Below are 72089 nucleotides of genomic sequence, written 5' to 3'. Positions count from 1 at the left end.
AAAATTAAAAATTAGTTTAAATGCATTAAAAAGATGCCATATATATGAAGTACCTCTTCTATGTATGGACCCACTTTAACTTATCAAAAAAGATGTTATTTGTTATTTATTTGTTAGTTATTTGTAATTTTTCTGTTATTCAAAGTGTCAAAATATCATGTGGTGCGACCGTTCGGCCATAACTTTTGCTTTGGAAACATCTTTGAAAATTCTCTTAATTTATTCAGATTAATTTTCTGCACTTTTTGGCATGATTTCCAGTGTTTTGTAATCCTGTATAAAACTGCAAGGCATTTGTATTTATATTTCCATAATAATATACAAACAAACTTTGTCCGATGATTTCCATTTTATGAAATATCATGTGGTGCGACCATCAAGAAACTTTTATGTTGAAATCCATTCAAAGATAAGACTTTGCATCACATAGCAATTTTCCAATGACCCATGGAAGCATTTTTAACGGCTGGTATGTAGTTACCACATTTGGATATCATGTGGTAGGACCTCAAAAAACAATGAATATTAAGTTATTTCATTAAGTATTTCTTTTAATTAGAAATATCATAATGACCTTTTGTGGGAAGCTAGCTTGTTTTGTTTAGGTGGCCAATTCTGTGCTTGTACATTTTGACTGAATTTGAAATATTATGTGGTGCGACCAAATATCATGCGGTGCGACCACTGCAGAGTGGTTTCTATTATATATATATGTCCCAGATTGGCTGTTTTTGCGCTTTTATATTCAGTTGATGGTTTATATACATAATATACTTTGCTTATCGTTTGGAACAGATTTTTATGCAATTTGGGTAATTTCAGATGGTTTATGTTTAATCTTTATACAATATCAGAAAAAAATAAATAATTTAGAGCACATAATTTTAGTTTGGTAATTATGCAGTTTTTAATATACTCTCCTGTCTGGGTTGTTTGTCAGACAAAATGGCATATTTGGTGTTATGATTGGTCAGATCGCCTGTTAATCAAACTCCCAGCAAAGGGTCATTTGCACAGCAAAGATTAGGCAAATCTCAGAAATAACTGGGTCTAAAGAAATGCCTGCAATTAATGCCATGTGCTGCACTTTTCACACGTCTCTTTAAATTGATTTTTAATTATATAAGGCCTTTGCGTCATTTGGAGCGACCACTCATCATGTGGTGCGACCAATAATAGGAATGACTGTATTAAAATAAAAATAAAATATCTCATTTCTGTGGCTGAAATATGAATCACTGCTACAGCATGCTTAAGCAAATGGTATTTTTAAAACATTTTCAGTTTTATGCAATTTACAGGAAAAATAAGTCTGCTCACTACATTTAAAAAGGCAAATTATAAAACAAAAATATGAGATCATTATTTACAAGAACTCAAAATAAATGCAAATACTTGGTTTCTAAACACTTTAATTACTGAGAACATCTAAAAAATGTTAAGCATGTTAAGGAAATTAATTTGAATATAAATCACGCTCGCACCACATGACATTTTTAAGGCTATGGCCAATTCATTGAGATGAAAAAACACTAAAATCACTTAATTTTAAATTTTAATATGCATTTATGTGTACACAACTTTCTTAATGAACAATTACAACAGATATTATTATTTTTTAAAATTATTATTTTAAAATTGGCCTGTTGAAAATCCTTATACGTCAATGATCCAGTATATATACTAAACTAAACATTTATCTGTGACACAGGAATATACTGTATGTAAGTGAGTGCACATGTTCTCCTACATGCCGCTGGTATTCTGTCAAAAACTTATCAATAAACCAGCCAAGAATGACAAGATAAAGGATAAAATATTTATTGACATGACTGGCTGACAAATGTTGAGGTAGTGGAATATTTCAGGAGAAAATGTACCATTACTGACAGCTAATTATGAGCCATAAAGTGCACACCTGCTGTCTAACCCTTCACTGAACAACTATCATTACAGCGGTCAAGCATCATCTTAAACATGCAGAAGAAATTTTTTTATATACGTTTGAAGCATTGAAAACTAAATAAGGAGTGCACAAAAGGCATGATGGATGATGTGAAGAGTGAAAGAGACAGCCACATATGAATGCGGTTCAAAAAGATGCAAGGGTTTTTTGTTTTGATGAATGAAATCAGGTTACAGGTTTTCAGAATAATTTGTTTCTGAAATGTCAAAAGTGAATTAAATAAATGTCCTGTTGTACACACCCACATATGTGCATGTTGGGCTTACATGCTTTATGGCACATTCCATAAGTGTAATGGTTTTTCTACTGTACAAACTGTATTTTCTATCATCCTACATCTAAACCTATCACTCACAAGCTTGTTTCCTCATGGGGACCAAAAATCTCCCCACAAGGGACAAGGATTTCAGATATTGCCATCTTTGTGGGGTTTACCAAGACCACACACACCAAACACACACACACACACACATACACACACACACACACACACACACACACACACACACTCCATTCTGTCAAGAGGGATCTTTAGAGTCATTGTAGTATGTGATTAAAAATAAATGAATTTCTGATTGGTTTTCAATATGGGTCAAATTTGATCAGCTGTGGAAGCAGTTCTTTGTTTATATTTAGTGGTGCCTTTTTATTGACTGCAGAGTCAATAAAAAAAAAAAGCTACATTTTTAGCATTACTCCAGTCTTCACTGGAGTATACACTGCAATACACTGCCAGTCAAAAGTTTGGGATCAGTAAGATTTTTAATGTATTTTAAATAAGTTTCTAATGCTCATCAAGGCTGCGTTTATTTGATCAAAAATACAGAAAAAAAAAAATGTTATATTGTCAAATATTATTACTATGTAAAACAATGTTCTTCTATTTTAATATACATTAAAAATCTAATTTATTTCTGTGATCAAAGCTGAATTCTCAGCATCTTTACTCCAGTATTCAGTGTCACATGATCCTTCAGAAATCATTCTAATATGCTGATTTATTATCAGTGCTGAAAACAGTGTGTTGCTTAATATTTTTTTGGAACCTATGATACTTTTTTAGGATTTTTTTTTAAAGAACAGCATTTATTTTAAACAGTAAGGTTTTCTAACAGTATACACTACTGTTCAAAAGTTTGGGGTCAGTAAATTTTTATTCTTTCTTTTTTTGAAAGAAATTAATACTTTTATTCACCAAGGATGTGTTAAATGAATAAAAAGTGATAGCATTTATATTTTAAATAAATGCTGTTCTTTTTAATTTGTAAAAATAATCACAGGTTCCAAAAAAAAAATAAAAAAATAAAAAATAAAATAAAAAAATAAAAAATAAATAAATAAAAAAATTTTTGGCAACACAACTATTTCCAACATTGAGAATTCTAATAATAAATCAGTATATTAGAATAATTTCTGAAAGATCATGTGACACTTGAAGTAACAGCTGGTGAAAATTCAACTTTGCATCACAGGAATAAATTACATTTTAAAGTATATTCAAATAAAAACCATTATTTTATATTGTAATAACATTTTGCAGTATTATGCAGGCAGAGACTTCTTTAAAAAACATTAAAAATCGTACTGTCTGAAAACTTTTGACTATATATATATATATATATAGGCTTTATATAACTGATAGTGTTGTTGAATGTAGAGGTGAATCGGAAAATATATACGGATTGCCATTGTATTGGTTAAATGATTCTCAACGATTTTAATGATGTTTAAAACGAGAACCTATAGTATCTTTCTATCTATAGATTTATAATTTTATAAAGAAGCGATGGCCGTCCGATACTGATCGCAAAGCAGCGCAGCCTACTGTTGCTATGGTTTCCTCCTCTGACTAACTAATCTCATTAAAGTTTTTTTTTTTTTTTTATTGCAAAATGCATTACCAAAAATGTATACTTACATGTTATACATACTTTTAAGACGTCCAGCACTGTGTTTCAACATTTTTAGAGGAACATGACAGTGCGCTTTAACTGCGCTCGGCAGGCTGGAGTCATCAGGTGCGCGCACATGATCAGAACATCCTCAGCATCAGCATCCAGCTTCACACAAAGCCAACACATGTCACAGCACACGCGGATATAAATGCGACAGGTCTCTGGATCTCCAGCTGCGTTTCATGCCAGCCTACTGAGAGAACTTCTGAAGTTCGGGAGGTGTTGTAGGCTATTTATTTCCCGACAGCTTTATGGAGTCAACATTGTGAATGAGGGATGCGCGGTTAAGAAGTGAATGAACGAACGAGTTTTGTATTTTATTTATGAATGGGCGTGTTGACAAACACAGCGCGCTTCGTAAGTTCTCACGATCCACCAAAGAGACGCTGGATTACAAATGTCTTTCCGCTTTTACGGGTTTAAATCGCAGCTGTTTTGTTTGAAACGATACTATTTCTCTTTCGTTTACGATTTAGTAACTCCTATCTTTTTTATCATATCGATATCCGTTTATGGCAGCTGTAGTAAGAGCGCACGGCTGAACCGGAGCGCTCCACGCAGCTGTGCGGTGTCTGGATGCGCCCGCTGCGCGGTAGATGCCCGTGGCACGGAGGACCGGACCCCTCACCGCTGTCCTGTGATGGTGAATTGAGGATGGTGGAGGGAACGGACGCAGCTTTGAGGAACATTTCGACAGGAAATCAGGACAGCAAGTACCTCTCTTTCCCCTGGGTGGTGACTTTACTCTCCAGTGTTCTGATCACTACGATTATAGTAGATGTTCTGGGCAACCTGTTGGTCATTGTGTCGGTCTTCAGAAACAGAAAGCTCAGGAAGGCAGGTAAATGTCTTCATCTCTATCATTCATCATGCTGACATTCATTTACTTATATATTTTACTGCCAATTTTTCCGAAGTAACTCCTTATTCGAGATTGACTGATAATTTTAAATGACAGAGCAGATTAATATTCATTATTAATATTTATTCTTATCACCTGGTCTGCTGGTCTTTAAACCTGAGCAACTAATAAGTGCTCAAAACACCTCTAAAACCAGATAACAGACCAGCCTTACAAGTAGACCAGCAAGTCAATTAATCCAGACTGGTTTGTCATTTTTTTCCCAGCAGGGTCATTTTTAATATTTTTAAAATGTCTTCTTCTTTTTATAATAATAATAATAATAATAATAATAATAATAATAATAATAATAATAATAATAATAATTTTTAACAAGGTCATTATTAATCTTTTTAATATTCTTTTTTTTTTCATTTTAATTATTTTATTTAATCATTTTAATTAAAGTATTTTTTGTTAATTATAATAAAAGGCAAAGATTAGAAAGATGACCCTGCTGACATTATTATTGTTGATTATTATTATTATTTTATTATTAATTCCATTTTTTATTAATTGTTATTATTATTACTATTAATAATGATATACAATATTATTATTACTATGATTACTATTATTATTGATATTTTTAGCAGGGTCATAATTAATCTTTTTAATATTCTTTTTATTTAATTTGAATTTATTTAAATTATTTTATTTCATAATTTTAATATCAGTATTTTTTTGTTAATTATAATACATAAGAGATAGATTAGAAAGATTAATAGATTACCCTGCTGACATTATTATTGATGATTTATGATTATTATTAGTTTTTAATCTACTTTTTATTATTATTAATATAATAATAATAATAATAATATATTATTATTACTATTAATAACAATATAAATGATTATTATTACTACTATGATTATTATTGATTAATAATAATAATAATAAAAACATTTATGATCCATCTCTAATAGTCACAATTTTCATCTTTGTTTTGGGCTTTAAGCCCTAAAAAAATAAAATAAAATATTGACAGAAAAATGACTGTAAAACATTGATTATTTATGCCAACAACACCTAAAAATGACTTATATATGAAGAGTTTATTTGCAAAAACTCAATTTTTCAGATTTCAATTTCAGATTTTTTTCCCCATAATTCAATTTTCAAAAATCATGTTTTTTCATTGTGCATTCCAATTAATCTTAATCAAACTCCAGTTGGGTTATTTTGATAACAAAGTAAAAATCACCAAAAAAAAAAAACAAAACAAAAAAACACAGCTAACTAACACAATAAAAACATAATAATAATAACATAATAAAAAAACATGATTTTTGATGATTTAAAAAACAGAGTTATCTGTTTTTACAGATAAACTCTTCATATATTGTGACCCTGGACCACAAAACCAGTCTTAAGTCGCTGGGGTGTATTTGTAGCAATAGCCAAAATACATAGTATGGGTCAAAATTATTGATTTTTGTTTTATGCCAAAAATCATTGGGATATTACATAAAGATTATGTTCCATGAAGATATTTAGTAAAATTCCTACTGTAAATATATCAAAACGTAATTTTTGATTAGTAATATGCAACGTTAAGAACTTTATTTGGACAACTTTAAAGGCAATTTTCTCAATATTTTTATTTTTTTGCACCTTCAGATTCCAGATTTTCAAATAGTTGTATTTTGGCCAAATATTGGTCTATTATAGCAAACCATACATCAGTGGAAAGCTTATTTATTAAGCTTTCAGATGATGTGTAAATCTCAATTTGGAAAAATTGACCCTTTTGACTGGTTTTGTGGTCCATGGTCACATATATATACCATTGTGTAGTGGTGTTGTTTGGTGCTGTTCTTTAGAGACCCACCAAATGTTAGTATTTATTTATAAACCTGATATGAAAGTACCACTATCTAGACACAGTAATTGACTCATCAACGATTTCCAAACCCCCATCTACATGATCACAAAGGTGTCAAATTGAAGAGACGAGACAAAAGCATGGTGGTGTGCAGCTGCTGTGTGAATGCCTCTGCATGCTGCCCTGTTAACATTGTCACTTTTAGTCTGGGTTGCAACATCTCAATCTATCCTCCGGCCACTGGTCTTATCTCATGAACACAGCAAACCACAGCCTGACCTTTTCCTTTTGGAGATTTAAGTTTTAAGTGGTTCTAAGGTGCAGTTATTTTGTCTGACCAACTAATGATTGACCTTTAAAAGATACAAGAACTGAGAAAATGTAAAGACAAATGAGATACACTTCTCTTAATGAGCCTCTGATCTGTTTTGCAAGAGGAATAAAGTTTCAAACAGAGCTTAAAACAGCTTGCATATGCTGCTAACCAGACATGAGCAGATCCTTAATCATCTGGCTAATGCAACATACGTAGTTTTGGATAAATAGTTCCAGACGGAAATATCCTCTTATGTGATGTTTAAATCTGTTGACTATACTCCCTTGTACAGAACAATGCTAAACAAACTGTTGTTTCCTTTTAAAATGAAGCTATTCAGGCTATTTTAATGCAGAAGCCCACTCAGTGCTGGCAATGAGACAGGTTCATGAACCACTGACACACCTCCAGTAATTAGAGCTCCTGTGTTTTGCTGTGATGTGTGTGGATGTCTTAGAGATACCAGCACAGTATTTGCACATTATTTGATTTGCATGTACTGTCTTGTGTCATTTTATTCACTCATCAGTATTTTCATCATGTTACCTAGTAAAATATTTAAACATCCCTAAAACAAGATAAATTTACTGCAAAACTGCAGAAGATACTTAAAGAAGCTTGTTTCCTGCCACAGAATAAAATAAATAAATAAATAAATAAATAAAAAAGGGTAGATGCTACTTTTTTTTTTTAAATCTCACAATTCTGACTTTTTTTTCTAAATATATTTTATATATATTTCACAGTTCTGAGAAAAAAAGTACAAATTGCAAGATATTGTAGATTCAGTTCTGAGAACAGAAAAAAAAATTCTAGTAAGAATTGTGACAAAAACAGACGGAAAAAAATAAATATGAAATGTAAACTGAATTACATTTCAGAATTGCAAGATATAAACATAGAATTGTGAAATATAAACTTACAGTTCTAAGAAGAGAAAAAAAGTTAGTTGTGAGATAAAAACTCATAATTGTCAGATGTTTTTTAAATGTATTTAATGTTTATTATTGCAAGATTTGGAGCAGAATTGTGAAATGTAAACTGAATTCAGAGGAAAAAAGTCAAAATTGCAAAATAAAAACGTGCATTTGTCAGAAAAAAAAAAACCGTTTTATTTATTTATTATTCCAAGAAAGGGAGAAAAAAAAAAAAAACAATTGTGAGATGTAAACTGATTTAGAGGAAAAAAAGTCAGAATTGCTAGATATAAACTTTGTTTCTCACAATTCAGAGAAATTCGGAGGGAAAAAACAAAATCACAATTCTGAAAAAAGTTTTATTTATTTATTTATTTATTTTAAGTTCATATCTAGTAATCTGACTTTTTTCTTCTGAATTCAGTTTTCATCAACTTTGTTTTTCTTGGAATAACATACAAAAAGTTAAAATAAAAAAATGATTTTTTCCCCTGATGAGTTTTTAATCACACAATCCTTGAGAAAAAAGTTTTGCAAGATAAAAACTTAAAATTGTCATTATTTTTTATTCTAAGAAAGTGAAAAAAAAACTGAATTGTGAGATGTAAACCAAATTCAGAGGAAAAAAGTAAACATTGCAAAGATATAAACTTTTTGTGTGATTAAAAAACAATTGTCAGGGGGAAAAACATTTTTTTATTTTAACTCTTTTTATTTGTTATTCAAAGAAAAAGCAGAATTGCGAGATGAAAACTGAATTCAGAGGGAAAAGTCAGAATTACAAGATATGAACTTTTTAAAAAAACAAATAAAATTTTTTTCTCAGAATTGTGATTTTTATTTTTCAGAAATTTTTTTGGAAAAAGGCTGAATAAAGTTTATTTTTCAAGCAAAAACTTACAACATACATAGTAAATGTTAGATTTAAAACATTTTGCTGCTGAGATACTTAATTTAACCTAACTTGATTTAAGATTTAATTTATATTTTCTGAAAACGTTTTAATATCTTGTGCAATTTTTCAAATTTACCCTGTCTTAGGTTTCCTTAAACGTCCAAAACTTTTTCTGGTATAGAAAATAGTATAGGAAGTGACAATGCTGAATAAGGTACTGTATGAAGGTTTTCAAATGTGTTTTCACCGTAAACACTTATAGCTCAAGTTCTTACTTGATGCTCAGGGCAGATCCATTACAGATAGTAGATCTGGATCAAAGCGGTTTTAAATGTGATGATTTATTCCTACACAAGTCCTGACAGTTCAGACTGGGTGATGCACAAGTGCCAAATTCAGTCCTGTTCTCATCATATTCATCAATAACCAGCAAATTAATTCATAGCACATAAATTTATCAGTATTCCTGACATTTAGTCTTGTAACATTGATGCTGAAACAGGTCACAGAAAGTACCTCCATGACACCAGAATTCACATGAAGAACAGCTACTTTGATCACCTAACTGAACTCCCAGAACAACGCTGCGAGCTTGTTTCAAAACGACTGCCTGTAGGCATGAATTTACATGTGTCCTGTCATCACAGATATCTGTCGAGCGAGACCAGGTGATCTGTGAATTAATTGTGCTGTGCTTCCTGTGCAACAGAGAAAAACAATAACCCTGCAAGAACTAGAACTACAGCTCTTCATCAGGTCTTCATATCATTTGTAACATTTTAGTACAGACACTTTTCCACATGACTGGATCTGAACAGTCGGTCATTCAGAGCCAGACAAAGCAGCCCCTAATTTCTGCACCGTGATGACTGAAGAGAAGCACCATTAACATGTTCTTCGCTTCACCCAAACAGACAATTTTCGAGTCCCTGAGCTGATACTGAGCACATGAAACATAGTGGTGACAAATAAAGTAACAATTACCGCATTCATTTGTTAATTTGTTGGTGATTGATTGAGCAGACAAGGAGAAGATAAGGCAGTCTAGTCAGAGATGTTCAAAAAACAGGTTTTTGTAACAAAACCAGCCCAAGTGTAACTCAAAACTAGCCCAGTTGCATTCTGCGGGAAACTGGCTATCAAAATCGCTCCAAAATCATGTTCTTGGTGGTTGTCTTCATTCAAAATCATGTTCCAGGACAGCATTTCTCTTTAACAATCGGCGGCAACAGTATAAGTATCCCGATTGGCGGGAAAACCATGGACTTGGCAACACAGGTTTACACTTGCAGTTTAGTTCTTCTCAATTTTTTTATTTGTTTATTTTAGGTTTTTGGTTCGTTTAGATGTTTTTGATCCATGTTGCATTTATATTTTAGTCAAACAGCACCAGAGTTTGTTTGGAACAAGGCCCCCTTTTCAGTGCATCTTGGTCTGCTTTTGTGCACACCAAGATTCAGATAGCAGCGTTAACATTTATTCAAATGAACTGCATTAACAAAGTTTAAACTGAACAAACTCTGGGTCCAATTTGTGATGGGTCCAGTCTCCCAAACTCCTAATACCTCTGGCTAGAGGAGCACTGTAAAAAATAGTTGAGAAAACTTAAAAAAAAAGGCAACTTGAAGCAGTAAGACTTTTGAGTTCTCTCAGCAATTGTTTTTTAGTTTTTCCCAGTAAAGATACTTTGTTTAGCCAACATAAATTTGTTTGTTCATGCAATGCTGATTGTCTTATTTTGCTAATAGAAAAAGTTTTGTAACAGAATTACTGTCGTTGAGGTCATTTATTTTTTATGTGTCAATTTTTCGTTTGTTTACAAATGACAAACAGTGAATTGTTATAGAAACCTTAATGGATAACTTAGCCTAATATGCAGACAACATTGCCTTTTTTGTAAAACATCTTACAAGACTAAGATGTCCAGCAAACAGATATAAACATTCTCTAAGCCTCAAAACTAGACATACAAACAGTAAAACAATAATCCTATAACAGTAACTCAGGGCTCCAGACAAAAACAAAAACAAAAAAACAGGCGAGTAAGGTGCCATCGGCTCCTATAAGAAAAAAACTTTCCAGATGACCAGGGAAATATTTTTTATGGGAGGTGATGAATTTTATCTTAAGCTTGCATTCTTGCATTTTTTTTTGTTTTTTGCATTCATGTAGACAACAGGTTAAGTTAAAATATTAATATGCAATAGTGCATTAATAGAGCAAAATTCTCCTCTTTATAGTTATTTTTCTAACTGACTGATGAGCTTATGGACACCGAATGGTTATTCTGAGGTAAATCTATTGTTACGTGACAATGTTTACACAGTAGTGTGCACCTTTACACGTTTTCCAGTTTGATATAGAATAAGCGATTAAATGAGACATTTCAGTAAGTTGTACTGTAGGCTCTCTTATAAAATAGACTAACTTTTGATGTTAATTCATGTTCATTTCGTACTATAGTAGTAAAAAGAAAGATACAATGGGTTTACTTGCCACTTGAACTGAGGCGCCAAAGCGATCGTGCCTGCCACGTTAAAAAGCTCCAAAACTGTATTTATTGTTTGATTTCATTATGAATTTGTCATAATTTTAAAGCTGATACACTGTAAAAAATAAAAAACACAATTTGTTGAGTCAGCTTAAAATAATTTGTTACCCTGCTGCCTTAAAATTTTAAGTTCAATCAACTAAAATAAGTTTAGTCAACATGAAATGTTAAGTTGTACTAAGTAACAACTTAGAAATTTGTGTTTGCTAAACTTAACAGATGGGTAAGTAACCCAGCTGCCTTAAAATTTCAAGCTGATTCAACTCAAATATAAGTTGTCACTTAGTATAATTTAACATTTCAAGTTGAATAAATTTTTTTTGAGTTGACTGAACTTAAAATTTTAAGGCAGCCAGGTTACAAATTATTTTAAGTTTACTCAACAAATTGTTTTTTTACAGTGTAGCAGCGTTAACATTTATTCAAATGAACTGCATTAACAAAGTTTAAACTGAACAAACTCTGGGTCCAATTTGTGATGGGTCCAGTCTCCAAAACTCCCAATACCTCTTGACGCAGTAAGACTTTTGAGTTCTCTCAACAATAGTTTTTTTGGTTTTTCCCAGTAAAGATACTTTGTTTAGCCAACATAAATTTGTTTGTTCATGCAGTGCTGATTGTCTTATTTTGCTAATAGAAAAAGTTTTGTAACAGCAATTGAAACAACAATCGTCGTTGAGGTAACTTATTTTTTATGTGTCAATTTTTTGTTTACAAATGACAAACATTGAATTGTGATAGAAACCTTAATGGATAACGTCTTTGTTTGTAAAACATATCACAAGACTAAGATATCCAGCAAACAGATATAAGTGGTTGAACATACTCTAGGCTTCAAAACTAGACACAAACCTCAAGAACAGTTAACAAATGTTAAAAAGATGAGCTTAGTGCAACAAATAACTAACAATAATGACAAAACAACAACAAAAAGTTTAAATTAAGTCAAACAGCAAAACAATAATCCTATAAGAGTAACTGCATAATTTATTCATGCTGCAATGCATGCTGGGAACTCACAATATTTCAACAATATGAAATTCTTTGTTCAGACAACTGTGTTTGAATAGTTGGGACAACATTTGGGGCCAGTTTGTTGGTCTGACAAGGGTTTTTATGTCATTTCAAGAATAAAGCATTTTCTCAAATGTTTCATGAACTGGAAAATATTCATTTGCATTTTTTACACTGCAGTGGTCACAAATAAAGTAACAATTACCACATTTATTTGTTGATTTGTTGGTGATTGATTGAGCTGTCTAGATAAGGCAGTCTAGCCAGAGATCTTCATAACAAAATCAGCCCAAGTGCAACTCAAAACTAGCCCAATCACGGCCAAAACAAGCTCAGTTGCATTCTGGGGGAAAACTAGCTATCAAAATCACTCCAGAATCACAGTTGTCCTCATTCAAAAACATGTTCCAGGAGAGCAACAGTATAAAAGTATCCAGAATCGGCAGGAAAACCACAGACTTGGCAACACAGGTTTACATCAGTGTTTGTTTGGAACGAGGCCCACCGTTTCAAGGCATCTTGGTCAGCTTTTGAGCACACCAAGGTCCAGATTTCAGCGTTAAACATTTATTCTTGTGTTGTGCACGTGGTACTAGCAACACATGCCAACGTGTGGTGGATTAACACAGCTGGATGTGAAGTGTGTTTTCAGCAATTCAAAGAATTCCATTCACTGACTCCAGTCACAGAAGTGGATGCACAACTCAGTTCATCACTTGTTTAATGAAGCATCTGGTACCTGGAGAGTTGAAAAGTGCAATTTAAATAGATAAAACAATTTCATTAGTGTTTTGGCTTAAATCTGAAGTCTATTACGAACGTCAGCCCACTTAGGAGACACCACACTAAATGTAAAAGCCTTGTGTGTTCAAAGTGCTTGATTTCATTGTTTTATTAGATTTTGTAATCTTATTGATGTAGCTACACAGAACTAGCAAATCCTTTCATTAAAGAAAAAAGGCCAATCATTGGTCTTATGTGTGCGATCTTGAGCTACATGAGTTACATGAGAATGGAGTATTAAGACATTGCTCTAACATTACAGGATCCAATTACACCATGTAGGTCATTGCTTTGAACCTCCTGGATTTGTCTTCTCCCAGTGTGATATTGATATTTACAGCACATGAGGTTTGTTTTATGACTCATATCAAGCACACCTGTTTGTTTTGGGTTTATCACACAGGCTTGTCACTGACATTTATGTAAAAGTAAAGAACGATAATCCACACATGGAAAAGTAACACGGCTGTTAGTTTCTGTCGCACCACAGAGGCCAATAAGAGACTTTACTATGCCAGTTTAAGAGTGTTAACTGCTAATTGAGGTGACTTCTATGATTACAAGCTGTTTTCACATGACCCGTTGGGTGTGTTGCAGTTTCTCTATTGCATTACACTGACTCAGGCCTGAAACACTATGCAAGTGCATGAGTGTTTCTAATTTTGCATGCTCCATCTGTCTGTAATACCTGGAGAAAGTCAATGGTGGTTGCTTGACTGGCATGGATGCTTTTTTTTTGAGTTTGAGCTATTAATTCCTTGCATGCAACCAAAAGTCAGAATACAAAGCTTTTTGGGTCCAAATGGTCAAGGTACAGCATCTACCAATGGGACCAACCTAACATGGCTTTAAAACAACATTGATTGTGAAAAAACACTACAAATGAAACACTGACAAATCTTGCATTCTCACTGTTGCCACAAGGGGTGCTATAGTGAACATTACTGTCATGGTAGTAGAAATAATAGAAAAGAATTTATGGTGTTTTTATTTTTAATCATGAGATTAATGTTTTTAAAATTACATATCAACAGTGGCGCAACTGATGATATGCAACCTAGATTAAAAATGAGGTATTTTTTTATGGGTTGCATGATGACTTATTATTATTTATTTTATTTTTTTAAATTAATATGACACACAATAATCCCATTCATGTCTATGTGATTAACGAGTTAAAAGTAATCAAAATGCAGTCAGACTACATTACCTAATACGAGTAAACCAGATGTTACTATAATTTCCATCACATAATTTATCAGTAATGGACTACAATCTTTAAGTAATTTGCCCAGTTCTACACACCTCATATCAAATTATATCCATACGCATACAGAGGAACGCATGGATATCACATTAGCAAACCTAGAAATGGTCACATTAAACATTTTGCTTTTCAGTTTGTTTTTTCTTCACTTAACCTACACTCTTAAAATAAAGTTTCAAAAAGTTTTTTTTCTCCCACAGCGATGCCATACAAGAAGAATTAACCATCTAGTAAAATATATCTGAATTTGTCATAAAATAGCGATGAGCCTGCCAAAATATTTACATGAGAAAATGCAACTATTTTACGTTTTGGTGAATTGCTAATTTGTATTAATTCAAAGGATCTCACTCATATGTTTTCGGTAACACTTTAGAATAGGAAACATATATTCACTATTATATAAAAGAGTTTTCCCTGAACAAACAACTTTTTTGCTGCTTATTAATAGTTAGTAAATTAGTTTGGTCACACTTTATTCTAAGGTCCAATTCTTGCTTTTAACAAACCATTAGCTACAACTTTTGCCTCAATAAACTAATTTGCTGCTTATTAATAGCTAGTAAGGTAGTTGTTAAGTTTAGGTATTGGTTAGGATTAGGGATGTAGAATATGATCCTGCAGAATACATACTATGTACAGAATAAGTACTAATAAACAGTCAATATGTCAATAACAGGCATGCTAATAAGGAGATAGTAGTGAGAATTGGTCCTTGTACTAAAGTATTACCATTAGTTAAGTTTAGGTATGGGGTGGATAAAGGGATCTGAAATATGCAATAACAGCATATGGCACTGATATGTGCTTAATAAGTACTAATAAACAGCTAATATGCTAGCAATATGCATGCTAATAAGCAACTAGTTAATAGAGAGAACTGGCCTTTATAAAGTATTGCCACATTTTCATATGATCTGCTTACACTCCACTGAAAATTAGGTTTAGGAATGCTTGTTTTTTTTTTTTGTTTGTTTGTCTTTTTTTTCCTAAAAATTATACTTTTTTTCGTATGAATCACATTGTACAAATTATGGAAGCCCGTTTCCGCCACTGAATAAAAAATAAAAATGGTAATTGCAACGTTTTTTTCGCAGAATTGTGAGTTTACATCTTGCAATTCTGACTTTTTTTTGTGAGATATAAACTCATTGTGAGATATAAACTCATAATTGCGAGTTATAAAATCAGAATTGTGAGATCTAAACTTGCAATTCTGTTTTTTTTTGGAGAATTGCGTGATATAAACTCACAATTGAGAGTTATAAAGTCGAAATTGTGAGATTTAAAGACAATTCTGAGAAATTTAGTCAAAATTGTGTGATATAAACTTGCAGTTGAAAGTTATAATCAGAATTGAGACATAAATCGCAATACAGAGAAACAATTCTGAAAAAAAAGTCAGAACTGCATGAAAAAAAGTCAGAATTGCACAATATAAACTCGCAATTCTGAATTTATAACTTGCAATTGTGAGTAATTATTACTAGCAATATTTCCATTACAAATTGGGCAAAATGAAATTGCGAAATTGAAAATACGCCTATTGGAAACAAGTGACTTTCTCAAAAACGCCCAAAAATGGAAAAAAAAAGTTATGTGATTTTTCAGGCAATTCGAAAAAGGAAAATTTTGCAAAACTGCAATGGAAAAAATCCATTGCCATGACCTATCGTCAGAGCAAAAAAAATAAGTTTTAGTCGCATAACACTGGTTTATGGAAATGGCTTCATTTCCCAATACTTTTTTTTATCAGCATTTATAAAATAACGCCAAATAACACATCTTAACTCCACATGAAATACTTGCACACAGTGTTTTGAGTGATCTTCTTCTCTCTTGTCCTGACAGGTAATGCCTTTGTGGTGAGTTTGGCAATAGCAGATCTGGTGGTGGCCATCTACCCCTACCCGCTCGTTCTGACCGCCATCTTCCATGACCGCTGGATCGCTGGCGATATTCACTGTCAAATCAGCGGCTTCCTCATGGGGCTCAGTGTGATCGGCTCTATTTTCAACATCACCGGTATCGCCATCAACCGCTACTGTTACATCTGCCACAGCCTTAAGTACGACAAGCTCTTCTCCAACAAGAACACAGTATGCTACGTCGTCCTGGTCTGGGCATTGACAATCCTGGCAATCGTCCCAAACTGGTTCGTGGAGTCTCTGCAGTACGACGCGCGCGTCTACTCGTGCACCTTCGCCCAATCGGTGAGCTCTCTCTACACCATCACGGTAGTTGTGGTGCACTTCATCCTGCCCATCGGCATCGTTACATACTGCTACCTGCGCATTTGGATCCTCGTCATACAGGTGCGCAAGCGGGTCAAGCCTGACAGTCGGCCCAAGATCAAACCTCATGACTTCCGGAACTTTCTCACCATGTTTGTGGTGTTTGTGTTGTTCGCCGTCTGCTGGGCTCCGTTGAACTTTATAGGCCTGGCGGTGGCGATCCACCCCAGACTGGGTCAGGCCATACCCGAGTGGCTCTTCACGGCGAGCTACTTCATGGCATACTTCAACAGCTGCCTCAATGGTGTTATATATGGAGTGCTAAACCACAACTTTCGAAAAGAGTATAAAAGGATTATACTAGCTATTTTCAAGTTTAACTGTTGAGTTTTCACAATGAGACAAGCACTGTGTCTTTCTTAAAATCTGTAAGTTGTTCAAAAGCAATTGACTTTTGAGTGCAACGTAATGATGCATCTTTTGTGATTTGAATGTTTATATTGTTTGATTTTGTTATACCAAATATAGACATATTTTGCATCACCGTATGTACATGCTTGAATTTGCACAGAATGATATATGTTTGTACCTGCGTTTCTTGTTTACATATCATCGACACAATATGTTATTTAAAAATGTTATTGGTATCTAAATGTAGATCCCAACACTAATAAAATGAAAATCAATGTACTTTTTTTTTCGATGCCTAAAAATGTAGTGTTTAAATATAAAACATTTAAAAATATTTTCTGAAATGCATTTGCTTTTAAACAGGTCATGTGATTTTTATTTTCAGTATTATTGTACTCATGTACAAAAAACTACTGTGGGTTTTTTTCATGTCAGCGGGTTGAAATGACCCCAATAATCTAATATTTATCCTCTTGAATGCAATTTTACCAAGGGAATCCCACCAAAAAAATGTGTATTTTACCCCTTGAAATGCGATCGGGCTACTTTTGGGCTAGTTTTGAGTAGCCATTGGGAGGGTTTTGTTTTGAAAACCTGGCAACCCTGCTGATCACGGTGTCTTAGTTTTGTTAAATATTTGGGAGAAAGATCTACGAAAGCAATTAGTGAATTTTTGAAGTACTAATGGAGCTTATTAAATCATGAGAGGATTTTCAGGTTACAATTAAGATTATGATTAAAAATCTAAATCTACATATCATTTGCTCTCAGTTTAATTAACTCAGTCAGTTACATTTTATTAGGGTTACAGAAGTCACATATTTGAAGAGACTTGAGATTTATTATTAAATAGGAAAATATATCTATGTTATGAATGAATTAAAATTAGCATATATTAATGAAGATGTTAGGAGATTTTGATAAGCATATTTTTGCTGCACTAAATGAATGACAACTCTATTATTTGATACCTCAGTTGCAAAAAAGAATGTATGATTTACTCTAAATTATTTTACACAAATACAATATACAATTTAAAATACAATTTAAAATATGAAAATTCATATTATATCTTGTTTTCTGGGTAAAACTAAGAAAATGAATTGAAAGAGTTACAGCAGTTTATCAATCCATTAGATTCATGAACTTGAATGTCGCAAAAAATGCACAAGGAATCTGAAGTTTCTTTCTGAGTGTTACAATGGAAAGCACTTCTATGTATCTTACAAATACTTGTGTGTTTGTGTGTAAAGGTGGAAATCAAAAAAATGTAATGCTGTGTTATCTGAATTCTCCACCGCACATTTTCTGATCAAATATTTATTAAACAATCATATTTTTATATGTAAACATTCCTATGAATGCACTGGGAATCTGAGTGCTGCATTCATGTTTAAAAGTAACAAGTCTTAATAAAATTTAATCACTGTGCAACATGTTGTGAAATATTCACTCCACTTTGGGGAAATGAAGGGGTGTTTCACTCATAAACATAAAGAAACTTTTTTTGACATGTGGTTGTTTTCATAGACGAACACCAGACATACATGTTTGATTAGGTGCATGCTTTTTTAGCGCGTCAAGTGTTTTACAAACAATAAATACAAATCAACACACGTTAGAAACTAACGCTTGCCCCAGGCAGTTTTCTTCATGGTGTGCTGCCAGTCATCATTATCCATTCAGAGCAGGTTCAGCTGAAGGAGAAGTATAGATCTCTGACAGGGAGCTTTGTGGGTCAGTGAGGACAAATAGCTTGTAGATGGTGGATTTATGCCTCAGGGGTTGAAAACAAAACGGAAACGTCACACAGATGCCGAGACTCACACAAAGCCACAGTAAAAGTTAGCTTATAACACTGCTTAAATTATGCTCCATCAGGAGCAGGTATGATTAGATACGCTTACATGATTGTTCCCGCTTCAATGCGAGTTGAGCTCTATCAACAGCACCATTACTACAGAAAATCATTGTATATAGATTGCATTTAAAGGGATGTGCTTACAGTGGAAACATATTGGGTGGCGAATATTGAATGGAATATTAAAATGTTAAAATACGTAAAAAATTATATTAGAAATGGTGGCTTGACCCCACTTCATCAAGCTTTGAAACTTTTGCAAATCATTTTTTTAACCTGTGATTCAGGGCATGCATGCAAACTACCAAAGTCATGTGATCTCAGTAAATGAGACAAAAATTTTAAAGGGATAGTTCACCCAAAAATGAAAATTCTTTGATTATATCGCTCCAAACCCGTAAGACCTTCGTTTATCTTCGAAACACAAATTGAGATATTTTTGATTAAATCCGAGAGCTTTCTGACCCTCCATAGACAGCAATGTAACTACCACGTTCAAGGCCCAGAAAGGTAGTAAGGACATTGTTAAAATAGTCCATGTGACATCAGAGGATGAAGCTACAAGAATACTTTTCTGCGTCTTGAACATGGTAGCTGTGTTTCTGTCAGAAAGCTCTCAGATTTCATTAAAAATATCTTAATTTATGTTCTGAAGCTGAACGAAGGTCTTACAGGTTTGGAACAACATGAGGCAGAGTAATTAATGACAGAATTTCATTTTTGGGTAAACTATACATTTAATAGGTCACCACTAGGGGGCGATCACTGTGAACCCACAAACCATTTTTTTTTTTTAATCTGATCTTGGACTAAATTTGTTGACCTTTTTAGTGTGAGATTTGTTTAACAAAAAGGAAGAGTTTCTCTTATTAGCTGCTCATTATGTTATTTTACACTTCATATTGGTCGCCTATTAGAGGGTAATTGCATTTAATAGGTCACACTTTCAATAAAACCTTTGCAAATTGATTCTAGGTGATTGTTTTTAAGCATTTCTGGGCTTAATTTTTCTATGCGTTTCCATCGTTCTGACTATTAACAGTGTGTCAAACACTTCGAAAAAGTGACTTTGCAAAGTAACTGGTTCAACTGATTCACAGTTTCAAAAAGTCAGTAACACTTCATTATAAGGACCAATTCTTACTATTAAAGGAGCCATCGGATGTCCATTTTCCACAAGTTGATATGATTCTTTAAGGTCTTAATGAAAAGTCTATAATATACTTTGGTTTAAAATTCTCAGTGGTTGTGTAAAACAACACCCTTTTTACCTTGCCAAAATCAGCTCTGCAAAAATCAGCCTGTTCTGGTCAAGGCTGCTTTAAATGTTAATGAGCTCTGCTTGCCCCGCCCCTCTTTTCTCTCTGTGGAGTGACGAGCCTGATTACTTTAGCCGCATTTAACCATGTTTAGGCACTAAAGTTGCTAACTAGCACGTTATTAGGAAAGGTAATTGCAGAGATTCATAAAAAACCCTTATACTCACTTCTGCTGTAAGTGAAGCTGGATAATGAAAGATTTGCTCGAAAATAGACACATTTATGTAGATCGGCAGGCGCATTCCCTTCACAAACAAACTTAATCCACTGGATCTTCAGCGGCTCAGATGTCGGGAGTAAATGACGACCACTATGTTCATTACTACAACCAGCAACACAACACCTCAATCGCTAACTGCTCCAGCATCAAAACAATGGAGGTTGGACTGTGACAGCTGGTCTGAGGTAAGACGCTCATGTCAATCAACTATCGTGGGAGCGGCCTCTGTCGGTGTGATGCCACATCAACAGGCATCTGAGAATGGCTCGATTTGAAAAAGATTATATTATGTCTAGATTAATTAAAAACCACTGCATGGATTTTTATCATTATAGGGTAGATGTGTACATACACTGCCAACACACATTAATGTTCAAACAACATGAAAAAGTGAACTTTGCATCCGATGACCCCTTTAACAATTTGCTTATTAGAATGCATATTATTATCATGTTGGCTGTTTATTAGTACGTATAAAACACATATTAATGCCTTATTCTGCATGCCATATTTTAGATCCCCTATTCCAACCCCATACCTAAACTTAACAACTACCTTAATAACTATTAATAAGCAGCAAATTGGGAGTTTTCTTATGCAAAAGTTAAAGGTGCAGTATAATATTGACAGCTAGTGATAAAAAATAGGTACTGCAGCCCAAATTCAAACAATTGGAGAGCGTTGTTCGTTCCGCTCCCCCTCCTCAGATTCTACACTCACGTGGGTTGCCAAATTGAGACACTAACAGGAACAAGTGCACTTGACAATGGATGTGCTACAAGCTTTACACACTGTAAGTTGATTATGTTTTAATCAACTTACAGTGAGCTCACAGAGCTTTTTAGATGGATGCCAAGGTGTTTTGAGTCAAGTAGAATCTGTGATTTCTGACCCAGTTTGTTTGCTGGCTACCATGGCTGCACTACACTGTTTTCCTCCATCTGGCAACCCGGGTGTGAAAATCCTATTGGATAAACTGGCAGTGGGCAGAGTCACACAGATCAAAACAAAAACAGACATTCTGACATGGAACACACATTTTAAGTCGAATAATTGGCTCTAACATTGATTTTTCAGAGAAACAAGTTGTAAACTTAGCATATTTTAAAAACATTTGCAAACATATGGTATTTTTATGCTTTAGTTAAGTAAAAAATAAAAAATAAAAATACATACAGCACCTTCAATAGTGAGAACTGTGTGTGACCAAAAAATCATGTTTCTCCCATCATGCTGTCTAATAAGTTTGATTGGATATAATCACTTATTATAGGGTTCTCTCGAAAACCTGACTGGTCAATGATGTAATTCAGTGACCAGATATTTCCAAATATTCAGTGTTGACTATAGCTATGCTTCATATTAATGTGCTCATCCAGGTAAGTGAAACCAGCATGACTTTTATGTCTTCAGAGGACTTCTTATTAAAATTAATTGCAGGAATCATCCTTTTTTAGACCAGATGTTTTGTACATTGTAATAGACAGTTTTTTCCTTAGCAGTAACTTTAACATAGGTTTAATCAATTCAATAATTTGCTCAATGATGCAATAATAACATTATTATTAACATTTATTCATTAAGAAGTCGCTTTTATCCAAAGAAATACAAGAAGTGATTCAAGGAGGTAGTAAACATGAAAAATGATGGAAAAGTTTCAGAAATCATTCTGAATAGCACAAGACAGAACAGGGAGAGATTAAGGTACAGTCAAAGCATAGAAGAAAAACCTTTTTTTTAATTTGTTACCTATTAACAAGCTTCACATTTCGTTGACGTCAAAACTCACAAAATTCATCCGTGTCCTGGTAAACGCTAGCCAAATTACACAGATGCCAGTGTTGATGGGTCATGTCTCATCTCTTCCATGAACAAAAACTACACAAGGTAACAGAAAACACAACCCAGACTAATTAAATACAGCTTCACAAGCTGTAAATATGGTTTGTGCCGACCACAATATGTTCTGCTTGGCGAATTTCTGCCTGCCGAGAACATGAAACCATGAAATTGTGCAATAATAATTTCTGTGTTGGATCTCCACTTGATGTTCAACAACAAAAGCTGGGTTTGGAAGCTAAATCAGATCATAATGTGACACCTCAAATAACAGTCGCTATTGTGTGGAAGAATATTAACATTTTAACAAAAACACAAGTCGCAAATTCTACTTTTTCACTCAGAGGAATGCCTTTTTCCGATAGGTCTCCAAAGTTGATGTGTATTGTAATCAACAGCATGCTATGACCCTGTCGGTAGAGCTTAACCTGTATTGAACCAGGAACATTTCTGTATTACTTTTTTGATGCAAGTCAGACATTACTTGACCTTCAGTACATCCTGCACACTGCTGGACACTTGGAGTTTTTTTGTTGTTTGTTGTTTTGTAAAAAACAAGCAGCTGGAGAGAAAAAAAAAAAAAAAGTAAGAACATTTGAGGCCCAAAACTACATAATAGACCATGGTCAAAACTTTACTTTAGTCCACACTCTATTTTTCCTTATAAATAATGACAACCTACCATTGCAATTTCCTTTTGATCTGTCGAAGTACAAAACACCGTTATTGCAATCTCTGACACAGTATTGCGGATGTTAGCCTTTACCACGCCAACCAAAGCTTTGCCATGATGCAACTTCAATGAAAGAGTTGTAGATTACAAATCAACATTTGCAGCTCGTTCATTTAAGCAGAAGTCATATTAGAAGGTAATAAAAGTAAAATGAATAAATAATTACAGCTATAATTCACACAAATCATCCATAAATGTCTGCAGAAAGCAAACACAGGTTATCACAGCAATGCTGATATTCAGTGATGAAATGTGTATTTTATTTCTCTGCACATTTTCCCTCATAAAAAGCCATATTCTATTGGTATGTGTCACATGCAAGCATCTCAACAGACACTGAATGACTGCATGTGTTAAAATTCATCAGAGCTTTACCAAAAGCACTACCTTTACAAATGCACCTCTTAAAATGCTGCCCTTTCAAAGATTTCTAAAACTAATGTGACAAGAAATATTTCAGCTTCATTTCAAAATACCTTCACCTTTAAAAGGATAGTTCACCTAAAAATTTTAATTCTGTCATTAATTGCTCACCCTCATGTTGTTCCAAACCTGTAAGACCTTCATTCATCTTCAGAAGACAAATTAAGATATTTCTGATGAAATCCGACAGCTTTCTGACCCTGTATAGACAGCAGCGCAACTTTGATTTTATGTAATTTTATGAAGCTACAAGAACACTTTTTGTGCACAAAGAAAACAAAAATAACGACTTTATAGGGGTCATATGATGTTGCTAAAAAGAAAATTATTTTGTGTATTTGGTGTAATGCAATGTGTTTATGCGATCTGAGGTTTAAAAAACTTTTAAGTTCAGCTTGGAGTGAGATTTTTTTTTTGTTTGTTTTGGAGTGGGGGGTTTGGTTGGGGGAGGGTGTGGCGATCTCGATTCCATATCTATTTATGTGTTATTAACTTTTTAAATTTCACATTTAAAAATGCAGGTATGACCTGCAATATTGTAGATACATGTGTATTTTTTAAAGAGGCATACAGGTATCTAGTGGGTAAACCATGGCATTATAAATGATATTTTTTTCTGACCACAAGATGACTCTAATTTGCTTCTTTGCATTGGAATTTAAACCTCTTTTCTCTGTTTAACCTTAAATACTACACTAATCGTAATATAAGTAATAGAAATATAAAATAATATATATATATATATTTTAAGTCATTAATGGACCATAATTATTGGACAAATAGTATCAAGTACTAAATAATATCCATAAAATATTAAAAATTACTATACTAAAATATAGAACATTTATTTAACTGAAAAATAGTTAAGCTGTATGGTCACATTATAAGTAAACAATACCTGAGGGTTAACGAGTAACCCTTACGAAAAGTAACCATGGTTTTATTGTAGTAAAAGTGTAGTAACCATGTTTTTTTGGCGAATTGATTACCATTTGTATAACCATAGTTTTACTACAAATACCATGGTTAAATTATGGTTATCATTTCGAAAAGCGAGGTGTTTTCTGATTGGCCAGCTATCCGATGCGTTGTGATTGGCTGAATACCTCAAGCATGTGATGGAAATGTTACGCCCCTTACCATGTTGTGATGCCGTTTCCCGGTGCGACGAGACAAACACAATAAAAGCCATTATAAATTAAGCATTTGTTGCATCCAGTGGTGACATAACTACTGATTATAATGACACATAATGTCTTTTACGCATTGTGTTGCGCCGCGTAAACATAACACCATGTCTGCATTTGTGATCGCAGAAACGACAAACAAGCACTACTTTACACTGCTCAAAACTGGCATTTAAATAGTCAGTAGCAGATTCTTAAAATATGAAAACATACTTACAGTACAGGCCATAAAGCGCTAGACTGTCCTTGCAACGTAACCCTTTGTGTAACGTTACAGCTGGCATTGTAGGCTAACAGTTACTCTCCCAGGTTTCAGTAAACAGTCCTCCGTAAAATGCGCAGCACCCACTCGAATAATTGCGTTGTACTGTTCCGGAACAGTGTTGTACATATAACTTAACCACTGATTTCTACTTGTGTCCTCATTTGGAAGGCTAAATAAAGTACAGCATCTCCACAACATGGCGGCGACTGCAACAATACTGTATTACTTACTATTGGAAAAAGCGTAACGGCTTGGATCACGTGTCCATTAATAACCAATCACATTACAGCAATGACGTCAGTGAATTTCACTCAATTGCTGTTTACAGATACCATAGTAATGAATGAGAAATGCGTAAGCTGAATCCCACTTGTTGCAAAAGATCAGTGACTTCTCTTATAAAACTAAAAATAATTAAATCCAAAAGTATTGTATAATGTAAAATATGTTGAAGATTAGCAGACAGGCTGTTGATTAATTAAATGATAAGCCGTTTCCTCTAAAAAGCTGTTTATTCAGCGTAGTGAAGCCTCTCTTCCACTGTCTTCCATCCAATGAAAACGGCCTTTAGTTTCCTTTCCCACATACATACATCCCACCGTGACGTAGACGTGTGGGGGCGTGTTTAAACGATCCGTTTTAGGAAGGCGTGGCTGATTCTTAACTTTTATAATAAATATTTCATCGGGTTTGAGACTTTAAGCTTTGCAACTTTACAGATCTTACATATGCACAAACAGCTTGCAACACTCCAAAGAAAAACAAGAAACCGCATCATATGACCCCTATATTCAACAATTTCTTCTCTTCTGTGTCAGTCTTCAACGCACGTTCAATTAAGATTGAACTACTGATGTCACATGGACTGTTTTATCAATATCCTTACTGCTTAATTTGTGTTCTGAAGATGAACAAAGATCTTACGGGTTTGGAACGACATAAAGTAACTAATTACAGAATTTTAATTTTTGGGTAAACTAACCCTAACAAAGTACCCCTGAAGTATGCATACTCTTGACTGGAAAACACTGTCCTGCAGCAAAAGAAGCAGGGAGAAAAAACACACTTGAAAAAGAGGCAGTACACTTGCAAACATCATGACAGGCTATCGGTTCTTTAATTCAAACACAGAGCGCATAGCAGCTCTCAAGACCTGCTGTTTTAAATCAACCAGAAATACAATGAGGCAACTTCAACAGGTGGACCTTGAAACTCTCATGTCAACAAATAAATGAGCTAGTAATATGTACAAAAATGAGCAATGTGACATTTCTCTGTTTGCAATCTCACCTTTACATACTTTCGAAACAAGGTGAGCATGCATAAACGACCTACAGCATATGTACAATAAGGCAAAAATCCATGAAATCATAAAACGTTAAAACACTGCAATTACTAAAGCTGCAGTTGAGAGCAACTGCAAAAATTACAGTAAATGATAAAAAAAACAAAACAAATTCCAGTCAATAACTTTGGCATTGCCATCAATATATATATATATAGCAAAATCATATAACTAAAACCAAAAATTCAAGTACCCCAGTAAAAAGTGTTTAACACAATAGTACAAATGTTTTAAAAATTAAAGTTACTCAACATGCACACAGTTAAACACACACTCCTGAACTTGTTTTGTGTGCTAAACATCATGAGATCTGGAGCCTGTTTTAAAACAATTATACACTGCACATCTGGAATAAGATCTGGCCTTATGTAGATACTGAAAAAGCTACAGCTGGTAGATAATAAGACAAAAAAGTAGAAAAATCAAGTCCTATCAACAGATTTCTCTGTGAGATGACTCACTGATGGCACCTGTGCGAGACTGTTGTGCGAGACGACACAAATAAAAATAAACCAATGAAACATTACTTAAAATGCAAATCAATTAAAAAAAAGAATCTAAAATCAGACATGTGCAGATTCAACTATTTCAAGACCACTGATCTGACATATGTTTTGACTGTTTGAGACTGAGAGGTACCAGATATTGTGTAATTGTGCAAACATAAAACATTCTGTACTTTGAATGGATTTTCCACATATTTACAATCTAGGTTGAGTCTGTGTGTAATATGCAGAAGTAAATAACTTGCTTTTGGTCTTGAAAACAAGAGCAAGGAATACAAATACACATTTACAAACTTGCTCACATCACTTCTTTTAGATTCACTGAGAATCAGTTTGAAACACTGTAAACAAGACATTAAAATGAGCAATATAGATATTATTCTGTTAACATTCGCCTTTAAAAGGCGGTTTGACCCTACAAATGGGTTCATTAAAACCAATGTAACTTGGGAACTTGATATAAGAGACTTCAGTGCTGTAAAAACCGAAGGACAAAAACCCATAAAAAATCCACGAGCCATCTACGGACGTTCAGTAAGAAGAATCCCAAGCGAAACCGAGCAGAAATCAAAGGAGCATGTAGTGAGTAAATGATTCAGTGGGTCTGTACGGCCTACATTTATTCTGTCGCTCTGTCAGCGTTCACAGCAGCTGAAGGAGCGTGCTGTTGTGTCTGTTGTTGTTCCGTGCCACGATCTCCTGGATGGAGATGTACGTCCCCGCCACAAAGCCCACAAAGCCAATGAGACTGATGACGATGTCCTTGACCATCACCCAGGGCTTCATGTCTTCGTTATGGAAGGTGATGATCTGAAGCAGGGGAGGGATGATGAGGGCCAGAGCGCTGCTGCTCACGGAGCCCACCAGAGAGATGACCAGGTCAAGCTCCGGGATCAATATGGCCAGAGCACCTGCGGTGAGACAGCAAAGGAACATCACGTTAAACCGCACCACCACTTCTGGCCGCTCGTGAGAGTTTAAGCGGTGTTTATAGTGTAACGTAGAGATTTTATCTCTCACGTTTTTAATCTCTCCCACGTTTTTAGGCTCAAGCCTCTTAGCTGATATAAATTCACTCTAAACCACGGCTTCACAGTGCTTATTGCTTTTATAAAATGGTTATTTCATATACATAGTAAGGTTTCACAAAATAAAACAGAGCAAATAAAGTATAATGATATTACTAAAAACATCATTCTTCCACCAAACAATGTAGCTCCTCAGAAAGGCCTGTGGTTGCAACAGATGTAAACAAAGGTGTATGTTTGTAGAGTCATTTACAACAACATCTAACACAGCTTAACCAATCAGAATCAATCAATCGGAACTATCCGTTTTATAATACATATTAAAGTAGGGTTTATAAGCGCAGTGCTGCTTTGTTTACAGTAGCAGCCAAGGAAATGCTGTATTGCTGCTGTTCTGTAAACGCCACCTGCTGTCAGAGAGTGAATTTGTGTTCTCATTCAGCCTGTCTGCTGTTTTTGTAGTTTAATATAGCATAATTAATATAGCATAATTTCCCGAAGTTAACGTCAGATCATTCTGTTTTTGCTTTAAATGCATTTTCTGTTCAAGGTGCATACTGGAAAATGTGGATATATTGTATGCTGATATTTCTTTAAAAAAAAATCCAAGCTAGGAAAGAGATTTCGTTCTCGTTATATGAATAGATTTCTTTAATTTGTATTATTATACAAATTATTATTTAAGTTGTAATTTGTATCATTTACTTATTTATTTGATTTGGGATTTGTGTAACTTTAGTTTTATTATTTGACATAAGTGACGTTTAAATTTCGCAAAAAAATATGCAGCATTTTGTTTGAGAAATTATAAAAGGACATTTATAATTTGTCTTTAAACTCATTTAAATAAAACTGTGAGAAAATCGTATTGTGAATCGTATGAAATTGTGAATTAAGTGATTTTCTTAGTATTTTTGACTTCTTATTCTTGTTTTATTCTTTCGTTTTATTCTTATTCTTCTTCTTCTTCTTATTCTTGAATCAAGATACATTTTGGAGAAACAAAATGACTTAGGGTATGAAAAATAATCCTAAATCAATAAAAAACAAGATTATTTTTATTGCCGCATTGTCCGATTATTTTATTTATTTTTTTTGAAGGGATAGTTCACACAAAAATAAAAATTACCCCATGATTTACTCACCCTCAAGGTATCGTAGATGTATATGACTTTCTTCTTTCAGACAAATCGGAGTTCTATTAAAAAATGTCCAGGCTCTTCCAAGCTTTATAATGGCAGTGAATAGGTGTTATTTTTCAATAGTCCAAAAAACGTCAAATAACGTCCCAAAACCCCCGCATCCCTTCATCATAAAAAGTGTCCAACACAGTTCTGGGGGGTTAAACTTTGCTTCCTTTGTTCCTGTAAACAATCCCTGGTTCTCGTGAGACTAACATATTCTCACTTACACTACACTTAAATCCTACATCATCCGTAGGACAGTACGACAGTTAGCAGAAGATAGAGATTACTGTTTATAAAGTTGTAAATATGAACATTTTTCTTACAAAAACGCATCGATTTGTTTCACGAATCCTTTATTCACCCCCGAGAGCCATGTGAAGCACTTTTTATAATGGATGGATGCACTTTATTAGACTACTGAAAAATAACACCCATTTACTGCCATTATAAAGCTGGCAAGAGCCAGAACATTTGTTTTTTTCAATATAACTCCATTTGTATTCGTCTGAAAGAAAAAAGTCATATACATCTAGGATGCCTTGAGGGTGAGTAAATCATGGGGTAATTTTCATTTTATGGTGAATTAAAAAAAAAAGTAAGATTTTTTTTTTCCTTCATGGTTATTATTGGCAATCTGGTTACAGAATAATCTTTTTCTGGCATGTAATTCAAAGAAAACTCTTGTAGCTTCTGTCTGGGCTGCCCGTCACTAAAAGGACAGACTAAAGAGACAAAAAACTATGGCCGTAATAGTCACTTTGGATGATTTAATCGGTTGGTCGCAGAAAAAAAATATTTATTTATTTTCATGTATCCTATAGACTTTATGGAGCTCCATACCTTTTCAGCACTGTGCTCTTTGTCGTCTGTCTTCTGTTTTGTATTTCCACAGTGTAAAGGTAAGGTTGTACAAATTTATGAATGAACTGTTCGTTTTAAAGTCTTCCCACTCTACTGACATTTGTTATGACATCCACTTCAAACATTACAATGCACATGATAACTTTCATTAACTACAATAAATACATCCACTTTACCAGCACTATCAAAACCAGTCTGAAGCAGAAATATTTAAAAAAAGACGTTTCGCATTTTAATAAAATCCTTGTAAATGTCTCCTTGTATTCCTTTATAAAGGAAAAACACATTATTTGATACATTCTCACTGCGCCTCTAAAGTTCCTTAATGTGCTCCTTGGGGATAAAAGTAAACATCAAGCTCTAGAGATGGAAATATGTAAAAAGCCAGAAGCTGAACGTAATGCTGATGAGTGCATTTCATGTTAAGGAGAGGACAGTGGCCATGCTGTGCGCTGCTTTGGGAACAAGCTATCTTGATCTGTCACTGAGGGGATTGAAGTACCCATGGAAAAGCCCTGTTCTCCACCAAACAAGCCGTCTCTGATGTCTGACGCTCTCCTCTGAACGCTCCTCTGTTTTTCACACTGTGCACGGTGGGAACACACCACAGCTTTTAAAACTTCAAAAGCTCACATTGCAAATTCCTGTCTGTCACACATGAACACACATTGGAGCGCACACCCACTTCCTGTCACTTGTTGTAAATTTGTAGGGGTTATCGGCTGTTCACTTTCTTCTCATTTGACATATAAGCCTGTTTGAACCAGGATATCTGGTAAATCAACACTGAAAGGCTGATCTTTCAAACATCGTGCCACAACCCACGCTCCTGAAGACTTTGGTGAGGGAAACCGAACTGGACGGCCTGCTTTGTAATATGTTGTTTTGAGAGGTCACATTTTAAGCCCAAATAGTCCAAAGGGGTTGAGATGTAGGTCACTTTGAAGATTTGAGTGGAAAACACCAAGAAGATTACAAAGCAGACACAGGTGACAGATCCCCTTTGGGGACTGAGAGCAGAACAAGGGTTTAAAAGCTATTGCAAAGTAAATTCACATTAAGGACATGTGCTGGATCAATTGATGGATCCTAGTAAGCTCGGCTCTTCCGACAAACTAAATTGTATAGGCGTCCGTGAGTCCTGGCCGGTGACTCATTGGTTCCTTAATGTGATGATAGAGGACATGAATTTGCGGAAAGATTAGAAACGCATTACAGGAAGATTACTGTATGGGTCAATGACATAATGCTACTTTAAAAAGGCAGATCATCCATACACAATTAGAATGACTTGAATAAACCTCTACTGGTATAAGCACGTTTTTAATTTCTGAATTATTTTTAAGGGAATAAAATCAAATAATTCAGAGTGATTTAACTTTTTACACTTGGTATTAAGATGCGTTTTGGTCGATCGGATCACATGTGAAGACACATACACTAAAAAAAAAAAAAAACAATTTGTTGAGTCAACTTAAAATAATTTGTTAACCTGCTGTCTTAAGATTTTAAGTTCAGTGAACTCAAATAAGTTTAGTCTAGTTTAGTGTACTAAGTGACAACTTAGATATTTGAGTTGACTGAACAAAAATTGGTTTATTAAACTTAAAAGCCGGGCTCGTTACCCAGCTGCCTTAAGATTTTAAGTTGAATCAACTCAAATATATAAGTTGTCACTTAGTACAACTTATAGGTCCAGAAGAAAGATATGAACATCTTGGAAGACACAGGGGTGGGTAATTTATCAAGAAATTTTAATTCAGGAGTGAACTAATCCTTCACGGTTGTCAAATTTTATGATATGTATGAATTAAAAAATATTTAATATTTGTGTAAAAAATAAAAAAGTTGAAAATAATGAATAAGATTCATAAGATTCAAGTCTTTGAGTTTATTTTTTATTGCAGACTCAAAGTAAAATTGAGAAAATACATTTGAAAAGGTCTGAGCTCCTCTGACTGAACACTCTGACATCTTGTCTATATTAGTTTGCAGTCGTCATCATTCAGCCAGAAAGATTTCACAGAGCACATGCTTTAGACAACAGCTGGAGCTCTACCGCCACATCCTCATGTCTCTGCTCAGTGTTTAGTAATTCATGTCCTTTCCCAAATTTCAGAGATCAAGGCCAGCGCCATATCGGAGACAGCTGCCATCTGTTTATCTGTTCTCAACCGGCTACATCCACAGTCCCATAATGATGGCTCGACATCCTAAACAAACTGTCCTTTACGAAATACAATGGTGTTCAAAAGCTCAGTCAATAAGATTATTAATGTTTAAAGAAGCCTCTTATGCTCATCAAGGCTGCATTTATGTGAACAACAATACAGAAAAAAAACTGTAAAATTGTGAAAAATTATGGCAATTTAAAATAGATATTTTTTTATTTGAATATACTTTAAAATGTAATTTATTCTTATGATGCAAAGCTAAATTTTCAGCATCATTACTCCAGTCTTCAGTGTCACATGATTCCTTCAGAAATCATTCTAATATGCTGATTTACTGTCAATAAATGCTGTTATTAATAATGTTTTAGTCATCAAAGAATCTTAAAAAAAAAGGTTTCAACCTGTTCACAGGTTTCAAAAAAATATTAAGCAGCACAACTCTTTCTAACATTATTATATATTATATTACATAATATTATTCAAATAAATAAATCAGCATATTAAAATGATTTCTGAAGGATCATGTGACACTGAAGATTGGAGTACTGGAGCTGAAAATTCAGCTTTGCATCACAGGAATAAATTACATTTATCTGTATTTTTGCTCAAATAAATGCAGCCTTGGTGTGCATGAGAGACCTCTTTAAAAACATTCAAAATCTTACTGATCCCAAACTTTTCAACAGCAGTGCACACTGAAATCAGTGCAGAGAAAGACTGTATTTGATCTAATCCAGTGATTAATTGGACGTCAGGCACATTCCCAGGTCCGAGTGAGATTCCCTCATCCATTTCAGCACTCACCTCTGGCTCACCTTGACATGTCACTGAAGCCACGTCTGGAGTCAGCACATTTCTCCTCTTGGAAAGGAAAACGGCTCTGCCTTGCCAATTGAAGAGCTTCTAGATTAATGAGGTCTGCCACTTTATTTAAGCTATTTTTATAAAGGCAGTTCTCGCGCAGCAAGCATTTGATTTGCACGCACAGCAACTCTGACAACTGTGCTTTGAGGCAAATTGATTTATGTATGGAACAATATGAGAGAAGCCCACTTTCAGACCTTTAGAGAAACTCAAAAAGTGTCAAGCGAAAAAGGTGTCAAACTACAGAGGATATAAAAGCTGTTGGCAAGGGACATCATTTCCCATTAATCATATTTAACCCCAGAGCACGGTTTTATAGGCTCAGCACAGTATGAAATTCATTATCAGATCCAGCGCGTATCAAGCGCATTTGCTATACGGTTTAAAATGGCATAAGCAGACTAGACTTTTACTCTTACTGAAGAAAAAGTGAATGCTGATGTGTAAAACGCTGTAATGCTGCGCTCAATGCAAGTCTATTCTTTTCTGTTTTATAAGTTCAGTTGTTTATAAAATTAATAGCACACTCTTCCACAGCATACTGCATAATTTAACGTGTCATTAAATGTTTAACAATAGTATTTAAATGTTATTATCAAAATAAAAGAAATTATGCTATTTAAATAATATAAAATAATCCATTTATCAAGGCCAGAATCAACTCTATTAAATGAATAATTATAGCATTTAACATATTTTAAAACCATCATTTATAATATTTAACAGGCTAAACTGTTACATTACTAGATTACTAATTATATAAATATTATTTACACAATCATTTAAAAGTTTGGAGACAGTAAGATTTTTTTAATGTTTTAAAAAGTCTTTAATGTTTACTCAGGTTGTATTTTTTAAATAAAAAATACAGTAAAAATGGTAACATTCCAAAATATTATTATAATTAATAATAATAATAAAAATTAATAGCAAACAATATATATATATATATATATATATATATATATATATATATATATATATATATATATATATATATATATATAAAATACATTAATTAAAATATTTATAGAATTATTTATATTTATTAAAATAATATATTTTTTATTTTTAATATATCTTTTCAGCATCATTACTCCAGTGTTCAGTGTAACATGATTCTTCAGAAATCATTATAATATGCTGATTTGCAGCTCAAAAAATATTTTATATTAGTGTCAATGTTGTGCTACTAAATATTTTTATGGAATACAAAAACTTTTATGGAATATAAAGTTCAAATAACATACCATAACAAAAAAAGAGAAAGCTTTTACTGTCACTTCTGAACAACTGAATGCTTCCTTGCTGAATATAAGCAACAATTTCTTTCAAAAAAATACATTTCAAAAATCTAACATTTATTAACTGAAATTTGGCATTTATTTATTATAGAAAATGATTTATTAAAAAAATATATTTTTTGGAGGGACAGTACGATTTTTTAAAAAGTCTTTTATGTTCACTCAGGATGTATTTTTTTGATCAAGTAAAAAAATAAAATAAAACTGTAACATTGTTAAATATTATTACAAATCATAATAAAAAATAATTAAACTAAATTAAAATAATTATTTAATTAAAATAATAATTTTCTATTTAAATATTTGTTTTTTCAGCATCATTACTCTAGTGTCCTTCAGATCCTTCAGAAATCATTATAATATGCTAATTTGCTGCTTAGGAAATATTTATTATTGTTAATGATGTACTGCTACATATTTTTTGTGGAATACACACACTATGTAAAGTTCAATAAAATTAATAAATAAATAAAAACACTTTTACTAACACTTTTGAAAAAACACCCTTGCTCAATTGAATTCTTTTAAAAAATATATTTAAAAAATCCAGCACTTATTAACTGAAATTTGTCATTTATTTATTATAGAAAATTATCAAAATTTTTTGTTCAAATAGACTTAAAACAATTGTCACACAAACCCATTATAATGTCTTTTTTGTGCCTTTATTTTACGTAAAATGACTCTAGATGACGCATTTATTAAAAACAGGATTGGTTCCCTTACTGAAAATATTGAATGATATCACAGGATGTATCCACCCACCCAAATGTTTCCTTTATACTCATGACAACATTTAGAGGAAGCAATAAACGACCAACAGCCTGTCTGGTGATTATTAGCCTTGGTGGTAACATTAAAAGATCCTTGTCTTTTTCTTGCAATTACAATGCAAACAACACTACAGCACCAGGAACTAAAAGCACTCTCAAGGCAACGATATTCAAGGCTATATAAATGTTACATATCCTTAGTCTCTTAATTACCAAACGCGACGAACCTCAGGGATGCATTTCACAGTTGTAAACACAGAAGACATACGGGCATATCTGCACTTCCCAGCACTTGGAGACAAAGTCAGCTCTGGGTCAGAGCATTAAGCGTTTCGTCTTCGGCAACACTTCTCTGTAAAACAGTCCCATCTCTGACGAGCAGAAAATCGGCTGGTTGAAGTTGGAGCAAGGCCAGGCTAATTTGTTTATTTCGAGCTTTGAAAGTTTCAGCATATTCGGACCACACAAGTGAGATAATTTAATAACAATCCAATTTACTTTGGCACACGGGACAAATCCCCTTCTGCCATGTGAAGATTTCTAGAGGCGGGCTGTGACAAAACTACAGAGGGGAGCGCAGACGCTGCGACAAATTACCCATTATCCCCTTGTGACCAATTCTTGAGTGTCAGACAATGAGCGTTTGAAATATAAATAGAGGCTCATCACGGGTTCATTGTCAGGAGACTGATGCGGCGGCCTAAGCAGTAATGAATGTTTGCGTCAATGAAAAGCATCTTAAAGAGCATTCCATGGACAAAAAATCCTAAAAAATGTAACTCTATTTATAAATTTCTGTCTTCTGAAGATCAACACAAACAGTAGGCAGCTGCTGTTGGACGCAACACAGGCTTGCATCTCTTTAATGAAAGTTTGATGCCGGCGATGCGAACGATGCGTCCGGATGACGCACTGCTTACGCGTCAGAAGTCAGAATAACGTTTTAACATGTGCCCCTCAAAAACGTGAGCCATCATGTTCTCCTCTATTACACGTCAAAAGCAAATAAACAGTTGCCTATTACGTTATTACAGACTGGCTGCACAAAGAGATCATTCTAGTGTGAGGAAAATGTATGTCAAGGCCTTTGCCCATTCTTGCAAAAGTAAATAGAGAAATAAATACATGCATATTGTCAGTAACAAGTCCATTGAGATGTCCTCAATGAATCCTTTCAAGTCCATTAAGAAGGCCTGTTGTCAGTGGCCATTATACAAAATTAATAAGTTCATCTCAGACATATCAATCACGGAGCAGCTATTTATTTCTCGGGCATGCATTTCAAAATGAGCAACTATTAAACTGTCACAGGCACATGGAATATGTTGTTTGGAATAAAAGAGCCTTCAAAGATGGGAGGAAACACAACATAACGCCTCATTACGATGTCCAGGACAGTTAGTGTCATGAACACTGTGGTATTAGCTATGAAAAATAGCCAGTTTCAGCCTCTCTTATGTGGCAGAGAAGAAAATCACTATAGTCAGAATGAGGAGAGATAATGAAGCTGAGGACTATAATGTCATTATAAATTAAAATATGAGCTCTATGACATACTCCAGGAATACAATGACAGGTCTGCATGTGACATTTCCTCAATGCATATGTGAAACAGCTGGAAAGAGATCTTATAATTAGGAATGTCTTCATTTATTGAATATCAGTATTTATCATCATGCTCAAAATGAGCAGCCGTCATTTGTGAGAACTAAAGTTGATGCACATGCATTTTTATTTGGACAAGTTTCAGCAGATTTTAACCTTTTTGCAATGTAAGAATCTTGTGGTACTTATCTTTTTAAGATTGATTTATAAGGTTAGCAGAAAAATAACATTTCTAAATGATGGGGAAAACAGGCTGAAGGGTTTAGGAGATGACACAGTCTGGACTAAACTCATGTCACGTGCATGAGCATCCAGACTCAACTTGAAGCACATGCAATAACTGCTAGGTCATAGCTCCGAAATGAACCTTTTTATCTTCTATCAATGACAAAAAAATTCCCACAGGTTTACTTTAAAGAAGGGACTTAAAGGAGAAGTCCACTTCCAGAACAACAATTTACAGATAATGTACTCACCCCCTTGTCATCAATCAAACATATTTACAAAAAAAAAAAAAAAAAAAAAAAAAACCTGCGCCACGGTCCTGATCAGGTGTTTTAGGGAATATTTGCATTTATTAACATGCGATTGAAATAGTTATTCATGTGGTGGACTGTCATAATTTTGGCTAATGCAGGACACCTCTGAATGAATTGGGTATATGCAAAGCCGACTGATAAAGAAGTGGATTGGCTATACGCCTGCACTTCACCACTGTAAATAAATAACTCTACTCATTATTAATTAGACACCTGATACTGTCGGGAGCTGACCAATTTTGTGAAATTCGCTTCGAAAGGAGTAACAGCACAATGAAGATGCGATTGTAAAATGCTGTCTGTGACGCACATGGAAGCGTGACTTGATGCGCGACACTGCAGAAAATGTGTGTTCACAAATGTAGTCTATGTAGATCCAAATATGGAACGCACTTTCAAACTTAATCTGAGGATGGTTGCTGTGTAGTATGGGTGTTTCCTTTTGCCTGAACATCTATCAATTTAACTTTTAAGTGATTGGCGGGGAAAACCGAAAGTTGATGGCGAAAGTCAGCACTCTCCTACCTTCACTGTTGATACTGCGACTTTTCTTGTTTGTATGTAGGCTATTCCTTTGTTTGCATTTTCCACATTTTGTTTTTCTCCCTTAATAACAAATTTGTTCATTCTGATGCTAATTTTACCGAACTAATGGCTGTTGATGATTATTTGAAGTGAATTCTGCCAAAGGGCGCACTTATGTATGTTTGTTAAATGTGTAATTAGGCCTACGTGAATACATAGGTCTGCTCATCCCTGGTGAAAAAAACAGCATATGCTGGTAGGTATGTTTTGATGCTGGTTAGGTATGTTTTGGTGCTGGTTTATGCTGGTCCTTCGCTGGTTTATGCTGGTCCTTAACCAGCAACATGACCAGCATAAACCAGCAAAGAACCAGAAAAAAACAGCATAAACCAGTTAAGGACCAGCTTAAACCAGCATCAAAACATACCTACCAGCATATGCTGTTTTTTCACCAGGGATGTCTGAAAATAATAATATAAAAATATTTCATATAGAGATGCACGATATTGGATTTTTGCCGATATCCGATATGCCGATATTTTGTCATCTCATTTTGGCCGATACCGATACCGATACCGATATATATCATTTTATTTGGAAAGTTAGTTTTTAACAATAACTTATTCGTTAGGATTAAATAAATAGTAATGAGTGGTTTACATTCAATCCCTTCTTTTTCATCAGTAGACTAGCATTATTTATGATCTGAATTTTGTAAATTAAGTTCACTTTTGCTATGTTATAAGCCGAACTTCGGATGCTTTCACTTTCGAATTCGCAATCTGAATACAACATTTCAAAACGAAAACAGAAAAGTAGAACTAAACTGGGTGACTGTGAGGGTGCTTTGCGGGACATGAACAGGACATAATTCATTGCTACAGTTTCTTAATTCGTTCCTATGATTTATTAATTTATTAATTTGTAAAATGAGGGAACGAATTAATATGTAGTATTAATGAATTGTTAATTTATTCCCACGAAATATTTTATTTCCCACCCGCAATTTATCACAGTAAGAGATACGAAAACATGGATTAAAAGTGAATGACAAGAAAATAAACCTAAGAAATTAAAGGGTGAGACGGTGAGGATTTGGGAAAATAAAAATATTAAGTTATGTGGCAATTCGTGACCAACTGGCAAAACAGTACACTTTTTTTTGCACAAGAATACCAACATGTTTACCTTCTCTGGTTTAACAAGCGGTCTTTTACCCTACTCGAAAACCAAATCCTCCGTCCGCCATCGTTTCCAGAATAGTCGCGTCCTTTTTGCCGTCACCACCTGGCTCGTGCTGACACTACAAATACAAACCAGGCTCTACACCCGAAGCGCTCACAACGAAAACTACTCTTTGCGTGATCAGTGAAATCCTGAATATGCCACGGCTTTGTAACTCTGTAACCCGCGCTGTATGGAGCAGTGCGACCACGTCAAATTTTAACTTGCACATTTAAAAAAAAAAAAAAAAAAAAAAAAGTGACAGTTTTGATCATTCTAGAGCCCTGCAATACAAAGGCATTCAACATGGAAAGAAAGTAATAGAAATGTAGTCACTAAGTCATGTTTAATTATAATTTCTAATTATTTTATACGGTGCACTGCGCTCTGACAGGGCTGCGGGACACGAACATAATTATTTCCTACAACTTGTTAATTCGTTCCTACGTTTTATTAATTTATTAATTTGTAAAATAAGGGAACGAATTAAAAAGTCGTATTAACGAATTCTTAATTTATTGCCACGAAATCTTTTATTTCCCACACGCAGTTTACCCGCATAAATGATCCGACAACATGGATTAAAAGTAAATGACAAGAAAACAAACCTGCGAAATTAAAGGGTGAGACGGTGATGATTTGTGAAAAGAAACTATAAATATTATTAAGTTTGTGGCAATTCGTGACCAACCGGGAAAACAGGACACACAGCCGCTTATGGCTTTAAATGTATTGGCTCGAACTGCATGAATCCAAAAGTATGGTCGCTACTAACATTTGCCTGCTAACCAATTATTTAACTTATAAAGAATGCTTTGTACCTCACTTGTGTCATATTCACGAAAAATGTTTCATATGAGCAACAGTGTGTTTTGCCGTTGCGCCGCCGAAGAAAGAGAATTCACTGACCGCGCGCCGTAATTACTTTTTATTTTAAATGCAGATCATGTCATGTGCAAACACAGCCATTGGGTTTCAAAATACAACAAAGAGCACCATAAAACCATTTAAAATGTGCATTTAGCGATCTAGTGACTGGATATGAAACAGGCAACAGTAAATTATCCCAAATGGAACAACGGCGCGCTTTCTCCTATAGCCGCTGCTGCCACTGCACGTGCTATTGCTATGCATCATTCTGTATGTGTATTCTCAGTTTAAATGCAGCGATACAAAACAGTGAATCTACTCCTCATTCAGTCAAAACTTTGCTTCAAGAATGAGCCACACTGCTGACGTGATCTAATCCCTAGCACACCCTTAGCACATGTGAGTTAACATATTCATCTTATCGGCAAAACATATCGGCATAATTTTTCATATCGGGCCGATGCCGATATTTACATTTGAAGTCATTATCGGCCGATTCCGATATCAGTCCGATAATATCGTGCATCCCTAATTTCATATAAAAACATTATAGTTTATATTTCTTTAGTACATTTTTAATTAATGTAAAAACAAAAATGAATTGTAAAACTGTTCATTATTTTGTAATATGTAATATGCAGTTGGATTCGTGACGGCCGCAAGCGAACCACTGAGCTAAATGATCGGTTATTTTCATCAAAATAATACAATTTAAATACTTTTTAATCTCAAACGCTCATCTTGTCTTACTCACCCTGTACTCTGTGTATTCTGACTCAAGACAGTTATGATATGTAGAACCATAGAGTATGGTGATTTGGAACAAATTGACAATTTCTATACTTTTTAACCTCAAATGCTTGTCTTGTCTTGTCTCTGCGATGCGCATGCGTAGTCTGTGTAATCCGGATCAATACAGTTAGGGTATGTCGAAAAACCCCTGTCTCGTTTCCTTCTTCGATGTCAAAAATCACCCTACGTCGCTGTTTTACCACTGGGAAGCCATTTGAAGCTGCATTTTGGAAGTTCAAACTTGAGGGCACCATGGAAGTCCACTATAAGGAGAAAACACCAGAATTTTTTCCTCAAGAAACAATTTCTTATCGACTGAAGAAAGAAAGACACGAACATCTTGGATGACATGGGGGTGAGTAGATTATGAGTGAACTTCTCCTTTAAACTCAATTTTTACTTTAGAGTGAAATTACAACAGTAATATTTATTTTTTTGTTTATATTTAGCATTTTTTTGTTTTTATTTAATAACTTATTATTATTTTACAATTAGATTTTCTCTCAAATTGTGTAGCCATGCCATACATTAAGTGATCATAACCCACTGACTGTACAAATATCTGAAGTATAAATATAGTATACAGTAAAAGGTCAGATGTAAGGAACGATAAGTGGGTCTCTATAAATGACAAAAGGTCAGATCGTCACGTGAGCGGAGAGCACGGCATCACGCGAGTCCATAAAAGTAGTTCTGAAGACCTTCACTCTTTACTGGATGGCATTTTCAGAGACCTTTGGAGCAGCATGGTTCAGGTGTCTCCTTTTGTTTCAGCAGGACCGAGGGAAGCAGGTTGGGAGCCTCCCTGGGGCTGCGGGAGGTCAATTTCAGCCGCTCCTGAGGTAAAGCAGAGGAACACGGCACAGTCAGAATGCCCTGGTGCTCATGTGTCAGCGTGCTGTCAGCGGTAGCACTGCACTCCCAGAAAAAGTACAGGACCAGGGGGGCTCACGCACTGTCCATTCCACTTTCCATTAAGAGCGCACACGGGCACGCTCGCACACAGTAATCCCGCTCTCGTCTTTGCCGAGCTTTGATGTGCTCTTCTGTGAAGTTGATTTCCAACAGCCTCTCCGCTGTGAGAATGGAGGCTTTATAGAAAGCACAAATAGTGTGATTGAGCGTTAATTTCTCGTTTCTATGTCTCGTTCCAAAGGCTTTCTTCAGGACAAATTCTGAATTGAACCGCTGCAAAGCAAACTTTCTGCATTTAATTCATCCAAACATGATTCAGGCATAGGAGATTCTTTGCAGAGTCTTAAACAAATGAAAGACAGCGCTTTCTCGCCTCAATGAATCAAAGCAAGACACAATACTGTGACACTTACAGAATTAAACAACTCAGAACGCTAAGCTCTAACCATAATCCAACGACGCTGTTTAAATGCAAACAGCAGCATTAAAGACTGAAAGGATTTTTAACTCTGAAGAGCTGTTTTGCTGTGAATTGGTCATCATCTAGCACGGCATGATTTTTAAAGGATGCTTTTTCAGACGGCATATGCATGATGAGGAGAAAATGTATATCGCTGTTGTAATAACAACGTGAATGGAGCATGCCACTTGCATACCAAGAGCTTGTACAGACTAGATGTGACTGATAATGTCACCTTTTACAAGTTGCATGTGCGTGCATGCTGACATACGCAAGAAGATTTTGTTTTTGTTTGTTTTGACATTTAGGGAACTTGTTTTTTGTAGGTTTATAGCATGTGACACATGCTGACAATGTCATAACAATAGCGTTACAACAAAAACAACGGCAAAAAACATTTTATGTGGCAAACGGAAACACTGAGACATGGTTTTGTCTGCAGTTATGGATGCTCAACTATGCATGTCCATGATCCATTTTTTATTATTCATCTCTTTTTTACGGTCCATTTCACTGGCACACATGACTGCCGCAGGACAATACCTCTTAAATATCTTGGTTATTTTAAACATCGGATATTAAACTTTATGAGAGTGAGTTCTTGGGATTTAGTTTTCTGTTTTGCCCTTGGCATCGCTGCTGTTTTCAAACCTGGACACTTTTTGCTCTATACATCCCCTCCCAAACACAGTGCAAAGTTAAACTGCGAAATGCATGCTTTGACAGTCGCATACTGATATTAATCAGATAATTACGGAGTTTTAGACCACATAAAGTTGGATTTCATCAAAAATATCATAATTTGTGTTCTAAAGATGAACAAAGGAGGGTGAGTAATTAATGACAGAATTTTCTTTTTTTTTTTCCAATCTATTTTTCAATGCAATCCCAGAATGCACTGAAACAACCTAAACAAAGAAAAATATCCAAGATGTTTTTTTTTTACATATATATTTATAAACAGGGGTGCACATAAGTGGTCAGCGACCAAAATAAGAAATGCACTGTGAAAATAAGTTCAGAGCATGCATTTGCGCAGCTGTTAATGCACAATTACCATTTTAGATTGACAAACTGTGATAATGTGTATTTCTATTAGAACTGAAAGCATAATTCTAGGCTATTCACTGCAGTTTTCAAAGCATGATGCAAAAATGCGACATTTCATTCAGTGACACTCTTCACTGAACGCTATTCAATTTATTTTATTTAATCAATTCAATTTTTATTTTAATAACTATGTGTAAACATCTTTTATGTCAAATATCTTACTCAGGACAGTACTAAAAAATAACATGCATTTTGTATGATTTCTCATACAGTTTGTAAAATTATTAACATTTTCACAGATTCTGCAAACGTTCCCATACCACTGTATTTTTATCATCTTCAGGCCATCAAAGTAGTACAAGGGGTTGGACAATGAAACTGAAACACCTGGTTTTAGACCACAGTTAGTATGGTGTTGGGCCTCCGTTTGCAGCCAATACAGCATCATTTCATCCTGGGAGTGACAAATACAAGTTGCACTGTAGCCAGAGGGATTTTGAGCTATTCTTTATGCAGAACAGTGGCCAGGTCACTATGTGATGCCGATGTAGGAAAACATTTCTGGACTCGTTCCTCCAAAACACTCTGAAGTGGCTCAATAATATTCAGATCTGGTGACATCCTGATACACAGCACCACCTTCAGGGTACAATGTTTGAACCATTGGGTGCACATAGTCAGCCTTCACACTTTGCTCTTGCTGGTGGAATGTGCAAACAGTGAAGATTGGCCACCAGGTTGCGCAAATATAGCCATGAAATCTCCAACGCTATATTGCCCAGTGTTTCATTGTCCAACTCATGTCGATGAATTTGTTTCTTCATCAGAAGAGGTTTTCAAGTGTTAGAACTGTTATTATAAATCATCGACTTGTATTTTGGCCAGAAGTGACGGTTTAAAGGTAAAAAAGTTTTAATGATAAATTTGTTTCTTACAAACATGCAGCTTTTTGCTTTGCAAGACATTAATTGATGGACTGGAGTGATGTAGATTACTTGGGGATTATAATGATGTTTTTATCAGCTGTTCACACTCTCATTTTGATGGCACCCATTCACTGCGGAAGATGCATTGGTGAGAAAGTGATCTAATTCAGATTTGTTTTGATGAAGAAACAAACCCACCTACGTCTTGGATGGCCTGAGGGAAAATAAAGTCACATTTTGGATGAACTATATCTTTAAATCTAGTGTGTGTTTCACACAAGTTGCTGCCCGTGCAGAGCGTTTCAAATCAGTCACTTATGAGTTGTTTTTTTTTCAGTGCGACTGTTAGTAGCAGACAGCACACCTGTAGCTCAATAGGTTTTTGTAACATTGTGTTGTGTACCCTTCATAATAGCTTGGTTGCATGATCTGACGTCTGCACGCTGTGCTCTTTTCTTCAACCTCAATAAAGGAAAAACATTAATAAGGCTGACAACAGATGAACAGGACAACAACAACTTTCATAAGACCTCATTAATTTGAAAGCAAACAGCATGAAAAACACTTCACACAACCAGGTCAGTGATCATGAGCCAAAGAACAAGGTAAACTAGGGATTTAAACATCTTTTCAGGCCAAATGCTAGATTAATCAAATGTTCTCAACATGTTGTTGCCTTTAATAAAGCAGGAGCTCATTTCTTTGTGACTTCTAGAGGACGGATGATAGCCCTGTCTTTACGATACACATGTCTGTTTTTGTAAAGTGACTGATTTTCTTAAAAGGTTTCGTGATTTTAGGAACCATCACTTAACTGTTGCATGTTTCATAGCAGCAGTCGGATCAAGTATCCTTTAGCTGAGACACTGGCGAGCACAGACGGAGCACATCATGGCTGTGGTCTTTCTCAATCTGATAGCTTTAAACTGGATTGACGTGACGAAGAGCATGCTGCTTTTTTGTCCCGTCTCCTGCTGTGCATTTCCACAGCCTTTGGGGTTCATCTAAGTACTGTATACAGCTGAGGTGATGGAGGAGTGTGGAGGGATGCGCAGATCTATTTGCTCATTCATCTGAAGAGATACAACTACACAGTCCCTGCTGACACACCAATTACAGCTTAGAGGATCCCAGGCCAGCCTCAACATCAAAAAACCTTGAGAAGTTCTCATTAGTTTCTGAAGTGAACAAGTTGATCGACAGTTTCAATCTTTCAGGAGGAGGCCATTTGAGGAGAGGGAAATATTAGTTACTGGTCTACTTATTTGGTCTGTTTTGCTGGGAACTACAGGACAAATGAGCTGGATCATTCAATAAATGATCATCTGACATGAAAGTTAATACAATGTCACACTTGGGGCCATTTCTCTTATGTAGTACATTTTGAACTCTGTAACTCCACAAAAATGAATATGTTTCTGTTGTAATTTAAAGAAGTTTTTCTATTTAAAAAGAAAAATGCATTAATATGCTTTATTCAAAATGCTACTTAAACTTTGCTGATTATAATTTGATTATTTATACAATGGCAAGAAAAGTAATAGGATGCCAAACAGGATGTACACTACAATTAAAAATTAGAAAAGAATCATTATAATATTTTTATTAATTAAATAGATCAAAAGTGACAGTAAAGACATTTGTGAACCTGGAACACAAAACCAGTTTTAAGTAGCATGGGTCTATTTGTAGCAATATCTAAAAATACATGTTATGGGAAAAAATTAGCAATTTTTCTTTTAGGCCAAAAATCATTAGGCTATTAAATAAAGATCATGTTCCATGAAGATATTTTGTATATTTCCTACCATATATACATCAAAACTTAATTTTTGTTTAGTAATATGCATTGCTAAGAACTTAATTTGGACTACTTTAAATGCAGTATTTAGATTTTTTTGCAAATATTTTCCAATCCTAACAAACCACACATCAATGGAAAGCTTATTTATTTAAAAAAAAAAAAATTGGCCATTGGTTTTGTGGTCCACGGTCACACTGATAGTTTTACAAAAGATTTCTATTTTTAAAAAATGCTGCTTTTTTTTTTTTTTTTTTTTTTTTTTTTTAAACAAACAACTGTTTTCAGAACTGATAATAAATGTTTCTTGAGCAGCAAATCAGCATATCAGAAAAATTTCTGATGGATTATGTGATACCGAAGGCTGGAGTAATGATGCTGAAATTTCAGATTTGATCATAGGAATAAATCACATTTTGACATGTATTCAAAATATAAAACAACTACTTAAAATTGTAATTATATTTTAAAATATGACTAATTTTTCTGTATTTTTGTCAAGTAAATGTAGTCTTACTAAGAACTAGAGACTTCTTCCAAAAATATAAAAAAAACACATTTTTTAAACAAATTATTTTATTAAACAGGATGAATTGTTTGAATGAAAGAAACGAACTAATAGCAGAAAATTCATAAAATCAATTGCTAAAAATGACTTCTGTCAGTCACAGGGATATTAGAATAGACTAAAGAGCTGGAGACAATAAATGTTTAATTTATAGCTATGTTCCCATCACCCTGTGATGGAAATGCCAAACCAAAAATCTCTTAATTCGCAAAAAAAATAAAAAATAAATAAAAATAAAAAATTACGCTTACTTGAGGTGTTTTTTGTTTTGTGTGACAATAAGTTTATGCTTAATATGCAGATGTTTTAAGCGATATTCCAATTTTCATCCAGTTAAATTCTCAACTTCGGATGAAAACATCAATCCAACAATGCCAAAAAATAAAAAATAAACAATGACATCCAATTAGAATCCATCGATTTTTAAAATAAAAGTGCAAACTGCAAAAGTAACACCTCTTACACGAAAGTAATGAAATAATTCAGAACTCATTACAATAATGTAACTGAAATATTATGATAAAATGATTTTAAAACTATTAAAAATTATTCCTCAACTTTTACTCACAAGTTTCCCTTTTATAGAAAGAGTGCTTCATCATGATATAGACTAGGCATTGTGCCATTTCCATTTCAAAACACTATGCATTTGCATTCAAACTAATAATTAAACTCAAAAACAAGCACAGATAGAAAGCAAATCATTTGCACCTCAAATATACATTTCAATACAAAAACACAAGCCCTGAGAGGTTAATTAGCTCTTAGAGAGAATTGATCAGGAAATGTCAATTAGCCTTTGAAAAGAGTACATCAGTCCCAGCTGAAATACACATAGTCAGAACCAAACTGGGGTTGAATGGACAATATAAATCCTGCTGACTGCCCTTAACATCCTCGCTTCAGCAATCGCTCTGCAACACTCAGGTTAAATTGGAGGAGATAACTTCCTTTGCTATTGTCTCAGAGTATCGGTCTTGATGTCACTTACGCTCATTAAAATGAAAAACACAGTGTTCGTCTGAATTTGCATGTCAATTAAATCAAATTGTAAAGAATGATAGAGCCTAAAAAGAGGAATTACGAGAAGAGAGGAAAGCAAAGCATTTATGTATTGGTAAGCTGGTGTGCGTTCCTTTGAAGTCTGGTTTGAAATCAAACCACAACACAAGAGCCTGAAAACTGGCAAATAAGTCCTTAATCCGGTTTCATTTTTCTCTACACCAAAACCTGAAAGCAGAACAGCTAAAACTAAGCACAAAGAGGAAAATAAAACATCAGATCAGACATGATCGGTTTCCTGACAGTCCAAAATGAGTCTTAAGAGATTATCGGGAAATACTGAAGCAATTAAACTTGTTTAAAAAGAATATGGCAACACAGAAAAACTGTGCAACGGCTCATGAATTAATTAATAAGAACTGATAGAGCATGCAAAATAAACTTTATCAGTGTGTGTCAGATGATTTTTGGAGTGAATTGGGATTTTACACTCTACATATCCCTTTAAGGCATTTAAATCTTTAAACTGTTTGATTAGAAGCAATGAGCAAGAAGTCCTATTTCTGCAGCGCCTGAACTGAACAAACAGGACAGTTTCCTACAAAGATGAAAGTTATTTTTTTGTATAGTTCACCCAAAATGAAACGTCTGTGATCGTTTACTCACTCTCATGTCGTCCCAAGCCTGTATGACTAACTTTTTCTGTGAAACATACACACGTGATGTTTTTTAATCAGCTGTTTGGGCTCTCATTCTGACGGCACCCATTCACTGCAGAGGATTCATTGTTGAGTGATGCAGTGCTACATTTCTCTAAATATAATGAAGAAACTACATTGTGGATGGCCTGAGGATGAATGCATTTTCAGAAAATGTTCATTTTGGGGTAAACTATTCTTTAAAAAGACGTGAAAAACCTTTAAAAATAGCCCTCGTGACTTTCTCACCTACGTATTTGGATTTTGTATATTGATGTGTTTTTAGCATGTATACATACTTTTGTGCAAACAGCTCTATGAACTAATTCCATATGCCAACTATATGTCAGTCAGTAGTGAAGCCCTTTAAGCATAAAGGATCAGTCTTCTTGCCAAACACAGTGTTCTTGTCTTCTGACGTTATTCTCTGCGACACATGCTTATTGCATCCGCACTATCAGCACAGCCCAGCCACTGCTGGCCTTTGATGGATTCTGCATACACTTGTGATCACACAAGGAGGAAGAAGAGCCTCGGCTCAGCGCGCTAGATGAAGCCCTCTAGCTTCTCTCTGGAGATCTTTGAACCAGATGTCATATGCTGCACACTCTTGGTCTCTCTTCATCTCCAAGACAAAGGCACTGTCAGCTACATCCTGTCTGCCCTCAATGAGCCAACGCGGAGAGTCTTCAGTGTTTAATTTGGGATTCAGAATTAAAAAAGGAAGGAACCGCATTAAGACACTAATGCTACAGAGTGAATATGTGATGAAAATTGCTGATATACTTTATTCTATGCTTATGCTGCGATCATCCCAACGGAATAAAAACTTCCAGCGAAGCTGCAAACCAGGACAAAAGTTGGAAAACACAAGACTAAGGAATCGAGGGGTTGCTGCTGTGAGAATGCAATATATGGCACATACTACCAAAATATATATATTTTTTTGTTATTTTACTTCAGGATTTTCATCTTGTCTTCCAGTAAAATTGATCTAAACATCCTTAAAGGAGTAGTTCACTTCCAGAACAAAAATTTACAGATGATGTACTCCTATCCCCTTGTCATACAAAATGTTCATGTCTTTTTTCTACAGCCGTAAAGAAATTAGGTTTTTTGAGGGAAACATTTCAGGATTTTTCTCCATATAATGGACTGATATGGTGCCCCAATTTTGAACTTTCAAAATGCAGTTTAAATGCAGCTTCAAACGATCCCAAATGCGGTTGTGAACGATCCCAGCCGAGGAATTTTTTTCATTAAAAAAAAAATCTCAAACGCTCATCTTGTCTTGCTCTCCCTGAACTCTGTGTATTCTGCCGCAAGACAGTTAGGGTATGTTGAAAAAACTCTTATTTTCTCCCTCAACTTTAAAAATCATTTCAAAATCATCCTACATCCTACAGAGAAACTCCACGGCAACCTGTCAAAATAAAAGTACGGTGTAACAGAAATATATTACTCCTGTATTACTTTTGTACAATATAATGTACGTCTTTGTATATTTCTATTTCTGACCAATTTAAATACAACAATTAAATGACAAAAATAAATATTACAACCAGATTAACCACATGACTGTAGAAAAAAAAAAATCTACAATTATAATTAAAACTTTTTTAACTGAATATTCACACAAATTTTCTTCCATGTATTAGTTTTAGTAAACCTCTGTTTGTCTGCCAAAAATTAAAAGGGTTTAATTTTCATTTGATTTAAAATAAATAAATGTTTAATGCCTTCATTTGATTATAAAAACAAAACAAACAAACCAAAAACATTCTGGAAAAAAAAATAAATAAATAAAAGTTCATAGTGCCCTATTGTTCAAAATATTGAAATTGGGAGTTTTGGACTCTATTTTTTACTGAAATAAATGTTTTTGTTATTATACAGAGAGTACTGGAAAAAAAAGTACCACTGTGAACCTAGGGGAAACACTGATATCAGTCCATTATATGGAGAAAAATCCTGAAATGTTTTCCTCAAAAAACACAATTTCTTTACGACTGAAGAAAGAAAGACATGAACATCTTGGATGACAATTGATTGTTGAAAACTGGTGTTCTGGAAGTGAACTTCTCCTTCAACTGTATTAAGCACAAATGTACTTGTTGGATCCACAATTTTGACCCCAAGTCAGTGACATTCAATGGAGAGCATGATGAATGGCTACAAATGTCTGGTACCCGAAGACCGTCTGAACTAAATGGTTAGTAAAGCGTCCAGCACTCTGTCAAAGTATCATTCTGAGGAAATGACAACAGATTGCCGGTCGGCACAAGCTTTGATTAGGTACTCCTGGACATGCCCATTTGTAACTGCCCGGCGCGAAGCGTGATGAACTGTGAAGGTGCTTTGACGGCATCTTCACCTCAGACACTCGCATCCCGTGTGATTAATATTCAGAAAGCTGACCGACTCACAATCACAGGCCTTACACCCTGTAATTGATCTGCTAAATCACAACCCTGATTTGAACACAGAGAAACAATTTTTGGCTGCTAGTTTATTCAGTCTTCAGGTTGTTCAATTTAATGCATATTTGAAACCAAAAAATGAGATATGCCTACTTGAGGCTGGAATAAAATGAGACTTTTCTGTTTTTTAATAACGTAATAAAAACCTAAAACAACGGCTGGGTGCTACTGAACATTCCTGCTTCAGACTGGACTACAATTTTTATTACATTTCATGAGGCAATGTCGCATTGTTAAGGCAGCTTGCCAAGGATTGTTATGCACGCTCAGTTATGTGCTTAAACAATGAATGACAACAAACGGTTTTATTCTTGCCATTTCATTTGAGAAACATGAACACCTTGACTCACTGTGAACTGTCAGCATCTTCCTTTCTATTTGTTAGCTCTTTTATTAAAAGTGTAGAGCGTAGAGAATGCGTTTGTATGAAACAGAAAAGTCATAAAGAGATTGTTCATCTAAGAATGAAACTTCTGTTATCATTTACTCACCTTCAAGCTGTTTCAAACTTGCATTTCTTTCAGTTAAGCACAAAAGATATTCTAAACAATGCTGACCATCATTACCTTCCATAGTATTTTTTCCCACACTATGGAAGTCAATGGCTGCTGTCAACTGTTTGGTTACTGACATTCTTCAAAATATTTCTTTCATAAGTCATACAGAACTCATAAATGTTTGGAACAACTTAATGATGAGTCAGAGGTCAGTTTTCTTCATTCTGCTAAATAATATCCAATACATGTGTTCACACTGGGTCATGTGTGAAAAACCATTCAGGTGAAGAGCTACACATGCATTACATTTCACATCACGCCTAATGCGTTACATGACTTTTCATTCACTTCTATTCTCAAACAGCCAAATAAAAACATCAAGCACAATGCCGTGGGCGATTTAAACTCGAAAGGCCCATCTCTTTCGGCCCCTGCCGCCCATGTCGCCTGTGACATTATCACACGGGAGTTTACAAAAAACAATGTTTACAATGCTCCATTTAACTAATAACCAAATATAATCTCGCAGCTGCACATCCGACTCCATGCCAACACCACAATGCTGACAATTTTCCCTCCACGCTTGAAGGCCATTAACATGACTGCAGAAATGGTCCCTGCGAATGCTGCTTTAATGTTTCTGCTTTAAACCAGTTCAAAGCAACTAGGTCGACACGAGCAGCAACACAGAAACTCTACAGGAGCGTATTGATTTCTTCAATTCTTCATATAGTCCTTTGTAAACCATTAACGAATATTTTTTTTCATGAATGTTGTCAGATAATGGATGTACGAATGTAAATCTCGCCCGAAACCTGTCAAGAACATGTTTGGGTCATATTTTAACCTGAAAATCGAACAAAATAATAAATACAATAAATAAAAAACTGCACTATTGGTCATAACTTTGGGAAAACTATGATACTAAAGATCAGAGTAATTCTATGGAAGCTTGTTTTTGCCAAATAAATAAATAAATAAATAAATAAATGCCACTTAACTCAGAATTTCTCTTGGAATTACAAGTTTATATCTCTATACCTATTCTTTGCACAACTGAAAGATGTAAACTCTATCTTTATGTATTTATATCTTACAATTCTGACTTTTTTGTCGCAAATCTGAATTTCTTCCCAGAAGTGCACCAAAAAAAGTCAGAATGTTGTCAGATAATGGATGTATGAATGTAAATCTCCCTTGAAACCTATCAAGAACATGTTTGGGTCATATTTTACCCAAAAATAAATGATATTAAAGACCGGAGTACTTCTATGGAAATAAATAAATAAAAGTGACTTTTAACTCAGAATTCAGATTTGTTTCCCCTCTCGCAATTAAAAGTTTATATCTTTATAATTTTTCTTCTCACAACTGCAAGATGTAAACTATCTTTATTTATTTATACCTTACAATTCTGACTTTTTTCATCGCAAGTCTGACATTTTTTTCCTGGAAGTGCAACAAAAAAGTAAGAATTGTGAGATATTAATATGTAAGGATGGAGTTTAAACCTCGAAATTCTGAGAAAAAAAAAATTGTGTGAATTGTAAGGCTGTAAACAAATCAATATATTGGGATATTTCTTATTTTATGAATAGGACATAATTTCAGGAAAGCTGTAATTAAGAACACACCACCATATGCAAACCATTCAATGTTATTGAATCACTTTTTGTGCAGTATGAGTAAAGAGGGAAAATAAAGTGCTTGCAAGATTCTTTAGTTATTAAATGTATAAAATGTAAGCTTTTATAAACAGACCATATATATTTTAGACCCTGCTTTACAACTTAAGTTTACAACTGTAACCATGTCAGATCATTTTGATCTGAACTTAAGAATTACATCTGCTTAATATCAAGGATTGCAGGATTCCTAAAGAAAACAAAATAATTGTAAAACAATAAAATAAATACAAATATTGGAAATGACACCACACTTTACACCGAGACGGGAGCAGGAACTATTCTTTCACCCTCCATTAACACTAACATTAGTGCTGTGCCCTTATGCTAGTATTTCACTGTTTAAGTTCAGAGATAAGAAGACTGCAATCTTGCAGTCAGGATATACACTCAAAATGATTTTTTTTTAATATTGATATTCCATTTTTGAGAATCGATACAGTATCGGCAAACAAAATAATGCGATACACGTGTATCGATATTTTCTTACACCCCTAGTGAATTGTGAGATATAAGCTCAGAACTGTGAGGAAAAATTACCTTTTTATTTTTTATGTTCCATATAATTCAGCTTAGCCATGACAGGAATAAATTATATTTTAAAATATATACACTGCTGTTCTAAAATGTTTGGGATCAGTAAGATTTTTAATGTTTTTTAAAGTCTTTTCTGCTCATCAAGACAAAAAAAAAAAAACAGTAATATTGTGAAATATTTTCTACTTTAATATACTTTAAAATGTAATTTATTCCTGTGAAGCAAAGCTGAATTTTCAGCATCATTACTCCAGTCTTCAGTGTCACATGATCCTTTAGAAAACATTCTAATATGTTGATTTATTATCAATGTTGGAAACAGTTCCTGCTTAATATCTTTTTGGAAGCTGTGAAACTTTTTTCAGGATTTTTTGTAAGAACATACAAACCACTGCTGTCCAAAGTTTGGGGTTAGTCAATTTTTTCTTTCTTTTTTTTTTTGTTTGAAAGAAATGAATACTTTTATTTAGCAAGGCTGATGTGTTAAACTGATAAAAAGATAAAAAGTTAAATAAATGCTGGTCTGAACTTTTCACTCATCAAAGAATGCTGAAAAAAAAGTTTCACAGGTTCCAAAAAAAATATTAAGCAGCACAGCTGTTTCCAACATTGTTTTCTGAAGGATCATGTGACACTGAAGACATGAAAATTCATGTTTGCACCAGAGAAATAAATGATATTTTAAAGTATTAAATTGCAATAATATTTTTTTTGCCTTCTGTATTTTTTGATGAAATAAATGGAACTTTGATCAGCATAAGAAACTTTAAAAATCTTACTGATCCCAAACGGTTGAATGGCAGTGTATATAAAAATATAAAACGGTTGTTTTAAATTGCAGTAATATGTCACAGTTGCTGTTTTTACTATATTTTTAACCAAATAAATGCATCCTTGGTGAGTATAAGAATTGTATAAATATAATCTACCATCTAAATGATTTGTGAATGTTTTCAAAAAAAAAAAAAAAAAGAAGGAAAAGTGATGCAAGAAATGTTGGGTAAATGGCAAATAATGAAAAAAAGAAACCTATCAGTACAATGCATTAATATGTAATCTACATGATTGGTCCTCATGTGACAAGTATATTAAGATCAATAGGCTGCTCATATAAGTGAAAGCTGTGTTAACAAGATGAAGAAGCGCTCAAGACTGCCTCCTAGTGAAGAAAACACCATCAGCCGCTGCTCATGTGAGATGACACCTCACGTGTCAAACAGGATTTAACAACCTCAGCTTTGAAGGGCAATCAATAAAACCAAAGAAACAACCAAAAAAAAAAATATATATTTAAACGCTTAGGAAGTGGCTGCTGCGCAGTAAGTAGAGTGATCTGGTTGAGCACACGAGTCATTCACTACAATTTTAAAAAAGAGAAGGCATGATTTCCTTCATTTACAGATAAAAAGGCACACGTTCATGTTCACTATGCAACCAAAACCCAAACCTCATTTTCAACACCACGTCTGAGTCACACGTGAAAAACATTTGCTGTCACGTTCAAGGTCCGGCTTGTTTCAGAAAAAGTGACAAAAGGTAAAAATAGACTTCTAACAATGACAAATGCGCTGTGAAGTAGCTGAACAACCTTGAGCCGCGGTTCGACGCACACAAGAGCGTGTGGCCAAACAAATGAGCCGCTGAAAACTCCTGACTTTTGACGCAAGCGCCGCAACGGTTGATGATGTTAACTGAAAGATTGCTGGAGTGAAGAGGTTTTTTGTTGTGTGGAGGTGTTTTGTTGCAGCACGACTTACATGTGAGGCATACGAGAGCCACGCGGATGCCGAGGTCCACCATCAACGCCCATCTGGGGCCGCAGCGCGCCACCGCCGGCGGGATCAGGATCTCTGCCGACACGTAGAACTGCAGCGCGTAAGTGATGTAGATCCCAAAAGAATAAAGCAGCTTCACGGTCTGATACAACCTACAGAACAGAGACATTAGACAAGTTTTTTTTTTTCTGCAACCACTGATCATAGACTATCAGCTAGTGTTTCTAATTAGGAGTAAAATATGAGATACAGGTATCACAGATAGCTCTGCAGTAACACGTCAATCACTACATAGTCGCAGATAGAAACAAAAGACTGACACTGACACTGTGATTTTGCATTGATTTTAGTCCACCGCTTCTCCTTTGCGCCTGAGTTTGTCAGCAGGGAACAGAGATGTCAATTGGTGTATTTGGGTCTGTTCCCAGTTTCTAAGTTGTTTCAGTCAGCTTTTTTGTCACTGGGGCTCAGTGACCTGTTCAGAATGCTTCCTTTGTATTCACCTGAAGTGAATAAGCCTCAAACCATCTGAAATCAGCTGCCTTCAATTTCCCAGCCCTAGTACACCAATTTGCAGCAAGGCTGGGTTTTGTTAGAAACAAGCAAACAAACAAAAAATCATTTTTTAATTGAAAGGCTAGAATAGGTTTGGTAGAAATGAGCAAAACAGTAATAAAAAAACATCAATATTGTGAAAATATGATTACAGTTTAAAATAATAGTTTTTTACTTGAATTTTTTTTAATAACGTAATTTATTTTTGTGATGCAAAGCTGAATTTGTTTGCATAATTACTCCAGTCTTCAGCAAAACAGGAAAAAAAAAAAAAACAGTGTAATATTGCGAAAATATTATTAGTTTAAAATAACGGTCTTCAGCAAAACAGCAATAAAAAAACAGTAATATTATGAAAATATTACTACAGTTTTAAAAAACTGTTTTTTACTTGAAAATGTATTTATAAACATCATTTATTTCTGTAATGCAAAGCTGAATCATTACTTCAGTCATCAGCAAAACAGTAATAAACACTGTAATATTGTGAAAATATTATTACAGTTTAAAATACTGTTTTTACTTATAATGCAATTTATGCCTGTGATGTAAATCTGAATTTTCAGCATCATTACTCCAGTCTTCAGTGTCACATGATCCTTCAGAAATCATTGTAAAATGCTGATTTGCTGCTCAAGAAATATTTTTTATTATTATTAATGTTGAAAACAGTTTGTGCTGCTCAATATTTTTGTGAAAACCATGTTTCTTACTTGAATATTTTCTATAATGTAATTTATTTTTGTAATGCAAAGCTGAATTTGTTTGCATAATTACTCCAGTCTTCAGCAAAACAGTAAAAAACAGTAATATTGTGAAAATATTATTAGTTTAAAATAACTGTTTTTACTTGAATATTTTTTATCATGTAATTTATTTCTGTGATGCAAAGCTGAATTTTCAGTATCATTACTTCAGTTATCAGCAAAACAGCAATTAAAAAAACTAATATTGTGAAAATATTATTAGTTTAAAATAACTCTTTTTGCTTAAATATTTTTTATAATGTAAAAAAAATGTCACATGATCCTTCAGAAATCATTGTAATATGCTGATTTGCTGCTCAAGAAATATTTTTTCTTATTATCAATGTTGAAAACAGTTTGTGCTGCCCAATATTTTTGTGAAAACCATGATACTTTTTTAAAAGAACAGCATTTATCTGAAATATATATTTTTTTATTTGTTTGCTTGTTTTTGGACTTTGTAGTGCATGGATATTAAACTCATGTCCATTCTAGAAACTAGGATAGTTTTTGTGCATTATGTTTTTGTGGATTTAATTTTTTAATTAGCGTTTCAGGATGCTTTTTCATCCCAATCACCATAATCGACAAAATATAAATAAATAAGTGGCACTAGAATGCAGTAAACATTAAAGATCCTCTGGCACTCACCAGCATAACGGTAAGTTCAATGTGATGCTCCCCCGAATATGCTCTCCGAAGCCAATGTAGCCGATGGTGCCCAGGGTGATGTAGAGGGTGGTGACGATGCCCATGCCGAGATACAGGACCATGGTGAAGTTTTTGGGATTCTGCATCTTATTCTCAAGAGGCAGCACCTGATGAAAATCGAGTATGACACCTTTTTGAATTGAACTTTTTTCACTTAAATAACATTTCTGTGGTGATGTACATGATATCAGAGCAAAAGAAAAACTTACAACTCCAATTCCCTCAAAGGCGAATATTGCTGTTCCAAAGAAGAGAGGGTAGTCAACTCCTCTTCCCGCCAGCGGGAGGTTGATGGGGTATGGGATATTCTGAGAATGCAAAGCGAGAATAGAAAAAAAAAAAAAAAAAAAGTTATACAGTTGTGACACTGTGAATATTTAAAAAAAAAAAAAGAAAAAAAAAAGTTTACATGAATAAAAGTGGCGTCAAAAAGTCTGAGAGAATGAAAATGCTTCGATTTAACCTTTTCTATTTTTTCCTGTTGCATTTACTTTATCAAAATACAGTGAAAAACTGTAAAATTGCTAAATATTATTGTTGTTTAAAATTGCTGCTTTTTGTTTTAATATATTTTAAAATGTAATTTATTTCTGTGATCAAAGCTGAATTTTCAGCATCATAACGCCAGTTATTCAGTGCCACGATTTACTGCTCAAGAAACATTTACCATTATTATCAATGTTGAAAACAGTTGTGCCGCTAAATATTTTTGTGTAAACCATGATTTTTTTTTTTTTTTCAGGATTTATTGGTGAATAAAAAGCTCAGTGAATAGAACAGCATTTATTTGAAATAGAAATATTACGAAAATTATTTTTAATAATTAATTATTTTTCTACTGTCACTTTAGATAAATCTAGTGCATCCTTTATAGAAGAAGTGACACCAAACTTTTGAATGGCATATTTACTCATTATCTTAAATATGTCTTTTTAAATATACACTGCCACCCAAAAGTTTAGGATCAGTAAGATTTTGAATGGTTCTTAAAGAAGTTTCTTATGCTCATCAAGGCTGCATTTATTTAATCAAAAATACAGAAAAAAAACAGTAATATTGCAAAATGTTATTACAATATAAAATAATGGTTTTCATTTTAATATACTTTAAAATATAATTTATTCCTGGGCTGCGAAGTTGAATTTTCATCAGCTGTTACTCCAGTCTTAAGTGTCACATGATCCTTCAGAAATCATTCTAATATGCTGATTTATTATCAGTGTTGAACAGTTGTGATGCTTAATATTTTTTGGAACCTGTGATACTTTTTATCTTAGGATTCTTTGATCAATAAACACTTAAAAAGAACAGCATTTATTTAAAACAGTAAAGTTTTCTAACAATATACACTAGTGTTTAAATCTTTGTTTTTTTTTTTTTTTAAAGAAAGTAATACTTTTATTCACCAGTGATGTGTTAAATGAATTAAAAGTGATAGCATAGATTTACATATTTATATTTTGAATAAAGGCTGTTCTTTTTAACTTGTAATTCACCAAAGAATCCTGAAAAAAAGAATCACAGGTTTCCAAAAAAAAAAAAAAAAAAAAAAAAAAAAAATTTGGCATAACTGTTTCCAAAATTGATTATTCTAATAATAAATCAGCATATTAGAATGATTTCTGACGGATCATGTGACAAACTGCTGATGACAATTCAGCTTTGCATCCCAGGAAAAAAATATATTTTAAAGTACACTAAAATAAAGTAGTATATACTGTAAATATATACATTTTTTATTACAGTATATATAATATACAGTATATGATATTTATTATTATCCCATATTTACAAAATCTCAGACATTTGGTACTGTATAAATCAGATTTTAAATGGAGCACAAATTAAATTATGACTATAAATCACAATATAAATTTACAGTGATTGTTTGATGTGTTGTACTGGTTCAAGATGCATTTAGAGTAAACATTTAATGTCCTATGGCAGCTCTGTAAGCATTTTTGAAACTCTTTACAAAAAAAATGTTTTCCAAACAACAAACCAATTTGCAATCTCGAGCCAGCTGTTTCCACCATGTCAAATTTTCTTTCCTCCCTGAAAAATTGTGTTACCCTCTTGCTTGTTTTTCAGTAGCTGGCCTGCTGATTACAAAAGCAGGGTCTGATTTAAAGCATTTAAAGGTGTTCAATAGGAAATGGGCTCTATAAAAACAACCCTGAAACCTGTCATTGACGCTTAACTCTTCATCCATAACATCTGAGAGTCAATCAGCAGCCCAGGGAGAGGCCTTGCTCCTAAGCATTGCTTGGAGTATCTATAGTACCCATAGTAAACTTTTTTAAACATTCTGCTTAAAAAGTGTAATATATGTGTTTAAAATAAACTACACTTGGTTTAATATTTTGCTATGTAATGCATTCATACATAATGATGCTTAAGAGTTCAAAATACCTTTTGGTCCACTCAGGATGTTGTATTGTGGACCAAGTATGTATCATATACGACACTAAACACTATGAAAAATCATGCAATGAAATTCAAGCCATATACTGATACACTTACACCATATTAAGTGCATGTTGTGTGTTTCATGTCTTACCGTCAGACAGTAGTAGTATATGAGGACCAGGCTGACACACATGGAGAGGTTTGCTACAAACGACAGAGGAGCCAAGTACTTCAGGTTGCGGATAAACACCAACACGATGATAAAGGGCAGGAAGAAGAGCATGTAGAGCCGAGAGTCATAGCTGGGGACAATTACTGCAGTTTCGTTGTTGTGACAGTTCCCGGTTGTCCCATTTGCAGTTTCAACCACCTACAGTATGCGAGTTAACGGAAAGATTAGTTTAAGACTGTAATAACGATCCTTTAGCAATATGAAATTATAGAAAGGAAAAGGAAAAGGAAAGAAAAAACATCTTTTTGTTGGGGGAAGCAAACTTGGGAGGTTGTTTAATCAAGTGAAGTGATAAGCAATGCTGCCCTCTTGTGGTGAGCAAAGAAATTAACTCACTGCATTTCTGTTGCATTTACTTTTTAGAATTTTAGCAAATCTTTTATCCAAAAAGAACAATATATTAAGTTTTTAAAGTTTAGAAGTTCAATGTGAATTCATGTTCTAAAAGTTGGCTTACATGAACACTACTGTATTCTCTGAATTCTTATTTTTTTAATAATATGACAATGAAGGACATTACACTATGTGTGTGATTATGAAGAATATTGTTTTAATATAGACAAAACTGTTACTGAAATCTGAAACATTTCTCTTCTTCTGTATTTAAAGCTCTCTCACCTGTTTGACATTGTCGCTGAGGAACACAAAGTAAACGCAGCAGAAGCCCAGCTGGGTTATGTTGAGGAACAGATTCACCACACGCCTGAAAGCCAAAAAGCAAAAAACGAAACAAATCAATATGTTCATGCACAGGTCAAAATATTTCTTATATTTTCACAATAATTTAATCACAAATTGAACCATTTAGACAAGTAGCCGACTAAGCACACATATACTACTAGCAAACCTTTTTTTTTTTTGATAAATTGATACTTTTATTTGGCGAGGATGCATTAAATTGATCAAAAGTGACTTTAAAGATATTTATAATGTTACAAAAGATTTCTATTTCACTCCACTATTTCATTCCATGAATTCTGTGCTTTTCTCACTTGGAAAAAGTGAAAAATAAAAATATTTTTTAAATATCCATAAAATGAAGAAACCATAAACGACAAGAAATTGTATTGCACCATCTCAGGCTATGTAATTTATCATTTTATGACTATTTTTCTACCTCATGTTTTGGTATTTCAACCCTGTTACCGACACAAGCATTACTAGATACTATAGTTTAATTAGAACTTAAAATATTTTAATTGTACACATTCTTTAACAACAGGGTCACACCTAATCAATGTCATCCCTGTTACCCATGTCAAAACCTGTTACACCAAAAAGTAACAGGCTTGACGATTTCAAACTAATTTGCTAATTGCTAGCTCACAAAAGTTCACAAAAGCAAATATTGTACACGTTGAAAGGATTTACTAGTAGATATTGATTATATTAAATGTGAGAAATCACTGTATAATGTACAAAAAATGGTAACAGGATTGACATTGCATGATGGACCATTTCTCAGTCAAACCTCATAAATCATCAAAAATATAACATTAAAGAGGGGTGAGAGAAACATACTTATGTTTTAAGTGTTGGCAGCCTGGTTGAGAGATAATGCAACCTCCTAGAAATTATTTCATTTGAATGTACATTATTTTACAAGGGTTTTTTGATAAGGGGCTGACATGAAATCAGGGGACACCAATAAAATGATTTACAAAATGCATACTTATGCCAAAAACATTGCTTAACAATGAGACAATGATTATTTAAAATAATACTTAATTGACTTTTTATGTAATATTGTGTATTATGTAAAGCATGTGTGGTATTGTTATGTTTTTAAATTGCACAATTATTTGTTGTTACATTAAATCTACGTTAGATTATTTCTTAGGGAGGCAAAAGGCACCGATTTTGTGGAATGACCCATATTAAAAAAGCTGCAACAAAAATATTAAGCAGCACAACTGTTTTCAATAGTGATAACAAGAAATGTTTCTTGAGCAGCCAATCAGCATATCAGAGATTTCTGAAGGTTCATGTGACACTGAAGACTGAAAAATCAACTTTGTCATTACAGCAATAAATTGCATTTTAAAATATATTTAAATACAAAGTTTTAAATTGTATTAATATTTCACAATACTCCAATTCTTATTGCATTTTTGATCAAATAAATACAGCCTTGGTGAGCACAAGAGACTTACTCCAAACTCACACACATGCAAGCACAAAAAAAAAATTTTCACCACCCCCAAACATTTGATTGAAATCTCTGTTCTCATCATTGAATGCAAACATCTTAAAAAGAGCAGTTTCATTTAATAATTAATATTACCTAATGAACTTTTAACATCTCACATGGAACATTTCATATCACAGATGAGCAATCGCTCTTATAATAACATCTTTCAGATTAACAGATGCATGGGTGATGTATGTGTGCTATCATATGCAAGATGTGAAACAGTGGAGTTGCACAGAGATCATGTTCTGAGAGAGTCATGTGACACATGGTTAAAGATTATGGTGAGAACAGCACAAACACTACTCAACTTTAACATACTGCTGAAGTTTAAAACTGCCCTGTAAGCACTGAAACACAGACATTTCATTTCTGTACCTTCCCCACAAAGAGTGTCTGCTGAGCCATGACACATTCTCCATCCCATACTCCACTGCATCTCCATAGGAAAGAAAGGGCTTGCCCATCCTAAATATAGACAAGATTTAAGAAAGAATTTTTTTTTTAAATTGTGATTTAAAAGGAACATGACAGAAACACAAGAATTTATTTTCTTACTAAAATGCTCCTGAACAATCAAGCACATACATTTTGTTATTTGACCATGGGTGGATGAATATATAATTAAACAAATGGATATGAAGATAAATAAACAGACTTATGAATAGATACATAAATAGACAAATAAATGAACAGAGATAAATAAATAAATCTCTCAGTATACCTATGCAGGCTTAATGCAAATGATGAAAAGGAACCTACACTAAAATTCACCATGACAGAACACAAAACTAGGTATCAAAACCAATTATCTGCACAATATAAAGCTTTTTCAGCGTTATTGTATCGTCATTTTCAAAACCAATTTTTTGACATTCATTTTCATTTTTACACCAGACATGTGTATCAGTTCAAAATATTGTTTTTTCGGTCCACTTTATCTGTAATAATCAATATTGGCATCTGCCCTGGAAAACACACATTGGTTGACCCCTAATCAAAAAATCTTGTCAAGAACATAAGGTGCAGGATTTCTAAAAATAATCAAAGTATTCTTACTTTGCACTTAGATGATGTGCACATTTCACGAGGAGGTTCATGCAATGAACAGCCACGATACCCATAGCCAGAAGACTTAAAGGCCCCACCTGCAGAATGAGAAGAGACAAAGGGCATCAAACCATTGATAAAGCATGTTTAATCAACATTAATTACTTGAGGTAAAGTATCTTAAAAATCATGAAATTCAAATACAGCCCACCGGGAGATTTACTGCCTTAACATCGTCTCAGGACTAGAGTAAACATTAGAATTAAGTCAGATATATATAAGTCTGAAGGGACTATAGCAAACCATTTTACTCTGGTGGCAGAGTTTTGAACAGACGAGTCAACAGGACCAACTGGACACCCATAGGTGTAAACCAGATGACCAAAAACCAAAATGCACTACTGTTCAAATGTTTGGGGTCAGCATTTTTTATTATGGTCACCATAGATTTATTTGATCAAAAATACTGTAAAAACAGTAATACTCTGAAATAGGTGTACAATTTAAAATAACATTTTCTATTGTAATATATTTTAACATTTTATTTATTTCTCTGATCAAAGCTGAATTTTTAGCATCATTGCTCCAGTCTTCAGTGTCACATTTTATTTTTATAAAATTGTAAATGTATTTACTGACACTTTTCATCAATTTAATGCATGCTTTTAAACATTTAACTTGTCAGGTTGGTGTACTTCCTCTATGCAGTCTAGAAAACAATTTGGGAGGAAGGGTTTTATATGATAAGGAACAGTAATGGTGTGGTGCAACTACCTCTATAACTACACAGAGCAACTGACAAAAAGGTCAAAGCATAATATTCAAGTCTGGCAGTGAAGCAGAAAGCATCCTTCAGGGACGTGTCCACATGTCTGGTGTCTTAGATCAGGTGGAAACACTTGTCAGATTGTGTCTTGTTGTTCATGTGCCCTCAGCTGATGCTGAGAGAGGTTTTAGTGGTCTTCAGAGGCTGAAAACATGGCTCAGCAGGACAACGACACATGCATGCCTTGATGGTGTACTTGCATCATACATGCAAAGAGAAGTTAAAGTAAATGATCGCTAAGCAACTGACCATGTGCACAGAGCGTTTTTAGAACTTCCGCCAGCTCATAAAATTCTGATAAAGCTCATTTTATATGTGCTATATATATATCTTCTGGGTATACAGGTAATTTAATGTAATTTTCATAAGCTCAGACTCAGACACATACTCAGACACTAATCTCAGACACACACACACACACACACGTATATATATATATATATATATATATATATATATATATATATATATATGGACACTCTTGAGACTCCTCTCCTGCCTTGTTCTTATCATAAACTGAGAAAAATAATAATTGCAACATCGTAAATAATGATCGCAGCATTAACATTCAGTTTCATATTATTTAACAACATATAATTTAAATGCCTAGCCTGGTAATCCCACGAGAGTACCTAGACACGTAGTTGTACATTTAAATGCTGACAGCTAAACACTATCATAACTGTTTAGGCTAACATTAGCTAGCTAGCGATGCTTCTCTTCAACGACTTTACAATGGTATTCTTGATAATCAATAACTTGCCTTCACAGTCAGGAAAACATTTTTAAAATCTTGTAATATTTTAAAGCCTTTATTGTTTTTCAACTCTACAGCTGTGCAGTAAAATTCACTTCAAAGATTCACTTTTCATTCATAAAGGAGACATAAAAAAAAAGTATTTTCACAGAAACAATGACTTTTTAAAGTGAAAAATTACATTAAATTATCTATATAACCAGAAGATGGCAGCAGAGGATCACTCATTGGCTGCAGCTGCCATTTCAACTCCCTAGTTTTTTCAAGTCTTGCTTTTCGTTTTATTAAAAAATTACTAGTATAACAAATTTTAGTACTTTTACTGCACTGAAGTATATAGTATAGCAAGTGCAGAAAGTCATTAAAATAAATAAATAAATAAATAAATAAGCTCATACACAAACAGCCTATAAAGGTGAATTATTTAAATACTTATATATAGTTCAATAAAATTACATAAGTTAAATATTAATGGTATAAGAATTAAATAATGCATTCAATATGAATTTGAAATATTTTAGATATTTAATTTAATAACTACATCTTTTAAGTTTTACCTATTAAATAGCCTATATTCAACCAACACAAACTTGTTACTGCTGTAGTTTTACTCTGAATTTAGTCTGAATCATTTAATGCACAGCTTTATTTTTGACATTGGCTTGTCAGAGGTTTTGTTCTGTTATTACTGTCAATCATAGCAATGACTCTTGCATATTCAGCAGATTTTTTTACACCAGCATTTGTCATTCTTAAGAATGGTATACATGGATGTTTGGTCCTCTTAGACAAACAAAACTTTTCTTTGAATGGTGACTGGATTATGTAAAGAAAACGAGCAAAGGGCACTTCTATCACGGCACAATACAGTTGACCAGAAATGACTGAGCTGGACTGTCTAAAAAAAGGAAGTAGTCCGTGCATATGGTCAATTTGATGCTTGCAAAGAAGACCACAAAAAAACTTCAGATTCTAGTGATTGTTAAGGCTCACAGTTATGGTTATGGATTTAAACATAACCATAACCTTTAGTTTCAAACTTAAATTATGCTATAGAAATGAATGAGGCCCCAAATTAAGCAGACTGTTGAGAAAGGGTACACTTTTACTCTTCCATGTGATTAGCGTCATGATTATGTGGTTAGATTTGATTAGGTGCATAAAACGTAAAGAAAAAAAATCTTATTTTCTTTTGAACTTTCAATTCATCACTGAATTCCAGAAAAAGTATCAGTTTAAATGATTTCTGAAGGATCATGTGACATTGAAGACTGGAGTAATGATGCTGAAAATTCAGCTTTGCATCATAGGAATATATTGCATTTTAAAATATATTCATATAAAAAAAATAAATTTAAAAAGTAAAAATATTTCACAATATTACTGCTTTACTGCATTTTTGATCAAATAAATGCAGCCTTGGTGAACATAAAAGACTTATTTTATAGCAGGATATCTTGGAAGCAGACTATGAAATATGAATTATTTAAAATTAAGAATAAATGTTATGATTCTCCTTTTTTGTTTTCTTAAACTGTAACAAAGCCAGCATTTTCATTTACTCAACTATTTTTACTTGTACTTGGGAAGTGTCAATTCTGCACCCTGGATGTAGTTTCTGTCTTTTTATTCATGAATGCATGTACTGCATGTGCTGGTCCTGTGAGTGTTATATCACCTGACAGCTATATCACACATGAACAACCACTGCATTGCCTCTTTAAAAACCAAAAGGTGTGCTATGTGTGGAAGCTCATTAAAAAATCATAAGATTTACGAGAAATGTGAGAGAAATGAAACTGAAAGGCTGACATGATGCTGACATGAGTAGATCATGTTCAGATAAGTACATGCCACAATGACACAACAACATGATAAAGCTCAAAGAGAAGTGTATGTGCAACTATACACATTCTAAAATGATATATGATAACCAGGACACAGACCAGAACGGTTAAAAATATAACATCATGAGCATTCATCTCCAAATTAAATTTTCTGTCCTACCACGAGTCCTGCATTCTTGACAGCCAGAGGCAAGCCGAGGAGTCCTGTACCAATATTTCCTTTAAGTAAATGAATTATGGTCTGAAAAAACCTATACAAAAACATGAACACAACATTAAATCAAGTCTATGAACATGAAAGCTTTAATAGGTGAAAATGACAGTGCTTACGAGGATCCTGTTCTTCCTCCGATTCGTTCGTATTCTGACTGTCGTGAGGAACTGGGTGAACGGATGGGCTCATCTTCAGCGGGGCTCTCATCTCTTCTAGAAAAGTTTGGGCCTGTGACCAACACACAAATACAGCTTTAACAAAATATTAAACACCCTTTAAACGTCTGGATTATTAAGATTTCTTAATGTTTTTGAAAGACTTAGGTTCAAGTAAGCTCCATTTATTTGATTACAAAGTGCAGTAAAAACAGTAATATTGTGAAATATTATTACAATTTCAAATAAATGAGTTCTATTTCAATACATTGAACAAAAATGTAATTTATTCCTGTGATGGTAAAGCTGAATTTTCAGCATCATCACTCCAGTCTTCTGTGCAGGTTAGTATAGTTACTATATAGATAAATATAGATAATAGATAAAAATAAATAAACAAACAAAAATTAAACTCAAAAATAAAATAAAAGTAAAAGAGAAAATAAAAACTTATTTGAATATTAATTAAAATTATATTAAAATAGCCCTGCTTTAATGTCACATGATCCTGCAGACATCATTCTAATATACTGATCTGCAGCTCAACAAACATTTATTATTAATAGTATTGAAAACAGCTGCACTTTTTAATATTTCTGTAGAAATACTTGATACTTGGTTTTTTGATGAATAGAAATTTATTTGAAATAGAAATATATTTATAATGTTTTTGAAAGGTGTCTTTTAGGTTTGTGAAAGCTGTTTTTATTTGATTACAAATGCAGTAAAAACAGTAATATTGTGAAATGTTATTGCAATTTTAAATAAATGATTTCTATTTTAATACACTGCAAAATGTAATTTATTCCTGTGATGGTAAAGCTGAATTTTCAGCATCATTATTTCAGTCTTCAGTGCAGGTTATTACAGTTAACTATATAAACTCATTTAAAAATAAAATAAAATAAAATGTAATATTTCTTTAGAAACCGTGATACTTGTGTGTTTTTTGTAGGATTCTTTGATGAATAGAAATTTATTGGAAACAGAAATATTTTGCAACATTATAAATGTCTTTATCATCACTTTTGATCAATTTTACGTCCTTTTCAAATAAAAAAAATTCTTTCTTTCAAAAAAAAAAAATCCTTTAAACTTTACTGCATGTTTGTTAATTGTTTATTAACATTATCTTTTACCAAGTTGTTTTATTTTAAGCTGGGCCACAACCAATAAATAAATAAATAAAACAAAAACAAAATAATGCAAAATAAAATAATAAAAAAGTAAAACAACGGTTGCAGTCAGTGTCACATAATGCAAAGGAAATTGGTTTACCATCCTGATAGTTGATATCAGAGGCCATGCTTGCTTTGGTGGGGTGTAATTTGCCACTGATAGCTTCACTGATCAAAAGCTTCCCTGCGGAGATGCTGCATCTACAGACACTGTGATCGCAGACAAATGAACAGAGTTAATAGCCCTCCCAGAACACACCAATGACGCACAAAGTGCCCTTTCTGCGTCATTATATTTTCATCATCTCTTGGGGCTAAAAACAATACGAGGATTTGAAATATGCCAAATAATAGCATGCAATCAACATTAGTTATATCTGACACTTTAATATAGTTGTGAGAACTTCACAGAGCAGCTCAAATGAACTACTGCATCATTCACAGACATGATCTGTATTATTACACATATAGAGAAAACTTTTATGACTATGCTTTGTCACTTATGCTTTTTAAGCTGTAAACACTGTATAAAGAGTTCAGACGCAAAAGCAGCTAAAAGCCATCTCGGTCAAAAATGAGACAATGATACCTATACATAGGAGCCTGATAAAAAAAATGCTTATTTTAAAGAAAAACGTCAGATGGATTTAGAGGCTTTTGCATCTAAACTCTTCATATACTCTTTTGTTTTTTAATGGTGAAGACAAGGGGTGAAATACATCAGTTGTATGAGTGAAAAAGATGTCACAACTATTCCATACCACATAAGAGGAAACAATTCAGCCACAATTCAACTCATTCAGCCAGTAACTGCAAAATGCAACAATAAAATGACTTGGCTTTTAGAAATATATAATTCAACCATCACACAATATACCTATAACCTGAAGCTGTGAATGTTTTAAGTTAAAAAATAAAGCTTGATTATTTTTCTACAGTTACGTGTGCATGAACAACCACGCTATCATATGATAATGCAAAGCAGCTCAGTGCTGTCAAATCTAAAATCAATGTTTGACTTTGGAGTGGCCAGTGCTTTGCCTTGAACACATTTCCTATTGACTACTTAACGTCTTGGTATGTAAAAGTCAAATCAATACAAAAACAGATCAATGGGAAAATAAAAGTCTTTCATGACCATGCAGTTCACTTGTTACTGATGTACATTTAATAGACAAGTTAAAATATGCTCTAAATAGAAGTCTTAGTCAGCAAAGTAAATCTCAAGTTCCACAGTTTGAGGATTTTTAAAACAATAAAGAGCATCTAATTCATTATGAAACTTAGTTTCCTAAACTAAGATTTCGGAAATGACACATAATGAACATGCAGAGCTGTATTAGTAAGTACTGTAACATTGTGCAATAAGTTCCTATGTCTTAACATTAAAATATGAATTAGCTAGCATGACCTTACAGTGAACATTTAATTATTTATTAATATTTGTAAACGTTAGTAAGAATATAGTTGTTATATGTGTACTGTAACTTTAAAATACCGCCAGCAAAACTAAGTAAATTACATCCACATCTACTGTATACTGTATCACACCAGGGAAACACCCAGTCTTGACATGTATTTTCATTTACTGTCTCGTTTGGACCAATCACGACAATAACCCGTAAAGTGTAAACACATAAATAGCAATAATTTCATACATAACCGGCGATACGTCCTTCAGCCTTCAGCTGTCAGTGCTGTCACAACAACTGCTGTATGCTAATATAATGCTACATGAAATGACAGATTTAGACTCACCGTAAGCAGAGTTAAACGATGTCCACCAATTACATAAACCTCATAAAGTCCATATCTGAGCCCGGACATGCTATGACAGCACATAAGTGTACAAATAAGCTGACATGCTATGATTTGAAACTGCTGTCCTCCTGAGATTGTGTTTATTCGCCCGGATCCGCGTCCTCCTGGTCACATGACCATCAACATCGTGTCAGTCAGCTGATTTCACTTCTGCCGCTGCCTGTACAGCAAACCAACAAATCTGACTAATCATTTTGTTTTATTTTTTATTTTTATTTATTTATTTATTTATTTATTTTTAATTAACAGTTTAACTTTTAAAATGCCTTCACATGGCATGTTGCGGCTTTGACAAAAATAAAACGAACGTAAATTATATTAAAACAATGTTATCGATATAACAGTGCAGTGCCTTAAAACAACACGTATTTTATTTTATTGTTATATTTTATTTTATGTCAGTTTATTATTTTATTTAACTGCGGCAGGGGGCGCTTCGAACAAAAGGGATCATCTAAAAATTAACTACTGTAAGTATTTAAAGACGTTCCTCTAGAAAAACTCATTGACTCGTAAACAAACATGATAACTAGTATAGCACAATCTTTTACAATATACGCACGTTGAGTGAATATATCTACGTTTACGTAGTGGTTTAAATGAACGCGTTGTAAAAAAATAGTAGTAATTTACTGACGATCCCTAAACTAAGCAGCCCGTCATCTCACTGTACTACAGCAACAGTCCAGCAAAAGCGAGTCATTTCACTTGAGCTGCAGCGACAATCGGATCGATCATGACGGTAATTTCACATTTAATTTACAATTTAACTCATAAAGATCTGTTTGTATTTTGCTTCCTGATTTTTGGGCATCCAAAATGTTTTTGCAGCATAACTTCCCAGACACTTAGCTTGTAGCTAGCTTTTGATTGACTCTCTTATAGAGCTGAATTAAAGATGTTTTCTTTTCTCATGACAGACTCACGAGTTTTTTGTTGACATGACATGTGAAGGATGCTCTGGTGCAGTCACTCGAGTGCTGAATAAACTGGGTATGCTTTTAAATGTTTTAGTTTTCAAACCTGGTGGTGTGTGTTTATTTACTTATCAAAACTATTTAAAACCTGCTATTTGTGAAAGTGAAACTATTTTGCTTAAATACATTAAAATGCAGCTTCATTTCTTTATTTTTAGTAGTGTTTTAGTCATGTGGGGGGCATAGTTCATAGTTCAGATGTGTTTCTCAACAGATGTCAAGTTTGACATCGATCTGCCCAACAAGAAGGTCTTCATTGAGTCAGACAAAGACAAGGATGTCCTTATGGAAACACTGAAAAAGACTGGGAAAACTGTGACCTACATCGGTCCAAAATGAAACATCATACATTAAAAACTCTAAGGTGAGAAGCAGCTGTTTGACATGCAAACTGATAATACTTTTGTTAAATGCAAAGCACTATTGATTGTTTTGACAGAGCCTAATTAGACTAATAACAACTAATATTGCTGAAACATTATGTTAAAGTCATATAAAATTAACATGGTGGTAGCTAGTCTAAAAGGTATATAAATAGATTTTGATTCAATAATAGTGTTTGACATGCAGATTTGGTTTTGTTATGATCATACCATTGAAAACATGCCGTGAATTTTTCAGTCTTGTGACCAGACAAGATTTACTTGAAAGTCCAAAGTAGTTTTTTAAATAGTGTAACATAAGTTTTTACTATCAGTTTCCATCCTCCTGTTAATCACATTGTGATTGCACAAATCAAGTATTGTCTCTGCTTTTGTATCATGCTTCACATGGTGATGATCCTGCAACGCATAAATATTGCATTTGAGATTACCTAAAGTGGACTTGTGTTCATGTTTTAATAGGTCGGAATCGTGCTGCTTTGAAGATTATGATGTGGGGCTCCCTCGCTGGATTGTACATTACTCATCAGATGAATTATTACATATCTTCGGGACCACTGGAGGAAATCTGTTCAGCAGAGCATCATGAAGAGCAGCTGCCAGGCTGATTTATATATTCTATATTACGAGAATGTTGAAATCTATCCGTTTACGATGTGGTTGTTTTTTTTCTACCACACATACTTGTAATTGAAGTGTCTAGATGTTAAAATAAAGCTTCCTGTATTCACCAAGACGAAAGCAAAACTGTGTGAGTGTTTGGCTCTAACAGGTGTTATTTTAGTTTAAATGAAAATACTATTATAGTTATTATTAATGTTTTGAATTAGATTTTGTTTCAAATATTTTCTGTTTTATTAAACTAAATGAAAATGAGAAAGGCAAAAAACATAAACTCTGTTATCTGAATATGATAACACAATAAAAAACATAATTTATGAAAATTAATAAAAAAAAGGTCTTATCTGTTTTTGAAAATTAACTCTTTATTTGCATATGTATATAAAGTATAAATACTACTTAAGACTGGTTTTGTGGTCCAGGGTCACATATGTGTCTTAAGTAGTACGGTTATACTCGCAAGGCAAGGCAAGTTTATTTATATAGCACATTTCATACACAAAGGTAATTCAAAGTGCTTTACATAAAAGGAAGTAGAAT

At 33.9% G+C, this 72089-nt stretch overlaps 3 protein-coding genes across 3 annotated transcripts; 2 read left to right on the top strand and 1 right to left on the bottom strand.

Moving 5' to 3' along the window:
* Nucleotides 1-4560: 4560 nt before the first annotated feature.
* On the top strand, nucleotides 4561-17303 carry mtnr1al (melatonin receptor type 1A like). Its single transcript, XM_051127827.1, has 2 exons — nucleotides 4561-4762; nucleotides 16245-17303. Exons 1-2 carry the CDS (start codon nucleotides 4576-4578, stop codon nucleotides 17012-17014), a joined length of 957 nt encoding a protein of 318 aa, XP_050983784.1. The 5' UTR covers nucleotides 4561-4575; the 3' UTR covers nucleotides 17015-17303.
* Nucleotides 17304-25985: 8682 nt separating this feature from the next.
* slc36a1 (solute carrier family 36 member 1) lies at nucleotides 25986-69692 on the bottom strand. The gene is made up of 12 exons (XM_051127916.1): nucleotides 69506-69692; nucleotides 67848-67957; nucleotides 66531-66642; nucleotides 66361-66451; nucleotides 62780-62868; nucleotides 62099-62188; nucleotides 60148-60232; nucleotides 59449-59667; nucleotides 57098-57196; nucleotides 56829-56995; nucleotides 54859-55028; nucleotides 25986-27647 (listed from the first exon to the last, which is right to left on the bottom strand). The coding sequence occupies exons 2-12, from the start codon at nucleotides 67873-67875 to the stop codon at nucleotides 27379-27381; spliced, it is 1419 nt and encodes a 472-aa protein (XP_050983873.1). The 5' UTR covers nucleotides 67876-67957; nucleotides 69506-69692; the 3' UTR covers nucleotides 25986-27378.
* A 492-nt stretch (nucleotides 69693-70184) lies between these two features.
* Nucleotides 70185-71664, top strand: atox1 (antioxidant 1 copper chaperone). Its single transcript, XM_051127927.1, has 4 exons — nucleotides 70185-70310; nucleotides 70489-70561; nucleotides 70760-70909; nucleotides 71391-71664. The coding sequence occupies exons 1-3, from the start codon at nucleotides 70305-70307 to the stop codon at nucleotides 70882-70884; spliced, it is 204 nt and encodes a 67-aa protein (XP_050983884.1). The 5' UTR covers nucleotides 70185-70304; the 3' UTR covers nucleotides 70885-70909; nucleotides 71391-71664.
* The last annotated feature ends 425 nt before the right edge of the window (nucleotides 71665-72089 follow it).

The sequence above is a fragment of the Labeo rohita genome, chromosome 14 (assembly GCF_022985175.1).
Source record: "Labeo rohita strain BAU-BD-2019 chromosome 14, IGBB_LRoh.1.0, whole genome shotgun sequence".
NCBI classification, from domain to species: Eukaryota; Metazoa; Chordata; class Actinopteri; order Cypriniformes; family Cyprinidae; genus Labeo; species Labeo rohita.
Note: the sequence above shows the minus strand (reverse complement) of the source record. Positions and strands in the feature narration are given on the sequence as shown.

What these genes read in the sequence shown, in the direction of transcription:
- mtnr1al (XM_051127827.1), top strand. Translation starts at nt 4,576, where the DNA reads ATGGTGGAGGGAACGGACGCAGCTTTGAGGAACATTTCGACAGGAAAT. An exon ending in CAGAAAGCTCAGGAAGGCAG is followed by an intron (nt 4,763 to 16,244) that starts GTAAATGTCTTC and finishes TTGTCCTGACAG; the next exon opens with GTAATGCCTTTGTGGTGAGT.
- slc36a1 (XM_051127916.1), bottom strand. Translation starts at nt 67,875, where the DNA reads ATGGCCTCTGATATCAACTATCAGGATG. An exon ending in TGATATCAACTATCAGGATG is followed by an intron (nt 66,643 to 67,847) that starts GTAAACCAATTT and finishes TGTTGGTCACAG; the next exon opens with GCCCAAACTTTTCTAGAAGA. An exon ending in TCAGCGACAATGTCAAACAG is followed by an intron (nt 59,668 to 60,147) that starts GTGAGAGAGCTT and finishes CGCATACTGTAG; the next exon opens with GTGGTTGAAACTGCAAATGG.
- atox1 (XM_051127927.1), top strand. An exon ending in TCGAGTGCTGAATAAACTGG is followed by an intron (nt 70,562 to 70,759) that starts GTATGCTTTTAA and finishes GTTTCTCAACAG; the next exon opens with ATGTCAAGTTTGACATCGAT.